The 72,089-nt window shown below is 40.0% G+C and overlaps 3 protein-coding genes across 3 annotated transcripts; all 3 read right to left on the bottom strand.

The window, feature by feature from the left end:
* Positions 1–23,643: 23,643 nt before the first annotated feature.
* On the bottom strand, positions 23,644–44,595 carry LOC310859852 (uncharacterized protein). The gene is made up of 8 exons (XM_083766619.1): positions 44,082–44,595; positions 36,527–36,824; positions 34,109–34,409; positions 32,522–32,701; positions 31,746–31,951; positions 30,933–31,179; positions 28,411–28,675; positions 23,644–25,867 (listed from the first exon to the last, which is right to left on the bottom strand). Exons 1-8 carry the CDS (start codon positions 44,455–44,457, stop codon positions 25,074–25,076), a joined length of 2,667 nt encoding a protein of 888 aa, XP_083622745.1. The 5' UTR covers positions 44,458–44,595; the 3' UTR covers positions 23,644–25,073.
* A 2,933-nt stretch (positions 44,596–47,528) lies between these two features.
* Positions 47,529–55,040, bottom strand: LOC310859771 (uncharacterized protein; the record flags this gene model as incomplete). The annotated part of the gene is made up of 5 exons (XM_083766496.1): positions 47,529–48,223; positions 50,449–50,718; positions 51,204–51,310; positions 52,334–53,020; positions 54,773–55,040. The coding sequence occupies 5 exons, from the start codon at positions 55,038–55,040 to the stop codon at positions 47,579–47,581; spliced, it is 1,977 nt and encodes a 658-aa protein (XP_083622622.1). The 3' UTR covers positions 47,529–47,578.
* A 1,649-nt stretch (positions 55,041–56,689) lies between these two features.
* Positions 56,690–64,205, bottom strand: LOC310867714 (uncharacterized protein). Its single transcript, XM_083777829.1, has 6 exons — positions 63,813–64,205; positions 61,763–62,230; positions 61,131–61,237; positions 60,068–60,337; positions 58,790–59,260; positions 56,690–57,485 (listed from the first exon to the last, which is right to left on the bottom strand). Exons 1-6 carry the CDS (start codon positions 64,078–64,080, stop codon positions 56,853–56,855), a joined length of 2,217 nt encoding a protein of 738 aa, XP_083633955.1. The 5' UTR covers positions 64,081–64,205; the 3' UTR covers positions 56,690–56,852.
* Between the last annotated feature and the right edge of the window lie 7,884 nt (positions 64,206–72,089).

Here is a 72,089-nt window from a genome sequence, read left to right as displayed (position 1 = left end):
ATTTTTGAGGATTTTAAAAAAAAATCAAAATTTCAAAAAACATGGGTTATAGCCCATCGTTTTTTTTTAATTTTGAAAAAAATGTAAACCTCGTTTTTCATCATTTTTAAACATGGGCTATAGCCCCTACCGTACGGCATACTATAACACGCCGTTTTTCATCATTTTTGAGGATTAAAAAAAAAAATCTAATTTTCAAAAACATGGGTTTATAGCCCATCGTTGTTTTTTTTTTTTTGAAATTTTGAATTAAAAAAAAAATGGGATAAAAAACGTCTAAAAATAGACGTCTAAAACACGTCTATTTTTAGATGTGTTTTAGACGTCTATTTTTAGACGTTTTTATCCCATTTTTAGACGCTCGTCTAATAGCCCATACTTTACGGCATACTATAGCACACGGTTTTTCATCATTTTTGAGGATTTAAAAAAAAATCAAAATTTCAAAAAACATGGGTTATAGCCCATCGTTTTTTGAATTTTTGGAAAAAATAAGTAACCTCGTTTTTCACCATTTTTAAACATGGGCTATAGCCCCTACCGTACGGCATACTATAACACGCCGTTTTTCATCATTTTTGAGGATTTGAAAAAAAATCAAATTTTCAAAAAACATGGGTTATAGCCCATCGTTTTTTTTTTTTATTTAAAAAAAATTTAACCTCGTTTTTCATCATTTTTAAACATGGGCTATAGCCCCTACCGTACGGCATACTATAACACGCCGTTTTTCATCATTTTTGAGGATTTTAAAAAAAATCAAAATTTCAAAAAACATGGGTTATAGCCCATCGTTTTTTGAATTTTTGGAAAAAATAAGTAACCTCGTTTTTCATCATTTTTAAACATGGGCTATAGCCCCTACCGTACGGCATACTATAACATGCCGTTTTTCATCATTTTTGAGGATTTAAAAAAAATTCAAATTTTCAAAAAACATGGGTTATAGCCCATCGTTGTTTTTTTTTTTTAATTTTGAAAAAAAAAAAAAAATGGGATAAAAAACGTCTAAAAATAGACGTCTAAAACACGTCTATTTTTAGACGTGTTTTAGACGTCTATTTTTAGACGTTTTTATCCCATTTTTAGACGCTCGTCTAATAGCCCATACTTTACGGCATACTATAGCACACGGTTTTTCATCATTTTTGAGGATTTGAAAAAAAAAAAAAAAAGAAAAACGATGGGTTATAGCCATCGTTTTTTGATTTTTTTTTTGATTTTTTCAAATCCTCAAAAATGATGGAAAACGGCGTGCTATAGTATGCCGTACAGTATGGGCTATATAGCCCATGGTCAAAAATGGGATAAAAAACGTCTAAAAATAGACGTCTAAAACACGTCTATTTTTAGACGTGTTTTTTTTTAAACCTCGTTTTTCATCATTTTTAAACATGGGCTATAGCCCCTACCGTACGGCATACTATAACATGCCGTTTTTCATCATTTTTGAGGATTTGAAAAAAATTCAAAATTTCAAAAAACATGGGTTATAGCCCATCGTTTTTGAAATTTTGAAAAAAATGTAAACCTCGTTTTTCATCATTTTTAAACATGGGCTATAGCCCCTACCGTACGGCATACTATAACACGCCGTTTCTCATCATTTTTGAGGATTTGAAAAAATTTCAAAATTTCAAAAAACATGGGTTATAGCCCATTGTTTTTTTTGAAATTTTGATTTTTTTTTAAACCTCGTTTTTCATAATTTTTAAACATGGGCTATAGCCCCTACCGTACGGCATACTATAACACGCCGTTTTTCATCATTTTTGAGGATTTAAAAAAAAAATCTAAATTAAAAAAAACATGGGTTATAGCCCATCGTTTTTTGAATTTTTGGAAAAAATAAGTAACCTCATTTTCATCATTTTTGAACATGGGCTATAGCCCCTACCGTACGGCATACTATAACACGCCGTTTTTCATCATTTTTGAGGATTTGAACAAAATTCAAAATTAAAAAAAACATGGGTTATAGCCCATCGTTTTTTGAATTTTTGGAAAAAATAAGTAACCTCATTTTCATCATTTTTGAACATGGGCTATAGCCCCTACCGTACGGCATACTATAACACGCCGTTTTTCATCATTTTTGAGGATTTAAAAAAAAATCAAATTTTCTAAAAACATGGGTTATAGCCCATCGTTTCTTTTTTATTTTGAAAAAAATGTAAACCTCGTTTTTCATCATTTTTAAACATGGGCTATAGCCCCTACCGTACGGCATACTATAACACGCCGTTTTTCATCATTTTTGAGGATTTTTAAAAAAATCTAATTTTCAAAAACATGGGTTTATAGCCCATCGTTGTTTTTTTTAGAAATTTTGAATTAAAAAAAAAAATGGGATAAAAAACGTGTAAAAATAGACGTCTAAAACACGTCTATTTTTAGACGTGTTTTAGACGTCTATTTTTAGACGTTTTTATCCCATTTTTAGACGCTCGTCTAATAGCCCATACTTTACGGCATACTATAGCACACGGTTTTTCATCATTTTTGAACATGGGCTATAGCCCCTACCGTACGGCATACTATAACACGCCGTTTTTCATCATTTTTGAGGATTTGAAAAAAATTCTAAATTTAAAAAAACATGGGTTATAGCCCATCGTTTTTTTTAATATATTTTTTTTTTTAAACCTCGTTTTTCATCATTTTTAAACATGGGCTATAGCCCCTACCGTACGGCATACTATAACACGCCGTTTTTCATCATTTTTGAGGATTTAAAAAAAAATCAAAATTTCAAAAAACATGGGTTATAGCCCATCGTTTTTTTTAAATTTTGAATTTTTTTTAAACCTCGTTTTTCATCATGTTTAAACATGGGCTATAGCCCCTACCGTACGGCATACTATAACACGCCGTTTTTCATCATTTTTGAGGATTTTTAAAAAAATTCTAAATTTCAAAAAACATGGGTTATAGCCCATCGTTTTTTGAATTTTTGGAAAAAATAAGTAACCTCATTTTCATCATTTTTGAACATGGGCTATAGCCCCTACCGTACGGCATACTATAACACGCCGTTTTTCATCATTTTTGAGGATTTGAACAAAATTCAAAATGTCAAAAAACATGGGTTATAGCCCATCGTTTTTTTGAAATTTTGAAAAAAAATTAAACCTCGTTTTTCATCATTTTTAAACATGGGCTATAGCCCCTACCGTACGGCATACTATAACACGCCGTTTTTCATCATTTTTGAGGATTTGAAAAAATTTCAAAATTTCAAAAAACATGGGTTATAGCCCATCGTTTTTTTGAAATTTTGAAAAAAAATTAAACCTTGTTTTTCATCATTTTTAAACATGGGCTATAGCCCCTACCGTACGGCATACTATAACACGCCGTTTTTCATCATTTTTGAGGATTTGAAAAAAAATCAAAATTTCAAAAAACATGGGTTATAGCCCATCGTTTTCTTTTAATTTTTTTAATTTTTTAAACCTCGTTTTTCATCATTTTTAAACATGGGCTATAGCCCCTACCGTACGGCATACTATAACACGCCGTTTCTCATCATTTTTGAGGATTTGAAAAAATTTCAAAATTTCAAAAAACATGGTTTATAGCCCATTGTTTTTTTGAAATTTTGATTTTTTTTTTAAACCTCGTTTTTCATCATTTTTAAACATGGGCTATAGCCCCTACCGTACGGCATACTATAACACGCCGTTTTTCATCATTTTTGAGGATTTAAAAAAAAATTCTAAATTAAAAAAAACATGGGTTATAGCCCATCGTTTTTTGAATTTTTGGAAAAAATAAGTAACCTCATTTTCATCATTTTTGAACATGGGCTATAGCCCCTACCGTACGGCATACTATAACACGCCGTTTTTCATCATTTTTGAGGATTTGAACAAAATTCAAAATGTCAAAAAACATGGGTTATAGCCCATCGTTTTTTTGAAATTTTGAAAAAAAATTAAACCTCGTTTTTCATCATTTTTAAACATGGGCTATAGCCCCTACCGTACGGCATACTATAACACGCCGTTTTTCATCATTTTTGAGGATTTGAAAAAAAATCAAAATTTCAAAAAACATGGGTTATAGCCCATCGTTTTCTTTTAATTTTTTTAATTTTTTAAACCTCGTTTTTCATCATTTTTAAACATGGGCTATAGCCCCTACCGTACGGCATACTATAACACGCCGTTTTTCATCATTTTTGAGGATTTGAACAAAATTAAAAATGTCAAAAAACATGGGTTATAGCCCATCGTTTTTTTTTAATTTTGAAAAAAATTTAAACCTCGTTTTTCATCATTTTTAAACATGGGCTAAAGCCCCTACCGTACGGCATACTATAACACGCCGTTTTTCATCATTTTTGAGGATTTGAAAAAAAATCAAAATTTAAAAAAAACATGGGTTATAGCCCATCGTTATTTAAAAAAAAATTTAAACCTCGTTTTTCATCATTTCTAAACATGGGCTATAGCCCCTACCGTACGACATACTATAACACGCCGTTTTTCATCATTTTTGAGGATTTAAAAAAAAAATCTAAATTAAAAAAAACATGGGTTATAGCCCATCGTTTTTTGAATTTTTGGAATAAATAAGTAACCTCATTTTCATCATTTTTTAACATGGGCTATAGCCCCTACCGTACGGCATACTATAACACGCCGTTTCTCATCATTTTTGAGAGGATTTGAAAAAAAATCAAAATTTCAAAAAACATGGGTTATAGCCCATTGTTTTTTTGAAATTTTGATTTTTTTTTAAACCTCGTTTTTCATCATTTTAAAACATGGGCTATAGCCCCTACCGTACGGCATACTATAACACGCCGTTTCTCATCATTTTTGAGGATTTGAAAAAATTTCAAAATTTCAAAAAACATGGGTTATAGCCCATTGTTTTTTTTAAATTTTGATTTTTTTTAAACCTCGTTTTTCATCATTTCTAAACATGGGCTATAGCCCCTACCGTTCGGCATACTATAACACGCCGTTTCTCATCATTTTTGAGAGGATTTGAAAAAAAATCAAAATTTCAAAAAACATGGGTTATAGCCCATTGTTTTTTTGAAATTTTGATTTTTTTTTAAACCTCGTTTTTCATCATTTTTAAACATGGGCTATAGCCCCTACCGTACGGCATACTATAACACGCCGTTTCTCATCATTTTTGAGGATTTGAAAAAATTTAAAAATTTCAAAAAACATGGGTTATAGCCCATTGTTTTTTTTTAATTTAGATTTTTTTTTAAACCTCGTTTTTCATCATTTTTAAACATGGGCTATAGCCCCTACCGTACGGCATACTATAACACGCCGTTTTTCATCATTTTTGAGGATTAAAAAAAAAAATCTAAATAAAAAAAAACATGGGTTATAGCCCATCGTTTTTTGAATTTTTGGAAAAAATAAGTAACCTCATTTTCATCATTTTTGAACATGGGCTATAGCCCCTACCGTACGGCATACTATAACACGCCGTTTTTCATCATTTTTGAGGATTTGAACAAAATGTCAAAAAACATGGGTTATAGCCCATCGTTTTTTTGAAATTTTGAAAAAAAATTAAACCTCGTTTTTCATCATTTTTAAACATGGGCTATAGCCCCTACCGTACGGCATACTATAACACGCCGTTTTTCATCATTTTTGAGGATTTGAACAAAATTCAAAATGTCAAAAAACATGGGTTATAGCCCATCGTTTTTTTGAAATTTTGAAAAAAAATTAAACCTCGTTTTTCATCATTTTTAAACATGGGCTATAGCCCCTACCGTACGGCATACTATAACACGCCGTTTTTCATCATTTTTGAGGATTTGAACAAAATTCAAAATGTCAAAAAACATGGGTTATAGCCCATCGTTTTTTTGAAATTTTGAAAAAAAATTAAACCTTGTTTTTCATCATTTTTAAACATGGGCTATAGCCCCTACCGTACGGCATACTATAACACGCCGTTTTTCATCATTTTTGAGGATTTGAAAAAAAATCAAAATTTCAAAAAACATGGGTTATAGCCCATCGTTTTCTTTTAATTTTTTTAATTTTTTAAACCTCGTTTTTCATCATTTTTAAACATGGGCTATAGCCCCTACCGTACGGCATACTATAACACGCCGTTTCTCATCATTTTTGAGGATTTGAAAAAAATTCAAAATTTAAAAAAACATGGGTTATAGCCCATTGTTTTTTTGAAATTTTGATTTTTTTTTAAACCTCCTTTTTCATCATTTTTAAACATGGGCTATAGCCCCTACCGTACGGCATACTATAACACGCCGTTTTTCATCATTTTTGAGGATTTTAAAAAGAAATTCTAAATTTAAAAAAACATGGGTTATAGCCCATCGTTTTTTTTGAATTTTTGGAAAAAATAAGTAACCTCATTTTCATCATTTTTGAACATGGGCTATAGCCCCTACCGTACGGCATACTATAACACGCCGTTTTTCATCATTTTTGAGGATTTGAACAAAATTAAAAATGTCAAAAAACATGGGTTATAGCCCATCGTTTTTTTGAAATTTTGAAAAAAATTTAAACCTCGTTTTTCATCATTTTTAAACATGGGCTATAGCCCCTACCGTACGGCATACTATAACACGCCGTTTTTCATCATTTTTGAGGATTTGAAAAAAAAATCAAAATTTAAAAAAACATGGGTTATAGCCCATCGTTTTTTTTTAATTTTAATTTTTTTTTAAACCTCGTTTTTCATCATTTTTAAACATGGGCTATAGCCCCTACCGTACGGCATACTATAACACGCCGTTTTTCATCATTTTTGAGGATTTAAAAAAAAATCTAAATTTCTAAAAACATGGGTTATAGCCCATCGTTTTTTGAATTTTTGGAAAAAATAAGTAACCTCGTTTTTCATCATTTTTAAACATGGGCTATAGCCCCTACCGTACGGCATACTATAACATGCCGTTTTTCATCATTTTTGAGGATTTAAAAAAAATTCAAATTTTCAAAAAACATGGGTTATAGCCCATCGTTTTTTTTAAATTTTGAAAAAAATGTAAACCTCGTTTTTCATCATTTTTAAACATGGGCTATAGCCCCTACCGTACGGCATACTATAACACGCCGTTTTTCATCATTTTTGAGGATTTTTAAAAAAATCTAATTTTCAAAAAACATGGGTTATAGCCCATCGTTGTTTTTTTTTTTGAAATTTTGAATAAAAAAAAAAAAATGGGATAAAAAACGTCTAAAAATAGACGTCTAAAACACGTCTATTTTTAGACGTGTTTTAGACGTCTATTTTTAGACGTTTTTATCCCATTTTTAGACGCTCGTCTAATAGCCCATACTTTACGGCATACTATAGCACACGGTTTTTCATCATTTTTGAGGATTTGAAAAAAAAAAAAAAAAGAAAAACGATGGGTTATAGCCATCGTTTTTAGATTTTTTTTTAGATTTTTTTCAAATCCTCAAAAATGATGGAAAACGGCGTGCTATAGTATGCCGTACAGTATGGGCTATATAGCCCATGGTCAAAAATGGGATAAAAAACGTCTAAAAATAGACGTCTAAAACACGTCTATTTTTAGACGTGTTTTTTTTTAAACCTCGTTTTTCATCATTTTTAAACATGGGCTATAGCCCCTACCGTACGGCATACTATAACATGCCGTTTTTCATCATTTTTGAGGATTTGAAAAAAATTCAAAATTTCAAAAAACATGGGTTATAACCCATCGTTTTTGAAATTTTTAAAAAAATGTAAACCTCGTTTTTCATCATTTTTAAACATGGGCTATAGCCCCTACCGTACGGCATACTATAACACGCCGTTTCTCATCATTTTTGAGGATTTGAAAAAATTTCAAAATTTCAAAAAACATGGGTTATAGCCCATTGTTTTTTTGAAATTTTGATTTTTTTTTAAACCTCGTTTTTCATAATTTTTAAACATGGGCTATAGCCCCTACCGTACGGCATACTATAACACGCCGTTTTTCATCATTTTTGAGGATTTGAAAAAAATTAAAAAATTAAAAAAACATGGGTTGTAGCCCATCGTTTTTTGAATTTTTGGAAAAAATAAGTAACCTCATTTTCATCATTTTTGAACATGGGCTATAGCCCCTACCGTACGGCATACTATAACACGCCGTTTTTCATCATTTTTGAGGATTTGAAAAAAATTAAAAAATTAAAAAAACATGGGTTGTAGCCCATCGTTTTTTGAATTTTTGGAAAAAATAAGTAACCTCATTTTCATCATTTTTGAACATGGGCTATAGCCCCTACCGTACGGCATACTATAACACGCCGTTTTTCATCATTTTTGAGGATTTGAACAAAATTCAAAATGTCAAAAAACATGGGTTATACCCCATCGTTTTTTTGAAATTTTGAAAAAAAAATTTACCTCGTTTTTCATCATTTTTAAACATGGGCTATAGCCCCTACCGTACGGCATACTATAACACGCCGTTTTTCATCATTTTTGAGGATTTAAAAAAAAATCTAAATTTCTAAAAACATGGGTTATAGCCCATCGTTTTTTGAATTTTTGGAAAAAATAAGTAACCTCGTTTTTCATCATTTTTAAACATGGGCTATAGCCCCTACCGTACGGCATACTATAACATGCCGTTTTTCATCATTTTTGAGGATTTAAAAAAAATTCAAATTTTCAAAAAACATGGGTTATAGCCCATCGTTTTTTTTAAATTTTGAAAAAAATGTAAACCTCGTTTTTCATCATTTTTAAACATGGGCTATAGCCCCTACCGTACGGCATACTATAACACGCCGTTTTTCATCATTTTTGAGGATTTTTAAAAAAATCTAATTTTCAAAAAACATGGGTTATAGCCCATCGTTGTTTTTTTTTTAGAAATTTTGAAAAAAAAAAAAAAATGGGATAAAAAACGTCTAAAAATAGACGTCTAAAACACGTCTATTTTTAGACGTGTTTTAGACGTCTATTTTTAGACGTTTTTATCCCATTTTTAGACGCTCGTCTAATAGCCCATACTTTACGGCATACTATAGCACACGGTTTTTCATCATTTTTGAGGATTTGAAAAAAAAAAAAAAAAGAAAAACGATGGGTTATAGCCATCGTTTTTAGATTTTTTTTTAGATTTTTTTCAAATCCTCAAAAATGATGGAAAACGGCGTGCTATAGTATGCCGTACAGTATGGGCTATATAGCCCATGGTCAAAAATGGGATAAAAAACGTCTAAAAATAGACGTCTAAAACACGTCTATTTTTAGACGTGTTTTTTTTTAAACCTCGTTTTTCATCATTTTTAAACATGGGCTATAGCCCCTACCGTACGGCATACTATAACATGCCGTTTTTCATCATTTTTGAGGATTTGAAAAAAATTCAAAATTTCAAAAAACATGGGTTATAACCCATCGTTTTTGAAATTTTAAAAAAAATGTAAACCTCGTTTTTCATCATTTTTAAACATGGGCTATAGCCCCTACCGTACGGCATACTATAACACGCCGTTTCTCATCATTTTTGAGGATTTGAAAAAATTTCAAAATTTCAAAAAACATGGGTTATAGCCCATTGTTTTTTTGAAATTTTGATTTTTTTTTAAACCTCGTTTTTCATAATTTTTAAACATGGGCTATAGCCCCTACCGTACGGCATACTATAACACGCCGTTTTTCATCATTTTTGAGGATTTGAAAAAAATTAAAAAATTAAAAAAACATGGGTTGTAGCCCATCGTTTTTTGAATTTTTGGAAAAAATAAGTAACCTCATTTTCATCATTTTTGAACATGGGCTATAGCCCCTACCGTACGGCATACTATAACACGCCGTTTTTCATCATTTTTGAGGATTTGAAAAAAATTAAAAAATTAAAAAAACATGGGTTGTAGCCCATCGTTTTTTGAATTTTTGGAAAAAATAAGTAACCTCATTTTCATCATTTTTGAACATGGGCTATAGCCCCTACCGTACGGCATACTATAACACGCCGTTTTTCATCATTTTTGAGGATTTGAACAAAATTCAAAATGTCAAAAAACATGGGTTATACCCCATCGTTTTTTTGAAATTTTGAAAAAAAAATTTACCTCGTTTTTCATCATTTTTAAACATGGGCTATAGCCCCTACCGTACGGCATACTATAACACGCCGTTTTTCATCATTTTTGAGGATTTGAAAATTTTTCAAAATTTCAAAAAACATGGGTTATAGCCCATCGTTTTTTTTAATTTTTTTTTTTTTTTTAAACCTCGTTTTTCATCATTTTTAAACATGGGCTATAGCCCCTACCGTACGGCATACTATAACACGCCGTTTTTCATCCTTTTTGAGGATTTAAAAAAAAATCAAAATTTCTAAAAACATGGGTTATAGCCCATCGTTTTTTGAATTTTTGGAAAAAATAAGTAACCTCGTTTTTCATCATTTTTAAACATGGGCTATAGCCCCTACCGTACGGCATACTATAACATGCCGTTTTTCATCATTTTTGAGGATTTAAAAAAAAATCAAATTTTCAAAAAACATGGGTTATAGCCCATCGTTTTTTTTTTTTTTTGAAAAAAATGTAAACCTCGTTTTTCATCATTTTTAAACATGGGCTATAGCCCCTACCGTACGGCATACTATAACACGCCGTTTTTCATCATTTTTGAGGATTTTTAAAAAAATCTAATTTTCAAAAACATGGGTTTATAGCCCACCGTTGTTTTTTTTTTTAGAAATTTTGAATTAAAAAAAAAAATGGGATAAAAAACGTGTAAAAATAGACGTCTAAAACACGTCTATTTTTAGACGTGTTTTAGACGTCTATTTTTAGACGTTTTTATCCCATTTTTAGACGCTCGTCTAATAGCCCATACTTTACGGCATACTATAGCACACGGTTTTTCATCATTTTTGAACATGGGCTATAGCCCCTACCGTACGGCATACTATAACACGCCGTTTTTCATCATTTTTGAGGATTTGAAAAAAATTCAAAATTTCAAAAAACATGGGTTATAGCCCATCGTTTTTTTTAATATTTTTTTTTTTTTAAACCTCGTTTTTCATCATTTTTAAACATGGGCTATAGCCCCTACCGTACGGCATACTATAACACGCCGTTTTTCATCATTTTTGAGGATTTAAAAAAAAATCAAAATTTCAAAAAACATGGGTTATAGCCCATCGTTTTTTTTTAATTTTAAATTTTTTTTAAACCTCGTTTTTCATCATTTTTAAACATGGGCTATAGCCCCTACCGTACGGCATACTATAACACACCGTTTTTCATCATTTTTGAGGATTTTTAAAAAAATTCTAAATTTCAAAAAACATGGGTTATAGCCCATCGTTTTTTGAATTTTTGGAAAAAATAAGTAACCTCATTTTCATCATTTTTGAACATGGGCTATAGCCCCTACCGTACGGCATACTATAACACGCCGTTTTTCATCATTTTTGAGGATTTGAACAAAATTCAAAATGTCAAAAAACATGGGTTATAGCCCATCGTTTTTTTGAAATTTTTGAAATTTTTTAAACCTCGTTTTTCATCATTTTTAAACATGGGCTATAGCCCCTACCGTACGGCATACTATAACACACCGTTTTTCATCATTTTTGAGGATTTGAAAAAAAATCAAAATTTCAAAAAACATGGGTTATAGCCCATCGTTTTTTAAAATTAAAAGAAAAAAAAAAAACTCGTTTTTCATCATTTTTAAACATGGGCTATAGCCCCTACCGTACGGCATACTATAACACGCCGTTTTTCATCATTTTTGAGGATTTTAAAAAAAAATCAAAATTTCAAAAAACATGGGTTATAGCCCATCGTTTTTTTTTAATTTTGAAAAAAATGTAAACCTCGTTTTTCATCATTTTTAAACATGGGCTATAGCCCCTACCGTACGGCATACTATAACACGCCGTTTTTCATCATTTTTGAGGATTAAAAAAAAAAAATCTAATTTTCAAAAACATGGGTTTATAGCCCATCGTTGTTTTTTTTTTTTTGAAATTTTGAATTAAAAAAAAAATGGGATAAAAAACGTCTAAAAATAGACGTCTAAAACACGTCTATTTTTAGATGTGTTTTAGACGTCTATTTTTAGACGTTTTTATCCCATTTTTAGACGCTCGTCTAATAGCCCATACTTTACGGCATACTATAGCACACGGTTTTTCATCATTTTTGAGGATTTAAAAAAAAATCAAAATTTCAAAAAACATGGGTTATAGCCCATCGTTTTTTGAATTTTTGGAAAAAATAAGTAACCTCGTTTTTCACCATTTTTAAACATGGGCTATAGCCCCTACCGTACGGCATACTATAACACGCCGTTTTTCATCATTTTTGAGGATTTGAAAAAAAATCAAAATTTCAAAAAACATGGGTTATAGCCCATCGTTTTTTTTAATATTTTTTTTTTTTTAAACCTCGTTTTTCATCATTTTTAAACATGGGCTATAGCCCCTACCGTACGGCATACTATAACACGCCGTTTTTCATCATTTTTGAGGATTTAAAAAAAAATCAAAATTTCAAAAAACATGGGTTATAGCCCATCGTTTTTTTTTAATTTTAAATTTTTTTTAAACCTCGTTTTTCATCATTTTTAAACATGGGCTATAGCCCCTACCGTACGGCATACTATAACACACCGTTTTTCATCATTTTTGAGGATTTTTAAAAAAATTCTAAATTTCAAAAAACATGGGTTATAGCCCATCGTTTTTTGAATTTTTGGAAAAAATAAGTAACCTCATTTTCATCATTTTTGAACATGGGCTATAGCCCCTACCGTACGGCATACTATAACACGCCGTTTTTCATCATTTTTGAGGATTTGAACAAAATTCAAAATGTCAAAAAACATGGGTTATAGCCCATCGTTTTTTTGAAATTTTTGAAATTTTTTAAACCTCGTTTTTCATCATTTTTAAACATGGGCTATAGCCCCTACCGTACGGCATACTATAACACACCGTTTTTCATCATTTTTGAGGATTTGAAAAAAAATCAAAATTTCAAAAAACATGGGTTATAGCCCATCGTTTTTTAAAATTAAAAGAAAAAAAAAAAACTCGTTTTTCATCATTTTTAAACATGGGCTATAGCCCCTACCGTACGGCATACTATAACACGCCGTTTTTCATCATTTTTGAGGATTTTAAAAAAAAATCAAAATTTCAAAAAACATGGGTTATAGCCCATCGTTTTTTTTTAATTTTGAAAAAAATGTAAACCTCGTTTTTCATCATTTTTAAACATGGGCTATAGCCCCTACCGTACGGCATACTATAACACGCCGTTTTTCATCATTTTTGAGGATTAAAAAAAAAAAATCTAATTTTCAAAAACATGGGTTTATAGCCCATCGTTGTTTTTTTTTTTTTGAAATTTTGAATTAAAAAAAAAATGGGATAAAAAACGTCTAAAAATAGACGTCTAAAACACGTCTATTTTTAGATGTGTTTTAGACGTCTATTTTTAGACGTTTTTATCCCATTTTTAGACGCTCGTCTAATAGCCCATACTTTACGGCATACTATAGCACACGGTTTTTCATCATTTTTGAGGATTTAAAAAAAAATCAAAATTTCAAAAAACATGGGTTATAGCCCATCGTTTTTTGAATTTTTGGAAAAAATAAGTAACCTCGTTTTTCACCATTTTTAAACATGGGCTATAGCCCCTACCGTACGGCATACTATAACACGCCGTTTTTCATCATTTTTGAGGATTTGAAAAAAAATCAAAATTTCAAAAAACATGGGTTATAGCCCATCGTTTTTTTTTTTTTTTTTTTTTAAATTAAACCTCGTTTTTCATCATTTTTAAACATGGGCTATAGCCCCTACCGTACGGCATACTATAACACGCCGTTTTTCATCATTTTTGAGGATTTAAAAAAAAATCAAAATTTCAAAAAACATGGGTTATAGCCCATCGTTTTTTGAATTTTTGGAAAAAATAAGTAACCTCGTTTTTCATCATTTTTAAACATGGGCTATAGCCCCTACCGTACGGCATACTATAACATGCCGTTTTTCATCATTTTTGAGGATTTAAAAAAAATTCAAATTTTCAAAAAACATGGGTTATAGCCCATCGTTGTTTTTTTTTTGAAATTTTGAAAAAAAAAAAAAAAATGGGATAAAAAACGTCTAAAAATAGACGTCTAAAACACGTCTATTTTTAGACGTGTTTTAGACGTCTATTTTTAGACGTTTTTATCCCATTTTTAGACGCTCGTCTAATAGCCCATACTTTACGGCATACTATAGCACACGGTTTTTCATCATTTTTGAGGATTTGAAAAAAAAAAAAAAAAGAAAAACGATGGGTTATAGCCATCGTTTTTTGATTTTTTTTTTGATTTTTTCAAATCCTCAAAAATGATGGAAAACGGCGTGCTATAGTATGCCGTACAGTATGGGCTATATAGCCCATGGTCAAAAATGGGATAAAAAACGTCTAAAAATAGACGTCTAAAACACGTCTATTTTTAGACGTGTTTTTTTTTAAACCTCGTTTTTCATCATTTTTAAACATGGGCTATAGCCCCTACCGTACGGCATACTATAACATGCCGTTTTTCATCATTTTTGAGGATTTGAAAAAAATTCAAAATTTCAAAAAACATGGGTTATAGCCCATCGTTTTTGAAATTTTGAAAAAAATGTAAACCTCGTTTTTCATCATTTTTAAACATGGGCTATAGCCCCTACCGTACGGCATACTATAACACGCCGTTTCTCATCATTTTTGAGGATTTGAAAAAAATTCAAAATTTCAAAAAACATGGGTTATAGCCCATTGTTTTTTTGAAATTTTGATTTTTTTTTAAACCTCGTTTTTCATAATTTTTAAACATGGGCTATAGCCCCTACCGTACGGCATACTATAACACGCCGTTTTTCATCATTTTTGAGGATTTAAAAAAAAAATCTAAATTAAAAAAAACATGGGTTATAGCCCATCGTTTTTTGAATTTTTGGAAAAAATAAGTAACCTCATTTTCATCATTTTTGAACATGGGCTATAGCCCCTACCGTACGGCATACTATAACACGCCGTTTTTCATCATTTTTGAGGATTTGAACAAAATTCAAAATTAAAAAAAACATGGGTTATAGCCCATCGTTTTTTGAATTTTTGGAAAAAATAAGTAACCTCATTTTCATCATTTTTGAACATGGGCTATAGCCCCTACCGTACGGCATACTATAACACGCCGTTTTTCATCATTTTTGAGGATTTGAAAAATTTTCAAAATTTCAAAAAACATGGGTTATAGCCCATCGTTTTTTTTAAATTTTAAAAAAATTTTAAACCTCGTTTTTCATCATTTTTAAACATGGGCTATAGCCCCTACCGTACGGCATACTATAACACGCCGTTTTTCATCCTTTTTGAGGATTTTAAAAAAAATCAAAATTTCTAAAAACATGGGTTATAGCCCATCGTTTTTTGAATTTTTGGAAAAAATAAGTAACCTCGTTTTTCATCATTTTTAAACATGGGCTATAGCCCCTACCGTACGGCATACTATAACATGCCGTTTTTCATCATTTTTGAGGATTTAAAAAAAAATCAAATTTTCAAAAAACATGGGTTATAGCCCATCGTTTTTTTTTTTTTTTGAAAAAAATGTAAACCTCGTTTTTCATCATTTTTAAACATGGGCTATAGCCCCTACCGTACGGCATACTATAACACGCCGTTTTTCATCATTTTTGAGGATTTTTAAAAAAATCTAATTTTCAAAAACATGGGTTTATAGCCCATCGTTGTTTTTTTTTTTAGAAATTTTGAATTAAAAACAAAAATGGGATAAAAAACGTGTAAAAATAGACGTCTAAAACACGTCTATTTTTAGACGTGTTTTAGACGTCTATTTTTAGACGTTTTTATCCCATTTTTAGACGCTCGTCTAATAGCCCATACTTTACGGCATACTATAGCACACGGTTTTTCATCATTTTTGAACATGGGCTATAGCCCCTACCGTACGGCATACTATAACACGCCGTTTTTCATCATTTTTGAGGATTTGAAAAAAATTCTAAATTTAAAAAAACATGGGTTATAGCCCATCGTTTTTTTTAATATTTTTTTTTTTTTAAACCTCGTTTTTCATCATTTTTAAACATGGGCTATAGCCCCTACCGTACGGCATACTATAACACGCCGTTTTTCATCATTTTTGAGGATTTAAAAAAAAATCAAAATTTCAAAAAACATGGGTTATAGCCCATCGTTTTTTTTAAATTTTGAATTTTTTTTAAACCTCGTTTTTCATCATTTTTAAACATGGGCTATAGCCCCTACCGTACGGCATACTATAACACGCCGTTTTTCATCATTTTTGAGGATTTTTAAAAAAATTCTAAATTTCAAAAAACATGGGTTATAGCCCATCGTTTTTTGAATTTTTGGAAAAAATAAGTAACCTCATTTTCATCATTTTTGAACATGGGCTATAGCCCCTACCGTACGGCATACTATAACACGCCGTTTTTCATCATTTTTGAGGATTTGAACAAAATTCAAAATGTCAAAAAACATGGGTTATAGCCCATCGTTTTTTTTAAATTTTTGAAATTTTTTAAACCTCGTTTTTCATCATTTTTAAACATGGGCTATAGCCCCTACCGTACGGCATACTATAACACACCGTTTTTCATCATTTTTGAGGATTTGAAAAAAAATCAAAATTTCAAAAAACATGGGTTATAGCCCATCGTTTTTTTAAATTAAAAAAAAAAATTAAACCTCGTTTTTCATCATTTTTAAACATGGGCTATAGCCCCTACCGTACGGCATACTATAACACGCCGTTTTTCATCATTTTTGAGGATTTAAAAAAAAATCAAAATTTCAAAAAACATGGGTTATAGCCCATCGTTTTTTGAATTTTTGGAAAAAATAAGTAACCTCGTTTTTCATCATTTTTAAACATGGGCTATAGCCCCTACCGTACGGCATACTATAACATGCCGTTTTTCATCATTTTTGAGGATTAAAAAAAAATTCAAATTTTCAAAAAACATGTGTTATAGCCCATCGTTTTTTTTTTTTTTTGAAAAAAATGTAAACCTCGTTTTTCATCATTTTTAAACATGGGCTATAGCCCCTACCGTACGGCATACTATAACACGCCGTTTTTCATCATTTTTGAGGATTTAAAAAAAAAATCTAATTTTCAAAAACATGGGTTTATAGCCCATCGTTGTTTTTTTTTTTTTAAATTTTGAATAAAAAAAAAAAATGGGATAAAAAACGTCTAAAAATAGACGTCTAAAACACGTCTATTTTTAGACGTGTTTTAGACGTCTATTTTTAGACGTTTTTATCCCATTTTTAGACGCTCGTCTAATAGCCCATACTTTACGGCATACTATAGCACACGGTTTTTCATAATTTTTGAGGATTTGAAAAAAAAAAAAAAAAGAAAAACGATTTTTTTAAACCTCGTTTTTCATCATTTTTAAACATGGGCTATAGCCCCTACCGTACGGCATACTATAACATGCCGTTTTTCATCATTTTTGAGGATTTGAAAAAAATTAAAAATTTCAAAAAACATGGTTTATAGCCCATCGTTTTTGAAATAAATTTAAACCTCGTTTTTCATCATTTTTAAACATGGGCTATAGCCCCTACCGTACGGCATACTATAACACGCCGTTTTTCATCATTTTTGAGGATAAAAAAAAAAATCAAATTTTCTAAAAACATGGGTTATAGCCCATCGTTTTTTTTTTATTTTGAAAAAAATGTAAACCTCGTTTTTCATCATTTTTAAACATGGGCTATAGCCCCTACCGTACGGCATACTATAACATGCCGTTTTTCATCATTTTTGAGGATTTGAAAAAAATTCAAAATTTCAAAAAACATGGGTTATAGCCCATCGTTGTTTTTTAGAAATTTTGAATTAAAAAAAGAAAATGGGATAAAAAACGACTAAAAATAGACGTCTAAAACACGTCTATTTTTAGACGTTTTTATCCCATTTTTAGACGCTCGTCTAATAGCCCATACTTTACGGCATACTATAGCACACGGTTTTTCATCATTTTTGAGGATTTGAAAAAAAAACGATGGGTTATAGCCCATCGTTTTTTGATTTTTTATTTTATTTTTTCAAATCCTCAAAAATGATGGAAAACGGCGTGCTATAGTATGCCGTACAGTATGGGCTATATAGCCCATGGTCAAAAATGGGATAAAAAACGTCTAAAAATAGACGTCTAAAACACGTCTATTTTTAGACGTGTTTTTTTTTAAACCTCGTTTTTCATCATTTTTAAACATGGGCTATAGCCCCTACCGTACGGCATACTATAACCACCGTTTTTCATCATTTTTGAGGATTTGAAAAAGAATTCAAAATTTCAAAAAACATGGGTTATAGCCCATCGTTTTTGAAATTTTGAAAAAAATGTAAACCTCGTTTTTCATCATTTATAAACATGGGCTATAGCCCCTACCGTACGGCATACTATAACACGCCGTTTTTCATCATTTTTGAGGATTTGAAAAAAATTCAAAATAAAAAAAAACATGTGTTATAGCCCATCGTTTTTTTTGAAAATTTGAATTTTTTTTAAACCTCGTTTTTCATCATTTTTAAACATGGGCTATAGCCCCTACCATACGGCATACTAAAACACGTCTATTTTTAGACGTGTTTTAGACGTCTACTTTTAGACGTTTTTTATCCCATTTTTCGACGCTCGTCTAATAGCCCATATCGTACGGCATACTATAGCACACCGTTTTTCATCATTTTTGAGGATTTGAAAAAAATGAAGAAAAAAAAAAACGATGGGTTATAGCCCATCGTTTTTTGAAAAAAAGAAAATCCTCGTTTTTCATCATTTTTGACCATGGGCTATAGCCCATACTGTACGGCATACTATAGCACGCCGTTTTTCATCATTTTTGAGGATTTGAAAAATAATAAAAAATAAAGACGATGGGTTATAGCCCATCGTTTTTTGATTTTTTTTTCAATCCTCGTTTTTCATCATTTTTGACCATCCCTCTGAGCAATAGCCGGCTATTAGACGTGCTTCTATAAATGGGATAAAAAAACGTCAAAAAATAGACGTCTAAAAAAACGTCTATTTTTAGACGTGTTTTAGACGTCTACTTTTAGACGTTTTTTATCCCATTTTTAGACGCTCGTCTAATAGCCCATATCGTACGGCATACTATAGCACGCCGTTTTTCATCATTTTTGAGGATTTGAAAAAAAAGAAGAAAAAAAAGATTGGTTATAGCCCATCATTTTTTGATTTTTTTTTATCCTCGTTTTTCATCATTTTTGACCATCCCTCTGAGCAATAGCCGGCTATTAGACGTCTTCTATAAATGGGATAAAAAACGTCTAAAAATAGACGTCTAAAACACGTCTATTTTTAGACGTGTTTTATCCCATTTTTAGATATTTTTTTTTTGATGATGATGAAAAACGAGGATTAAAAAAAAGACGAAAAAGACGAAAAAAAAGACGATGGGCTTTCGTCTTTTTTTCCAAGTCCTCAAAAATGATGAAAAACGGCATGCTATAGTATGCCGTACGATATGGGCTATAGCATTTTTTTTAATAACATGCCATTATTCATCATTCTGTCCCAGAATATATGTAATACCCTTTACATTAAAACATTAATTAACATTAAGATGATTGGTGTAAAACAAAAAGACACAGAGATGACAGTCATCAGTTTCCAGGCAGAATATGAATTTTACTCGTCATGGAAAAGTTCAGGCACACTGTAGAAATAATGCTAATAAACAACATTAGCACAAACATTATTATTATTATCATTATTATAGAGCCAGAGATACATTAAAACCAATGTTATGTTTTCATGATGTAATCAAGGCTTATTATGGTCGGTCAACCGTGAGGAAAAAAAAAAAAAAACGAAAAAAACTCAATCACTTCACACAGTGGACGGTGTTCAAAACATCTTTCTGAACCACAGCGCCCCACAGAAGAGAAGCCTTTCACCAGAACTGAACCAAGAATTATTTCATCAACTCGTGACATTTGTGTTTCCTCTGCCAGTGTTGGACGACATCTCCAAATATCCACAGGACGACCAGAAATTAGGTGTACAAAATGCAGAAGTGCTGCTAACTCGCCCGAACACACTTGAATCTATATTCATGAACGACATTTTTGCAGCACGGATCTTCAAAAATAGCCGATCTACAAGCTCTAAAAGCTCAAAAATGTTGAACTGTAATCCGGGAAAAGCAACAGTTTTGGACATTTGAGCAGCAACGATCGATGTGCTGAATTGTGGAGTGGAAATACGGTCATTAAACATTGCAGTGGATATTTTGGAGTTGCCGTCCAAGACTAAACAAAGATATATAATTATACACAAGTCAGAATCAAATCAATGTGTGTCAGTCTTAGTTCGAGGGCAGCAGAGCAGCTGTTTGGAGATCTGTTCTCCAAATTCTCTCTACATTAGTCAATCTACAAGTCCATCTCTGAGTAGTCCCTCTACTGCACAGGTCCTGGTTCGACACGCTCACATTGAAGAATAATCTGAACATTTAGAATGATTCACTAACTAAGACGTCTCTACTTGGATATATATATATATATATATGATATATGATTCTTAAAGGGGAATTTCACAAAAAAAAAGAAAAACACAGGGACTGTCCCTGCCCATCATTTTTACCGTTATAACAACCCAAAAGAAAACATATAGGAAGTGTGAGCCGTCCTGCACTGGGTTCATATGCAGGAAGGTTTTCAATGTCTGAGACAGACAAATAAATGAAAGATACCGTGACGTTACTATTATCGCTACTTTAGTTTCTATCTTGAATCTCACCTAATGAACAATCTCTATTTTTCATATAAATGCAGGTTAAATGTTAGGCTACATGACGGACAACACTACGTGACAAAAATAAAAATACATCTAACTAGTAAAATGCAGGGAGAATAAACAGTTCTGCATCAAGTCAACATCAGTCTGTATAGAATATATTGATCATTAATCACGTAAACCCAGCTTTGATTTATTTGACCCGGGAAAGAACAGTGAACCCAGAGAGTGAGGAGCTTTGTGCCGATTGGTCAGAGGCCATATCTCCCTCGAGCCGATACGGCGGCTGGCCAATCAACGCAAGCTAAAAAGTGCCGAGGCGTGTTGAACCTCCACAGAGAGCGAACTTTCTGCTTGGAACAAAAGAAAACATCGAAGACAGAACAATGTCAAGGACTCGTGTGCGGCTTCTAAGCTTGATTCTTCCATTTATTTGTTGCAATGGACACATGCGTGTTTGTTAATTGTTTGTATGTTTTTAATTTAATTTAGCCTTATATAAAAGTTGTTGCCTCTTATTTACACTGAGAAACGGGATTGTTTTGAACGAGTCTGATCCAGGAGCCCCTTTGACATTTTACGTTTTTGTTTAGTCTCCCGTGAGCACCTGGTTGCTTTATTCTCTCAAACTATACAGTTATGGACACTGTGGTTATGACATGCTGAGCAACAGCGACCTCAAGTGGCTGTGTGTTAGCATGACATAACCAGCAGTGCATGTTGCTTTTTGAAACAGACAATAGGCTCTATGTACAAATGGAGCCAAATGCTCCATTTGGTTCCATTTGTACACTCTCTGAGTTACACACCCGTACAGGGCCATTATTTGGAACCCACTCAAGGACACTTTGATTGTGTTTCTAGTGAGCCAACATGCACAATAACAGCAACCTGACTGTTTGACCAGAATGAAAGGGCTCAAACTGGGTGGAAACTATTCAGAAATGTCATTGGCATCACAGAACCAATGCAAAGACTTTACCGACATAATGTGCACACGGGGTCTTCTGCCACGATATTCAGGCAAAGGACCCCTTAGCCGAGAGACGGATGAAGCAGGGACCTCCACTACATAATTTATACAATTGTGTTGCAGAGTAAACCTTTTTTTCATACAGAATCATACTTTCTTTTAAAGCACTGTAGCACTTTTTCCTCCTGATTCGTATCTCTGAAAAAAGGCATTTCAGTGTCCGAATGATGGGGAAATTGTGCGGCTTGTGACGATTGTGACACATCTTTAGTCCAGTGACCATGGAGCTAAAGAATTATTTAGAATAGCCGTGTTCACGTTCCTCCAAACCAATTCCCGGGCTCCTCAAGAGGCAGCCACCAGTGTTGGAAAAAAGTACTACTTTTTTTACTTAAGTAAAAGTATCAATACTGCAATGTAGGAATACTTTAGTTTCAACTAAAAGTCCGGAATTCTAAATATACTTGAGTGAATGTACAAAAGTATTAGCATCAAAGCGTACTAGGAAGTACCAAAAGTAGAAAGTACAGAATATCTCATTTAAAGTTTTTCAAATGTTTAAAAAATATTGAGATGTAGTGGAGTAGAAGTAAAATAATTGGACAAAAGTACAAATACCTCAACATTTAGCACAGTTTACAGTATACTAAGTACATGTACTTAGTTACTTTCCACCACTGGCGGCTGGCCACCTACGTCACGCAGATACGAAGTGGTGAACCAGCACTACGGCCGCACTAGCCTGGAAACCAGACCAATCTCCCACAGGAAGAACATATTCCCTGGGGGGAGACTCCTCAGTTTGAATTACATTTCTCTCACCCCAACGTTGTGGGTGACCGTCACCAATCAGAGCACACTGTTCGTTTGTAACCGTGAGTTGGAAATAAACCTTCCACACCGAAGTTCCAGACTAATATACTGTACGCAGTGATATTAGTCTGGCCATGCCCTGTGACGACCCAGTAGGGGGCGCTGCCCACACTTTGAGAACCCCTTCTCTGTGTTCACGTGGTTTGAATTCCTCCTCCTAGCGATGTCATCATCACCCTAGTGATGTCATAATCAACCTAGTGATGTCATCAGGAGGCCATTCATGTATAGTGTTATATGTTATTAAATCAAGCTCAGTGAGTGACAGAACAAAGTGAGAATTTAGTACGGCTGTAGCATGGGCCTAATGGTGTGTTCGGATGAAACGATTTGGGGCAGCTCCACGCGTCATAGCTGCTTCGTAGCTTCCAGAGCCATAGAGTAAGACAGAGTTGCGACATTGAGGGGGCAGAAAAGGGGGCAGTTCATGCAGCCTGAACTGGGACAAGCTGGAGCTTGAAATACATCGTTTTCAACGAGGGCGGCGCAAATTAGAGCAATTTTAGTTTAGAGCATGTTTAATTTCGGCAGTTTTAAAGTATTGTACAGTAACAACTAAAGTCTCTGTAATGTTTATGTTGTACTATTACTAATAAAAAGCAATCTAAAACAGAGGGATTTAAGATCATTAAAGCTGGGCTGTTGCCCGAGTCCAATGCATTTCTGCCAACCTCCGGTCCAGGACTTGTCCCTATTCGCAATAGAAGTCTATGTAGAAGAGCCGCCATTGTTCTGGCCCCATGAAGTGAACGGAGTTGTCAGAACTCCGTCTTCCTCTATGGCTCTGGTAGCTTCACGTCGCTGGCTTCCATCGACAGTGAACGGTAGACTGCATCGTTTAAGCGATCATAGCGATCATAGCGCGCCACCGCTACGAGCTTGTAGGTCTGCTATTTTTTTTTAATCGAAGAACGACTGACATAGAAACATAGCTTTTTCAGAAAACTGTCAGGATGTAGAAGACATTTTTAGAATCTGATCTCAGGTCTTGCAGGGTTAATCTGCCCGTGTGAACGCAACATAAATAAAGCCTCGCCGAGGAGAAACACACGCATAGGGTTTACAGGAAGGACTAAACATCTCGACAACATACTGTATGGAATGAACACAGGCTGGGGTTAGTTACAGTTAACTGACAATTAACTGAGTTACTTATGGTTAGGTAACCCTAACTTACCCACTGGGTTTAGGGTTAAATTGCCCCGAAAATTGCCTTTCTCTATGAATCACTCAGCCTTGGATTCAAGGAGATGTTTTTAGTCATTTTCGGGGCGAACTACTCCTATAACTAACCCCAACTGTTGGCTCTTTTCGTCTATGAAGGGTTAATGCAGAACCTTCCAAGTTCCCACACCCTGATACTTCACAGCAGTGTTTTCCAAACTGTGGGCGGGGACCCTTTTTTTTTCATCCGCAATTTCAACAGGTCGCAAATACATCTACAGTACTTCTCTCTTTATTCTGATTTTCAGAAACAAAAGACAATACAATTTCAAAATCTAAATAATGTTTACTTTAACATTAGAACTATATATATATATATATATATATATATCTGACGAAGCCTACATTGCGAAACGCATCATGCGAATAAAGCCTGACATGAAGCATTTAGTCCTGTCCTCGAGCATCTTTTGGAGTGTGCGGTCCCTTCCTTTTCTAAGGTTAAGTTTTTGCTCTGGTTTTGCAGATCATATCTCGCCTACCGGGCAGCACAGTGAAAATAGCACATCTTACATTGTGACGTGATACGACAGACCGGCTATTTTCACTAGTTTTGGGAACCCAAACTAAATTTCTCTTTTGGGTCTCGAGCCAAACGGTTTGGGAAGCACTGCTTTACAGAACCTGAAGTGAAGTTCTCCGAGGCCTTTTTTCCGTTTAAATTATAACCACTACCAGTCATACAAAAAAAACAAAAAAACATGAATAATTAAAAAGAAAATGCTTAAAAAAACCCAGAAATATCAGATCCACAACTTCACAACGCTGTGCTGAGCTTGTAGATCTTCTGATTTCACTATATTTTAGAATTCGCGTAAGGGCTAGTATGATCTCCTGAGCAGGGCCCAAATGAGCTCTCAGACCTTCCGAGAGCCTTTATGTGAAACCCAAGTCGTAGCGTTATGGAAACACATCCAGAACCATGTTGAAACACATCCAGAACCATGTTGAAACACATCCAGAACCATGTCGAAACACATCCAGAACCATGTTGAAACACATCCAGAACCATGTTGAAACACGTTTCAGTGCACGGCGCGGTTCACTTTAGTCCCTAGTCAAAAAGAGCCTCAACAGACTGGGTTTAGGGTTAACTAGGGTTTTAATTAACTCCTCAAACGAGAGTTAATTAAGGTTAATGAACCCTCAACCAGGGTCATTTTAGGGTTTGTTAATAGTTTACAGCTGGATGAAGTCTCTGTGAAGCGCCAGGCCCTCGTGCCGCCTCATCAGGTCGGGCATGCCGAGCGGCCCGCCGTCGTGCCTCCTCAGGTCGGGCATGCCCGCCACCATGGGCGGCAGGCCGCCGTCCTTCCCCGGCTTGACGCCGCCCAGGTGCACCTTCATGTGGACGTCGCGCGAGCGCTTCTCCTGGTAGCTCTTGCCGCACACGCGGCAGCTGTAGGGCTTCTCGCCGCTGTGCGTCAGCAGGTGCTTCTTCAGGTCGTTCTTGGTGACGAAGGCCTTCCAGCACAGGTGGCAGCCGAACGGCTTGTCCTTCTTGTGGAAGCGCACGTGCGTCTCCAGGTAGCCCTTGGTGCTGAAGCTCTTGTTGCAGATGCCGCAGCTGAAGGGCTTCTCGCCCGTGTGCGTGAGCATGTGCGCGTTGAGTCCGCCCACCTGCCGGAAGGCCTTGCCGCACACGTGGCACTCGAAGGGCTTCTCGCCGGTGTGGATGCGCTTGTGCACCTCCAGCACGTGCGCCGACGCCAGGCTCTTGCCGCACACGTCGCAGGAGACGCGCGCGTTCAGCTTGTCGTCCGTGTGGCTCTTGAGGTGCGTGGAGAGGGCGCCGTTGTCTATGAAGGCCTTGCCGCAGAACTCGCAGATGTACGGCCTCTCGCCCGTGTGGAGCTTGCGGTGGCGGCGCAGCGCTCCCGGCCTTGGGAAGCTCTTGTTGCAGACGGGACAGGTGTACGGCTTGACCCCCGTGTGGATCCGCATGTGAGTGTCAATGTTCTGGTAGGTCTTACCTGGAGGGGGCAACCATTATTAAATATTAGTGGACAATTAATTGTCATACAAATTACAGGTTACCGATTTAGGTGTGGTAAGTGTGGTTTTTGTTAATTTTTGCATATACAAAGAACAACCCCAAAAGCAATTGTCCAATGCCAATCCAAATAGTTTAGCAACCGTTGCTAAACTAGCTGTCAATGTTATTTTGCATGGCTGTGTTGTTGAACACATACACAGCTTCCCACCCAGGTGATGGCAATAATACTAATCAAATCACCGTAGTCTTACTGTGAATTACATGAAAACTCCTAATTAAACATTCATTGGTAAATTGATTGAGTTGGATAGTGTTTCTCCCTCTAACGTTTCCTCGTATTTCTAATTGATTGAAATAATGTCATGCACATTTGTCCAGTGCATAGCCTACTGCAAGCCTGATTGACTAGATTTAGAAGACATGTGTCCAGTGCATAGCCTACTGCAGGCCTGGTTGACTACATTTAGAAGACATGTGTCCAGTGCATAGCCTACTGCAGGCCTGGTTGACTACATTTAGAAGACATGTGTCCAGTGCATAGCCTACTGCAGGCCTGGTTAACAACATTTAGAAGCTTTTGGTACTGAAATGATCGATTATTTATAATGGAGAAATCCCATCATTTAACATGAATCTCAATGGGTGCGATCGGAAGCTTGCCATCTCTCCTCTCTTAGGTTCAAGGTTCAAGGTTGTCTTTATTTGTCTCCCTTTGGAGAAATTTGTGTTGGAAATTTGTGTTGGAGACAGAGTCACAGCTCTATACAAATAACATACATGTTCACATAAGAAAAGGAAAAACACCATGAAACACCCAACATACAAAACAGAGATATTGCACACATTCCCTTGATAAAGTGCAACTAGTCAATAAAGTGCATTCGGCAATCTCTGAATCTCTGATTGAGACAATAAAGTGCATTTGGCAATCTCTGAATCTCTGATTGAGTTAATAATATATAAACTATACATATATACTATACTATGCTATAATATGCTATACATTATGTACTATGACGTGCTAATGCTATGACTACATACAATGCAATTATAGTACTGTCTACATAACATGCTACAGTATAAGTCTGTATCAAATGCTATCTAAGTCTACAGAAATGCTATCTAAGGGGGTGGGGTAAGTGCTATGGGCCATGATGGAGTCTGAACAGGTGGGTTTTCAGACTACGCCAGAAGATTGGGAGTGATGTTGCAGTTCTGACTGCAATGGGAAGTGCATTCCACAGTTTTGGAGCCAGAAGGGAGAAGAGTTTGGGGCGTGTGGAGCGTTGTCCCGGCGTTTTTAGTGAGGGTACTTCTAGCTTACCATTGCACATTGGAACTTGCACAGGGCAGATATGTCAAATAACATAACCCATTAAGACCTGAGGCCGATTCTACAAATGCCAAATGAAGTTTTCAAACTTCTTAATGCCAAGGACCCCCAAAATGATATGTATTTGGCCGCAGACACCCATCTGAAAATGTTTTGTGCCAGGGAGGGACCCACAGAAGAGAAGATGTGTGTTATTTCTATAACACACATGAAACTATACTATATGTATAGGTTCATTATATATATATTCCACTGTTACGTTATTAGCTTACGCATGTTTCATGCTTTTTATGTGATGTATTCCCATGCTTTTTGTTCTTGCTTAATGTAAGTCGCTCTGGATTAAGAGCGTCTGCCAAATGCCTAAATTGTAATTGTGAAAACTATATTACTACTCTATATTCTGATAGAGAGCTTGTTCGGCAACAGGCTAGGGTTAGGGATCTCCCCAGTCTCTCCAGCTCTTAACATTTTGGGGCGGGAACCCCTTTTGGTGTTTAAAACATTATGTTATAATTTAGCTATTGAAAAAGAGCTTGTGGGTCTGCTATTTTTGAAAAATCGTGAAAATGTAGTGCAAAGCTTTCAATATATTCTTTCAGAGCCAACGCTTTTAACTCAAATATTTGCTTCTTATCTGGGGGGGTCCCTGGAACAACATATTTTCCGATGGGGGTCGGTGGCCGAATACATTTTGCGGGTCCTTGACAGGAAACTGTTTGAGAACCACTGCTATAGAAACATGAGATTTTCAGAAAATTGTCATGATTTAGAAATAAAGACCTTTTTTTTATTTCGACGTCAGGCCTAAATGGGTTAACCCACGAAGACCTGAGGCCGATGACGAATGCCTTCTAAAATCAGGTTTAGTTTTCTGAAAAAATATAATTTAGCTATATAAATTATATTGCTAAAATCAAAAATGGTTTTAAAGCTCAGCTCAAGACCCACTTCTACAACATTGCTTTTAATTGATCTTTTATTTTATTTTTATTTTTTGTTATTCATGTCCTCACTGTATTGCATTACTGCTTGTTTTTTGACGTTGCCTTGCTTTTCTTTTATTCTCCATTGTTCTGTAAAGCACTTTGAGCTGCATTTCATGTCATGAAAGGTGCTATACAAATAAAGTTTTATTATTATTATTATTATTATTAAATGTCTGTGCACGCCACTGTCTTTCTTACCGCACACGTGACAGATCTTGCCGCCGGTCTCGATGTGCGAGCGCAGGTGCTCCGTCAGACTCTCGTGCGCCGGCACTCGCTCCCCGCAGACGCCGCAGCGGGACTCGGGGTCGTTGAAGTGCCTCTCGGCGTGCTTCCTCAGGTGACCTTTGCTCTGGAAGTTGTCGCCGCACACCATGCAGCGGTGCGGCGGACACAGCAGGTCCAGGTCGTCGGGGTCGGGAGCGCCGCCGCCGACCTTGTCCATCTCCGCTTGTTCCAGCATCTGTTTAAAAGATGGCGGGAAAGACAAAGAACTCAAATGTTTTACTCAAGGTTGAAAGTGTCAATACAATAAAATAAAAAAAACTCTATTTACAAGTACAAGTCCGGAATTAATAATGTACTTGTGTAAGTACAAAAGTATTAGCAAATAGCATCAACATGTGCTTAACAGATGGTGGGGAAGACAGAACTCAAATGTTTTACTCAAGGTTGAAAGTGTCAATACTGCAATGTAAAAAAATAAAACTCTATTTACAAGTACAAGTCCGGAATTAAAAATGTACTCGTGTAAAAGTACAAAAGTATTAGCAAATAGCATCAACATGTGCTTAAAGGTAGGGTACGTGATTTTCGTTGGTTAAAATAATCTGTTAGGCCTGAAAAATAAATCAAGTATTCTGAAAGAATATATATTCAAAGATTTGTGCCGCATTTTCACGATTAAAAAAATAAATAGCAGACCTACAGGCTCGTAGCGCGCCACGAGCTTGTAGATCTGCTATTTTTCAATAGCTAAAGTATAACATAATGCTTAGTTAAAACACCAAAAGGGGTTCCGTTCAGAATGGGTTAAAAAGCTCTATAGTACTCATTGCTATAGGAGTCTCCAGCTTTTTATTAAAACAAAACAAAATGCAATTTCAGTTCGGGATACCAATGTTATCCAATCAGGATAGAGAACTCAGTCAGGAATCGGGATACAGATTAACTCAGAAAGAACAGAACACCCTGTCCGCCTTCCACAAATTTTATTGGTCGTCAGGTTTACAAAACAATTCCCTATTGGCTGTGTGTTAAAACCCAGAACTATATTTGGCCATTTCCGTGGAAATTCTTCTTTGAACAGAGACATAAGGGCAGAAACTTTAGTTGCCCAAGCAGAAACAAAAAGAATCACACCTGTGTGAAGTGAGGGGTGCTCTTATCATCAGGGGTGCTCTTATCATGACGTAACATGTCAATTTGCTCAGACACATATGACATAAACAAATTATCCTTTCATTGTCAATGGCGTTTAATGTTTGTGTTAGCACAAAAAGCCGATTTGCTCAGACACGTATGACGTAAAATCTCCTTTCATTGTCAATGGCAAATGTGACACGAGTTAGGACAAAAAGCTGTATATAGGTGGGGCTAGCACCCCTCAATAATGGTCTGTCTCCTCTGTTGACCAGATTACATGGAGCAGCAGGGACAAGCTGCCATTTGCACATGTTTTACATCATTTGGAAGAATAGTGTGCTTATGGCTTGGGTTGTGTGAGAGAGCGTTGTGGGTTTAATGACAGACATAAACACAGGTTCTTCAATTCCCCTACCTGGCAAGTGGCCTAGGCATTTATTAAATCAAAACTGTTCAAAAACCCAACTAAAAGTCTCTGTCCCTCTCTGGGAAATAAACAAAGGCCTCTGTCTGTAGAGAGATCTACAGTCTCAGGTCTGAACCATAGACTGTAACAAATATGGACAAAGCATTCCCCGGGTCTAACATGGACGTAAAATTAAGCCTGTAATTTCTTGCACTGTAAGTCGCCATATTTCTAGATCCGTTTGGGCCCAGCTGGCCATTGGCTGGCTCCGTTTGGGCCCAGCTGGCCATTGGCTGGCCCAGACAACGAGGCGGGACTTCCCCCCTTACTCTCCGTTGGTTTTTATTTTGACTGAACGGGGGGTGGCTCCCGTTCATAGACTGTAAGGCCCCTCAGAACATACGCGACTTTATGGTAATTTCTTTAATAAATGGGACCATAATTTTCCAAAAAGAATATTATGACATGAGAAATTAGACTTTAAACTAGTGACTGGATGCAGAAAGTATTCATGACCATGTTAATTAAGGTAATACAGTCTAGGTGAAGTTGGGCCCAAATACATGGGCCTCTATGGAGCTATGGGGTTTTTTTGGGCCCAATGACAGCACCACAACAGGCCATTATATGAACTTTCAGGAAGTCCCGATTTCCTTAGTGGCTTCACAAAATATCTGTCTGACTGCCCCCCCCTGGTATCGATACACTTTTAGACCGACATGTTTGTGCCAGCGTGGTTTTATTCGATTTCTTTCTTGATCGCCTCTTGTCTTGATTGTTTAAACATGACGTCATGAGCTGCTATGCTCGACGATAACAGGCGTGATAAGCCCAAAGCTAATTGATAACGGGGACTCAATAAGCTTAATTCGGGTATCATGTTTTCGAGCTCCATCCCTATACTTATGACAACACACACATAAAATAACATAAAAATCACTTACTGTACCTTTAAGACAGAATCTCCTCCATCCCCATCCTTGTCCAAGTCACCGTCGTCACCTCCCCAGGACGGGTGACCCCCACCTCCTCCTCCTCCTCCTCCTCCTCCTCCCATGTGTGACTTCAGACCTCCGCCCTTCCCGTACGCCTTGGCCTGACTGGTGCTGGCGTGTGCCGCTCTCTCGGCCACGTGCGTCTTCTTGTGTCTCCGGAGCGCGCCCGGGCGAGGGAACCGCTTGTGGCAGATGGAACAGCTGTATAGGCCGAAGGAAGCGAGGGCAGGTTCCGGTTTACTTGTTCAGCACATTTCATTTAACACGACCATTCAACAAACGCATCAAACATCAAATATTAAAGATGGAGTGCCGTGATTTTTTTCCACCCTAAAACATGATCATCAGGCCTTATTGTGATATATAAGGAGGTATGATTTTTTTCGAAAAAAGTGTACAGTATTTACAGACACGCCCACCAGTTCATTAAGTATGCCTGGTTTGCCTGGTGGGTGGTGATCCACCTGAACTGAAGCCGCACCCACAGCTGTAGTTGTATGATAAAGGGGGAGGGGTTAGGGGAGGGGCTGATAATGTGATGTCACTATATTACTGTTTATTTCCATGGCCCGTTTGACTGTCAAGGGTTCAGCCTCCAGGAAGAAACCCTAAATACAAAGTTAATACACCATTGCACATAAAAACGACTCCAGGGTGTCTAATGAAGTACTGTCACCTCATAGACACATGAAAAACTGGAAAGATTGTGGCACTCCATCTTTAAGTGAAATATCCTCATAAAGAGGTGAGAGTTTTAGCTGTACTACCTGTAGGGTTTCTCTCCGGTGTGTCGTCTCATGTGCGTCTCCATGTTCTGGAAGACCTTTCCACAGATCTTGCAGGGCCCGCTGGGCTCTCTGTGCGAGCGCAGGTGAGTGGTCAGGCCCTCGCCAGACTCAAACCACTCGCCGCACACCCCGCACGCGCACTGCGCCTCCTTGCAGTGGCTCAGCGCGTGTTTCCTCAGGAAGCCCTGACAAAATGACCATTTAAGAATCACATTATGTACATTAACCCATTTAGACCCGAGGACGATTCAACAAATGCCTTCTAAATCCTGACAGTTTTCTGAAAAAACCAAATGTTTCTATGTCAAGTCGTTCTCAAACATTTTCATGTCAAGGACCCCCAATAATATATGTAATTGGCCTCCGACCCCCATCTGACAATATGTTGTTCCAGGGACCTCCCCCCCAGAAGCAAAGATTTGAGTTAAAAATGAAAAATAATATATATTCCAAATTTGAAACAAATTTTCAAGATGAAAAACATTTAGCAGACCTACAAGCTCGATGAGCTTGTAGATCTGCTATTTTTCAATAGCTAAAGCATAACATAATGCTTAGAACACAAAAAAACAAAACAAAAACTGCATGCATGTGTATACAATGAACTTAGCATGGTACTTTTTGAACTATATAGAAGACAAACCTGTGGGAATCACTGAATGTCAATGAATGTGCAGAACATTAGTAACATAATAATAATAATAATAATAATAATAGGGTAAATGCCTATTTTGAGGTATAATTGAGGTTCCTACCTTGCTGTAAAAGGTGTCTCCACACACTCGGCAGTAGTAGTTGCCGATGCCCGGCTCCCTCTCCTGGTCGGAGGTGGTCTCACCACCACCACCGCCCTCCTTCCAACCGCTCCCCTCCTCCTCTTCGTCATCATCATCCTCACAGTGATCCTCCCCTTTATGAGTGTCTTTTATGTGTGCCTGCACACGCACACACACACACACACACACACACACACACACACACACACACACACACACACACACACACACACACACACACACACACACACACACACACACACACACAGTGAGTCTTTTCTATGAGCCTCACAGAGGATCGACAGAAAATGTAACCATTCAATCATTACACAGCATAGCAATTTTTTATTCTCTCTCTGTCAAGTCCGTATGTATACATATATATATATATATATATATATATATATATATATACGTACCCCCCAGCTAGGGGACGTTATTTGCCATATACAGACCCCAACGTATACTCCGTGTATATAATGGTTTGAGCCCCACAGCAGCGTTTAACATTCATCCGGTTGCTATGCGACGCCTCCGTCACCACCAGCTATGGGTCGTAAAATCTGATGTGCGTTTACCTCGGCTACAATTACAATTCATGAATGGATTTCGTGACGTAGACGATACCACAAGACCAACAGCACGAGGGGGGACTATCATAGGAGCCAACCAATCCTCCGAACATCTCTCTAGAATCTAGAGAGATAGATCTAGAGCAGGGGTTGAACATCTCTCTAGAACCTAGATAGATATATCTAGAGCAGGGGTTGAACATCTCTCTAGAACCTAGAGAGATAGATCTAGGGGTTTAACATCTCTCAGAGAGATAGATCTAGAGCAGGGGTTTAACATCTCTCTAGAACCTAGAGAGATAGATCTAGAGCAGGGGTTTAACATCTCTCTAGAACCTAGAGAGATAGATCTAGAGCAGGGGTTGAACATCTCTCTAGAACCTAGAGAGATAGATCTAGAGCAGGGGTTGAACATCTCTCTAGAACCTAGAGAGACAGATCTAGAGCAGGGGTTGAACACAGGGCTTAAAGCCAAAAACAATCCCAAGACTGAAAATGTTTTTTTGCAAATCTGCACTGATCTCATTAAATGACCCCTTTGAGATCCTCAGGACTGAAATCAGTCCCCAGGACTGAGAACTTTAAGCCCTGTGGACATCTCTCTAGAACCTAGAGAGATATATCTAGAGCAGGGGTTGAACATCTCTCTAGAATCTGGAGAGATAGATCTAGAGCAGGGGTTGTGCTTCTGGCATCTGGCACCTGCCACTTGAATTAAATATACTTGATTAATTGATGGCCTGCAGCTCAAACCCACAAAGCAATACTTTAGTTATATACAATGTTTTCTAATATATAAGAAACGCTTCCAATTCCATTCCACCGGCTTCCTTTCCCATTCCAAGTGTTGTTTGTCTTATATGCAACGCCATCGCCGCTATTTTTGGAAATTCTTTCATGGGCCACAAGGGGGCGCTCTGTGGGCCGCAAATGGCCCGCGGGCCGCCTATTGGGGTACCCTGGTCTAGACGTATTATAACTCTATGAGCCTCACCTGTAGCTCCTCTTCTCCTCTGAACATCTCTCCGCACACGTAGCAGACGCGCGGGTCTCTGGCGTGGATCTTCTTGTGTCTCCGCAGCGCGCCGGGCCGCGGGAAGCGCTTGTAGCAGACGGGGCAGCTGTAGGGCTTGACGCCCGTGTGGCGCCGCATGTGGGTCTCCATGTTCTGGAAGCTCTTGCCGCAGATGGAGCACGTTCCGCCGGCGCCGCTGCTGTCCGACCGGTGGGACTCCATGTGCTCCGCCAGCGCATCCCTGCCGTCCGGTGTGTCTCCGCACACGCCGCACACACACCTGGGAGGAGAGATGGGTTGATTTGAGGACATAAAATGACTGTACATATGAAGAAACTGTACTGTACTGTACTGTACTGTACATAAGCCCTCTGGCCTGTGCCACACACATAGCTGTCTATACTAGGAGTGGTTGCACCACTCACAAAGAGTCAGAGAGCACTTTCCATCACAGAGGCTTTATTTATAGATTAACCATTTAGGCCCGACATCGAAATTAAAAGAAATGTTTTATAAATCATGATAGTTTTCTGAAATACCTATGTTTCTACCTATGTTTCCAAATTTGCGACACGATTTAAAAAAAAATAGCAGACCTACAAGCTCGTAGCGCGCCACTCTGTGGCGCGCTATGAGCTTGTAGATCTGCTATTTTTCAATAGCTAAATTATAACAATTATAACAATTAAAACACCAAAAGGGGTTCCCGCCTAAAATGGGTTTTAAAGATGGAGTGCCGTGATTTTTGCAATCACGGCACTCCATCTCGGGGTCTTCGTCTGAATGAAAACATTCTGAACAACAGTCTGTGTCGAAACATTAAAGGACCACTTCACCACTTTTCAACCTATCTTCATATACTAACTAGGTCCTCACTAATAATGATGATAAAATGGCACACATTTTTTCTGTCTGTGTCTCATAGGAGGGCTGTGGGCAGTTCAGAAACCCCGTCCACCAGTGACATCATCGACGGGGAATCCAAGCTAATAGAAGCTGCAGGCTTTCTAGTGCTGAAAAGTTGCAATGCGAAAATCATTCTCACAATAATACAAATATCTTTGTAAAAAGATATAAAATCTGCCTTACGATGATGTCACTAGTGGACGGGTTTCTGAACTGCCCACAGTCCTCCTATGAGACACAGTCTGAGTAGGAAAGAAATTGTGCCATTTTATCATGAAATGAGTGAAGTGGTCCTTTAATCTATAAATAAAGTTGACTGGGATCTTTGCAAAGTTACAGTGTGCAGATTTATATTTTTGACTTATCCACCGTTGGTCCTACACCTGCCGTCCAGCAGATGTGCCAGTTTGATTATTTTCTTAAATATCTCATGCTCGCCGCGAAGGTCTGACCGATCACAGTAGCCGACCTAATTCAGCTAGTCAACAACATCTTGCTGGAAACAGTAAAGCCGAAACAATACAATACGGTCAGATCGGGAGAGGTCTTTTGTGACTTTTGTCCATCAGTCTACTTTGAGGCTCAATCAGGATTGTGGCCAGGAGGACTAGACTGAGCTGTGGACATTGCTCTTGCCTTTGTGTATGTTGTATGTTCTTCTCTGTTTTGTGTTATGTCAAATGTGTGTATACGTGTTGCATACAAGGCTGCATAAAAGGGTTAAGATGCCTCTCGGGCGCCTCCCTAGGGAGGTCCTCGACGCACGGCCCACTGGGAGGAGACCCCGGGGCAGACCAAGGCGCAGTTGGAGGAAACACATCGACTCACTGGCCTTGGAACGTCTCGGAATCCCCCAGGAGGAAGTCACTAATGTTGCTCTGGAGAGGGAAGTCTGGAGCTCTCTGGTGGAGCTGTTGCCCCCCGCGACCCGACTACGGATAAGCGGTTGAAAATGCATGGATGGATGGATGGACAAGGCTGCTGGGTTGCAAGACAAATTTGAGTGCAGACTGACAATAAATTACTGCATCATAAACCGGTCTGAGACCATTATTTTGAAGGCACACCGGGACACGAGACGTGAACGAGATGTAAAAAAAAAAAAAAAACTAAACAAAAACACGCTGTGTGTCTGTAGTCTGTAGTCATTCTTTTCAACCGGAACATACATTTTGTAACCGCGATCATCGGTTCTGTAGTTATGGAACATTGAATAAAGCTTGTTTTGACCAAAAACACAATCTGGGAAAATAATCCGAGATAAATGCATTTTTCTAAATCTGATAACGTGGAGGCAGGACGGCAAGAGACATTTTCACTTCCTGTTAATTTCCGGTTGTATCCGTTGCTTAGCAACCTAGAACCATTCACACGTTGGCGAAGAGAACGCCATCTGTCATAAACCACTGAAAAGACCACATGACGGAGATGAAGCGTTGGATTAGACTGGACGTAGATCTCCGTCAACGGCAGGGAATGTGTTTTAATTACCCAGCATTGTCCATGTGCGTATCGGCTGCGTGTTTAACGAGGTTGGTTTTGTGTCGGAAAGCTTTCTTGCAGAGCAGGCAGCTGTGGTTGGGTCGCTGGCCGCGCCCCCTCGTCCTCTTATAGGTCCGTTTGGCCAGGGCTCCGCCCCCCTGGCCGTCAATGTCGTTGGATTGGCCGATGGAGCAGGACGACGACAGGGCGTCGCCTCCGGGTGGCACCGTCGCACCGTGGTTCTGGTGCAGCGGCAGAGACTGATTCTGATCACTGCCCCCGTATGGTGGGAGCTGGAACTGCAGATCTGGAGACAAAAGATACAAAAGGCATAATTATAAAACAAATAATAAATTCAAAATAACAGGCATATTTATCAAGAATAAAGATGTTTATGAATAATATATGAACATCATGAACTGAAGCTGTCCATCCTTTTAACAGATAAAAATGAATGAGAAATGATTTCCAGACTTTAACTGTCCAGACAGACAGACAGACAGACAGACAGACAATGAGGTAAGGTGCATGTCAAATCCTCAATGTTCATGTTTTGTATAAAGGGAACCAAATGAACCTGCAAGGGTGCATTTGGTTACCATTTGCAGACTCTTCTGAGGGGGGATGGGTGTGATGTGACTCGTTGTAGGGTGTGTGTTATGGGGGAAGGGTGGATCCTTATGGGTCCATTTGGTTCCATTTGCACTCTCTTCAGAAAATGCATTTTCAGGTGGGTCCCCAATTTCATCCAAATCAGGATGGACTTGAGAGTATCCATTTATCATCTTAAATGTCAGTGTTCCAGTTCTGAATTTGTCGGCTAATTGTTTCACTTCCAAATTCACTTGTTTAGCCTGTATCGCCTTGTAGCAGTCTACTATACAGACTGTAAGTCAAATGGACTCGAGATCAGTCGATTTGAAACTTAAGGTATCAAAATGTTGCTGAATGCCATGCTCTGAAGCGTTATTCATAGTCTGGAGTTTCGGTGGTGAGGTGACCACCGAACTACAACATGACGTCACTGAGCCGTGGTGAAGAGCAAACCACCGCCTATCTCTCTGTTTTTACTCACCACTGCTCTACGTTATTTCAGCTCAGGTTGGTCACCTCACCGAAAATCCAGACTATGAATGAGCCTTGAGTCAGACATTCAGGCAGACAGACACCGTATTGACAGTCGGCTACTACGGTTTGACGTTTGCTTTTCAACAACACACACATGAAGTTCACACGTGCATGTTAAAATCATTTGAGAAATCAAAGCAATAAAGCACAATAAAAAAGGAGGCTCACAGGACATAGGCACATGGTTATACTTAAGTTTAAACAGTGGTTAAACTTAAACTTTAACTAAAAAGTAATTAGACTATTTTTGATTATCGTATCGTTCTTCTCATTTAATGTTACATTGATAAACAAACTGCAAGCCTGCAGCCTTCGACAGCTGCGATACACACAGAGCCATAATTCCATTTTGTTTCAACTAATGATCAACAATGTGTTTATCAATATTATAGAATGATTAGCAAAATTTGCCACAGCGGCCTGTCGTTTCAGGTAGGCTACTCGCCACATTGTGCACTCCGCAAAAGTCATCCAACATTATCATGATTTTCAATTGATAACATAGTCATTCTATCCTGCATATCCATTATCCTATGATTTAGGTGGAGAATGAGCACGCATGCTTTTTCCATGGTGAAAACAAAACCGAAAAGCAGCCAAGCCAGCCATCATAGAATATCAGAAGTTTATTTTTAACAGACCTTTACATTATAAACGACTTTGGATAATAGCAGGCCAAAGTGCTTACAAAACTATAGCCTGTAACGCTCAGTGTTAATGTATATTTTGCTTTAACCCATTTTGGGCAGGATCCCCTTTTTGTGTTAGCATTATGTTGCTTTAGCTATTGAAAAATAGCAGATCTACAAGCTCTCGGTGGCGTGCTATGAGCTTGTAGATCTGCTATTTTTCAATAGCTAAAGCAACATAATGTCTGCTATTTATTTTTAATCTAAGAACGACTGACATAGAAACATAGCTTTTTCAGAAAACTGTCAGGATGTAGAAGACATTTTTAGAATCTGATCTCAGGTCAAAATGGGTTAAGAGAATAGCTGACACTACAGCTGATGAAAGTGTTCACGCAACATTCTTTCCACCTTCTGGCGTTTGAATGAAAGCCACACACACAAACGGGCACACACAGTCGCACACACTTCACTGTCTGCATTTTGAGCTGCAGACATACATACTAGCCTACCATACAGTCTGTACACAGAATAAAAACCAACATACGACAGAAGGAAATGTAGCCTACTGCTCCTTGCAAAGGCTAAACACTAAAACAGCAAACCAGAGAGATCTACCACCTCTTTCTGCCCCCTCAGCCCCACTCCGCTGCTATTGACAATTTGACGTCTGGGAACCAACTGAGCTAGCCGTGCACACACACACCTCACACACTATAACACAGAGATAACACACTATGGCCCTTATTTATCAACGCGGTGTACACCCAAAATTGGGTGTACACCGCGTTGATAAATAAGGGCCTATAAATCACTGAGCTGGCCGTGCACACACACTTGTTAATACAGACTCTTTCCAACACTTATATCAATGCCAGCGTTGGGCCAGTGTGTTCGAGCTTAACCCATTTTGGGCAGGAACCCCTTTTGGTGTTTTGACTAAGCATTATGTTATACTTTAGCTATTGAAAAATAGCAGATCTACCTACAAGTTCATAGTGGCACGCTATAAACTTGTAGGTCTGCTATTTTTGAACAATCGTAAAATAAATCTTTGAATATATATTCTTTCAGAGCAAACTTTTATTTTGTGTTAAATGTCACAGACATTATTTTATTTTTTTCTGTTTGGGGATTTTTCCCCTCCAGAATGTGTGCAAATGGAACCAAATGGACCCTAATGGAGCCAGGTACATTTGATCTAAAAGGATCAAAAAGCCATCTTGCATTTGGTCTCTAGACTTTAATGACGCAATTTTGTCCTAAGTGCAGGAAATGGCTTTAAATGGACTTCTGAAAGAAAAGAGAAAAAAAAACCACAATCACTGCAAAATCCTCCGTGTTGATTCAACTCAGATGAGTGTACAAATGGAACCAAATGGACCCGTAAAAGGGTCCAGCCCTCCCCATCACACCCATCCTTCAAAAAGAGTCAACATCACACCCATCCCTCACAAGAGTGTAGAAGAAAATGGAACCAAATGGACCCATAGGGGTCCATTTGGTTCCATTTCTACACTCTTGGGAGTTAAATTAACACTGAGGTTTTGCCGTGTGCACCCTCCCCCTTCCCAGTAAAACATCCTGAGGAATGCAATAAAAGAACACCTCTTAAAATCCATCTGGTTCTGCCCACACTGTAAAAATCCTCAGCGTTAATTAACCCATTTCTGACTCTCTCCGAGGCCCCTTTTCCACCGGAGTTGAACCAGTTATACAATTTGTCAATTTGTATTGCATTGTATATTAACCCATTTTAGACGTGAGGCTGATAAAAAAAAAAAAAAAGTCTTCTAAATCCTGACAGTTTTCTGAAAAACCTACGTTTCTACGGCATGTCAGTGGTGCTCAACCTTTTTCATGTCAAGGACGCCCAGAATTATCTGTATGTGGCCGCGGACCCCCATCTGAAAATAGGTTGTTCCAAGGACCCCCAGAAGCAAAGATTTGAGTTAAAAATGTTCGCTCTGAAAGAATATATATTCAAAGATTTGTGCCACCTTTTCACAATTTTGTAAAAGAAAAAGCAGATCTACAAGCTTGTAGCGCAGCACTCGGTGCCATGCTATGAGCTTGTAGATCTGCTATTTTTCAATAGCTAAACTTTAGCTATTGAAAAATAGCAGATCTAGAAGCTCATAGCGCTTTAGCTGTTAAGTATAACATGAACCTAAATGAAGCATTTAGGCCTGGCGTAACAAATGTATTTTTAAAATGTATTTTTTTCTGAAAAACCTCATGTTTCTATATCAGTGGTTCTCAATATTTCATGTCAAGGACGCCAAAAATTATATGTAATATGCCGCCGGCCCCCATCTGAAAATATGTTGTTCCAGGGACCCTCCAGAAACAAAGATTTTAGTTAAAACTGAAACTCTGAAATAATATATATTCAAAGATTTGAGGCACATTTTCACGATTTTTCAAGAATAGCAGAGTGCCACGCTATGAGCTTGTAGATCTTCTATTTTTCAATAGCTAAAGTATAACTTAATGCTTAAAAGTTAAACACCAAAAGGGGTTCCCGCCCAAAATGGGTTAAAAACCAAAAGGGGTTCCTGGCCTGAATGGGTGAATACAAATGAATATGTATTTGGCTGCGGACCCCCATCTGAAAACATGTCGTGCCAGGCAACCCCATAAGAGAAGATCTGTGATTCAACAAAAGTGACAAATCATTCCAAAGCATGTCTAAAAAATGTCTCCAAAATAGCCGGTCTACAAGCTTCATCTGCCGTGTTGTTGAACTTGCAAGCTTGTAGATTGTGCTTCTTGTTCAAGATTCAAGATTGAGGGCCGTATTTTCATCAGTGCTAAACACCTTACCTCTAAACTTCTTTGCCTTTTGTTACTATTTTGAAAAACATATTCAAATTGTTCAACTAGCCGATCTACATCAACACGTTGTGAGCATTCAACACGTACACGACACGTTAGCTCCGCCGAAAATAGGGCCCAAAGTGCCTAAAGTTCTAAACTACTGTATTCCTCATCTTGCTGGGCACCACCTGGAGGCTGGAACACCCTCAAGGACGAGTGTGAGACGCCGAGGAAGGCCTGCGTGCCGAAACGCGTCCGTTTCTCTAGGTGCACTGCTGCTGCATGTGTTTTCATGAAATTCTCATGAAAACTCAAACTTTATACAATAGAGTGCAGATATTCCCTTTTTCCATTACCCCCTCAATGACTGCCTGGGGGTCCCCAAGGCCCCCCTCAATGACTGCCTGGGGGTCCCCAAGGCCCCCCTCAATGACTGCATGGGGGTCCCCAAGGGGGGCCCCCAGGCACTTTGAGAAACACTGCTTTACTGAGCTTTGACGACAGCAACAACAACAAATTCATCTTCTCCTAAATAGGCGGCAGGCCTGTCAAAATTTGAATCATTACACAATCGTCGAATCACAATTATTTGAGATCATCTGTACAACCACGGTCTGATACTGTTGTACTGGGAGCTGACCAGTACAACCACAGTCTGATACTGTTGTACTGGGAGCTGACCAGTACAACCACAGTCTGATACTGTTGTACTGTTGGAGCTGACCAGTACAACCACAGTCTGATACTGTTGTACTGGGAGCTGACCAGTACAACCACAGGCTGATACTGTTGTACTGGGAGCTGACCAGTACAACCACAGTCTGATACTGTTGTACTGGGAGCGGACCAGTACAACCACAGTCTGATACTGTTGTACTGTTGGAGCTGACCAGTACAACCACAGTCTGATACTGTTGTACTGGGAGCTGACCAGTACAACCACAGTCTGATACTGCTGTACTGGGAGCTGACCTGTACCACCACAGTCTGATACTGTTGTACTAGGAGTTGACCAGTACAAAGACAGTCTGATACTGTTGTACTAGGAGCTGACCAGTACAACTACAACCACAGTCTGATTCTGTTGTACTAGGAGCTGACCTGTACCACCACAGTCTGATACTGTTGTACTAGGAGCTGACCTGTACCACCACAGTCTGATACTGTCTGATACTGTTGTACTAGGAGCTGACCAGTACAAAGACAGTCTGATACTGTTGTACTAGGAGTTGACCAGTACAAAGACAGTCTGATACTGTTGTACTAGGAGCTGACCAGTACAAAGACAGTCTGATACTGTTGTACTAGGAGCAGACCAGTACAACCACAGTCTGATACTGTTGTACTAGGAGCTGACCAGTACAGCCACGGTCTGATACTGTTGTACTAGGAGCTGACCTGTACCACCACAGTCTGATACTGTTGTACTAGGAGCTGACCTGTACCACCACAGTCTGATACTGTTGTACTAGGAGCTGACCTGTACCACCACAGTCTGATACTGTTGTACTAGGAGCTGACCAGTACAGCCACGGTCTGATACTGTTGTACTAGGAGCAGACCAGTACCACCACAGTCTGATACTGTTGTACTGGGAGCTGAGTCAGCTGACCACTACAAAAACAGTCTGATACCATTCATTGGCCAACCTTCACTGGAGCACTGTGCCTTGCTCAAAAGGCACTGTCTTCAACAGTGTTGAAGTGAGCTTAATGACCCTTAATCCCTTCACAGGTTTCCCTGCCGGTCCAGGGAATCAATCTTTCGTCCACAAGCACACTTTTCTAACCTTTAGGCCACCGCTGCCCCGCACCTCAGTCACAAATACAACAAATATAGTTGACTAAATAATAAGCCGCTTTCTTTCTCATCTGAAAGGGGGGAGTTTCCCCAGTTGGACGTAGCGTGTGGAATGAAGTGAACACGTTATTCCAACCAGTTCAGTTCCCCTCCAACAGGCTGACCAGGGGGAGGCAGTTTAGAGACCAGGATTACTGCATGTTTTTTGTGAGGGTACCTACCCTAGGGGACACGGGGAGAACATGCAAACTCCACACAGATTATCTGTGTGGAGTTTGCATGTTCTCCCCGGGGTTGACACTAGGGCCCATCTGTGACAGATAGGCCCTAGTGTCAACCCCACCTAGGGTATGGGGCCTGGGCACTGATGACGCGGAGAACACACCCCACAGTGCCCACAGCATCCCCAGCAGGAATCAAACCCAGGACCTTCTAGCTGTGAGGTGACAGCGCTACCGACTGCACCACCATAATCTTGTTCTTATGATGTTTACAAACACTCAGGTTCGATTCCCACGCCACTCTAGTTTCTGACTCTCTCTCTCTCTGTTTACACTGTGACTGTCAATAACAGGCAAGAAAGGAATCACTACAATGAGATGCCAAGTGGGCATTATACAATTACAAATGCATTATTGCAATATAAAAATAATAATGCACATTACAACATAGATACGTAGGCTATAATAAATGTATTGACTGGTGGTTGAATGGACACCTACTGCACAGTCCCAGGACAGTAGGCCTACTGATACAGTACAGTAGGCTATGTAAGTAATACGTAAATTAACTGGTTTTGAGTGCAGTATGTATACTGGTACCAGTACAGTATAATCAGTATAAAATGGCGTCTGGTCCTCCCAGTGGGTAATATATATAAATATATATAACTACATTACACTGCGTCGTACCACTGTGCAAGTGCACAAAAAGAGCAGATCTACAAGCTCCCAACGCGTCGGTTGCGAGGCATCGATAGCTTGTAGATCTGTGCTTTTTTTCCGCTCGAGATTGTAGTAGAGAGAAGGGGGAAAAAGAGGAAAAAATAAAAACTAGCGACACCTACCGCTATGCATTATGGGTCTATGTGCAAAAGAAAAAAGAAAAGCGATAAATCAACAAAGCGGCATTAAAAAAAATATACAATCATTATGAACACTAAAATAAAATAAAGCATTGTTAAAAACCTGGTCTGTGCATCTTGTTGTGCGGCTTGACCACGATGTCGAGCAGCTGCGCCTCGTACACGTCCATCTCGCGCTGCACCAGACCCACGATGATCTCCGCCGCGGCGGACAGCCGCTCCGACACGAACAGGCGCACGGACACCGTGGCCTCGGCGGCCCCGGACCCTTGCCCGAGGAGCCCGGCTCCGCCGCCGGGGCCCCCGCCGGGAGGCCCCTGTCCCCCGGCAGGACCGCCGAGCCTGCCGCCGCCGCCCCCGGGGTGGTGGTGCTGCTTCTCCATGACGGACCAGATCTCGTCTCCCACCAGGGTCAGCTGCTCGTTGACGGAGAGCCGCAGGCTCTGGATCTTACACATCTTTAGCCCTTCGATCGACATCTTGGTTTGTTGTTTTTATATTTCCTTTCTTGTTATTGTTTTTTTTGTTTGTTTTGTTCTCCTATAAATCCAACACTGCGGCGGCGACGAGAGGAGAGCCTTTGTTCCTCCTCCTCGCTCTCTCTCTCCTACTCCTGGGTCTGCCAGGGTCTCTCTCTCGTCTCGCGCTGCTCCTCCTCCTGAAGGAAAACAACCCAACCCACCAAACACTAATAGTTCCTTCCGGGATCGATAGTATACTGCACTGCGCATGCGCGGTACACCCCATCCATCCATCCATCCTTAGAGGAGGAACCACCAGAGCCGACTCTGGGAGGAACTGATGATGATGATGATGGGTTTATTTAATTTGTTCGTTTTCTGGTGGTCAGGTGGACCGTGGAACTTACTGCAGTGAAGGATTTCCCCCATGCATTCACCACCAGGCCGGCCACTGTCATACCATGTGCCCATTGAAGGGACCATAGGAAGCCCTGCTATGTTTCACCAGTTTCAATTGAAACAGGCCTCCACCCTCAGGGGGGCCTCCGTCTCCGAGCTACGACTAACCGCCAGACGTCATTCAACCCCCCACCACCCTTGGCCCTCTCTCTATCTCTCACACTCACTCGCTGACTTGCTCTCTCCCACAATGTTAAAGTTACACCTTATTACCTGTTAATAACCTGGGTAAAATGTGCAGCATTGGGAGGTAAATGGGAGACACTTTATTGTGAAGGGGCAACAGGATGAGAGGTGATGTTGCTGCGTAATTGTCGAGAGTAATGGCTGCGAGCGATATTGAACAGTCACAACTATGTGTCAATACGCCTGTATCAACATAATAAGTATGTCATAGGTATATATGGGGGCCTCATTTGGTCATGAAATGGGCGTCCAGATTCCTAAGGTCGCCCCTGGAGGGCACACCGGGACAGTGGCACACAGGGTATCATGTTTTCAAATAGAAGTATTTTTTGAGGGGCGCAAGCCCCTCTTATGTCCAGCTTTCCGTGTTTGTGAAACATTGAAGAGAAAAGTGAGGACAGAAAACTGAGAAAAGTGAAGACACAAATTGTGATTGGCCGGAATGAGTTGTGATGATTTGATTGGCTGAGCACGGAACGTGATGTACATGATGTATGATAATAAGAGCGCCCCTCACTTCACACGGGTGTGATTTTTTTAGTATGTAGTTACATATTTAAACACCCAAACCTAAATCCACAATGTAGTTAGATTATGCTACCTCACACTTTGCCACCATGGAGCTACATTTGGCAGCACTGACTGGATATATGAAATTATACACTTAATGGCCTTTTGAGTGGGCGTGGTTGAGTCTCCCCGTCCCTATAGTGGCAAGAGTGAACAGCTTCCACTCAGCTACCATCAGATCAAACAAGGCCTGATCAGTGATCACTGCAACACTTTACTTTAAAAGTGCAATCAAATATACACCCTATGAGGCCTTGAATTCAGAGATTTTGTTTGTCGCATTCCTACGGCAATAATTTGATGACTGGTAATAGTCATAGAGGTAGAAAACTACACCAGTCATTCATTAATATTGGCTCAGGACATGCGACATAAACAAAACAATCTCCATGAATTCAAGGCTTAACATAGATGGAGTGTTGAATTCAATTGAATGGAAAATAAGTATTTTTGGAGGGTGAACTTTAGGAAGTAGTTAGGAACAAAAAACAAAAAACTGTTACAATAATGGAGGCGCGCCATCTGTAGTGGACATGAGCCACTGGAAAACTATACTATCATATCAGTTTATCTTTAAGTCGTGGCAAACGGTGGCATGACACGGAACTATACATTTAATTAATTCTTTACCATCAACTGCTATTTCCCCTACCATAAGCCCTCAATGGGGATTGGGTGTTTATGCTAATTTGCTTATTTCCATCTAAATAAGTATTAAAGTGTGCCGCTTTGATGATTTTTTGAGCGATGGAAATAAGCAAATTAGCACAACACCCCATAGCCCATTCAATTTGAGGGATTCAATGCAATTCATTGAGGGCTTATGGTAGGGGAAATAGCCAATAATGCGCTTTTGCACAAAATAACACCTGGACCTCTCTGGTAGGAGACGTAACAACTACAAATAAAGGTAAGAAAGCCTTCTAGTATGGAATTCTCCTTAGAGGTTCTCAGGAGACAGACACCGTCATGTGAAAGTCGGTAAAAGCTAAATCAGAGTTCACAGAGCATACAAGGTCAACTCCAAGGATAGAAAATGTAATCAGATGAGCCTGGCTGATCCAGTGTTGTGGCTGAGCAGTTCGCCTTCCACTGCACTGTAAGCACCATGCAGGTGGCCTCTTATCGATGAGGACAGTGGTTCTCAAACGTTTTCATGTCCAGGACCCCAAATTAACAGATTCGGCACTGGACTGAAAGTATTTGGTGCCAGGGAGGGACCTAGCGCTGGCTCCAGGGAGGGACCTAGCGCTGGCTCCATAGAAGGCTATGCGACTCCCCATTCCCTGCCGCCGCATGACATGCAGCACAGCCTCTCGACTTCTGCTAAAATAAAAACAACGATTTCGCTACTCACTATATACAAAGATGGTTCTGTGATGAAGATAGCCAACTTTCCCTAGTGGACGGCTGGACGCATCCCCACCTCACGTATTTTGGCCAGAAAGATATATTGATTTGCTAAATATATTAAGACTCACCCAAATACTGGTTGCATTTCTGCTTGGTTTTATAATGTCAACACAACAGGCTCTGAACAGTAAACATTTACGACTTCTTTCTAGTGTGGAATATTAGCAATAAAGATGTTTAACCCTCGTAGTGGATATATAATCTAGAAGTCTATTCAGGTGATTTATAAAGACACAGACCATTAATAGTCTTACAACTCAACATTCACAACATACTGGATCATTAATCCACTGAGCAAACAACCTCCTCATCACCAAGGTTGCTGACGAGTGAAAACCTTGTTCGTGTCCAAAACAGTTCCTTTAACTATTATTTTGTCAAAATTGTTTAGCTGGGATTAACAAAGGTCTCCTTTTGTTTCTTTCTCTCGTGTTATTCCCCTCCTCTTTTCTTCTCTTTAGCACCGTCTGCAGTCTTCTCCTCGCTGTGATCTCCAGCATGAGTGTTCGTATCAATGTTCATACTTTCTTTTTCGTTTCACCGTCTTCTCCGTAGTGTCGTCTCCACTGTTCTCCACAACATTATCTCCGCTCTGTCGTTTCCTTCCCCTCCTCTTCTCCGTAGTGCCATTGCCGCTGTGAGTGCTGTTCATGTGAATGTTCAGGGACCTTTTGGCTTGGAAGCGGCTGCCGCAGACGGTGCATACGTAGGGTTTCTCCCCGGTGTGCGTCAACTCATGCCTCTGCAGGTCCACGGCCTGCATGAAGCCTTTACCGCAGCCGATTACCCGACACATGAAGGTCCTCTCTTTGTTGTGGAACTTCAGGTGTCTGTCCCGGACATGCTTCTGGAGGAAAGCCTTGCCACAGACGTCGCAGGCGAACTTCCGCTCGCCGGTGTGGATCCTCATGTGCATCTTCAGAGATGACTGGAGTGGAAAATCCTTGCCGCACTCTGCGCAGCTAAACGGTTTCTCACCGGTGTGGACTCTCATGTGCATGTCTAGAGCGGAGTTAGAGGGGCAGCCCTTCCCACACACGTGACACACGTGGCTCAGCTCTATATGGGACTGCAGGTGGACCGAGAGACTGTGCGTGTCCTCGGTTTGATGGCCGCACAGACCACAACACAACGATGATGACGATGGCGATGACTCCTTGACACAAAAAGGGGGGGAAAAACAACATTACACCGGAACACCTTATATTATGTCAACCTTATATTGCTATATACGTGGTTCTCGTTTAGTTTTTTCCTGTCAAGCACGCCCCAGAAGCAAAGATTTGTTAAAAGTTAAAAGTGATAACTTTAAAAAGATATGTCCAAAACTCAGCTGCCCGTCTGCTCACCAGTACACGCTCCAGAGACCACGTTACACATTCTGCTCACCACCTGCAAAGAATACAACAACCTGGCTCCCCCCTACCTCTCTGATCTTATGCCCCCCCCCCCCCGCCTCCTCGGCTCCAGTGAAGCCAACCTCCTGGAGGTAGAGTACCGCACCTTGTGTCACAACTTTTCTATTTTTTTAATAGCTAAAGTATGAAATAATAGTTAAAGTGATTAACATCTAAAATCTAAAATGACACACACAGATGCCTCCCTGGTTCTAATAGGTTAAAAACAACAGTAGTTGACTCAAGGTGCTTTCCATTCAAAATATCATCATAAACACCTCATAAAATACAACATAGTAAAATAAATATATACCTAAAAATCATAAAAATACAGCATAATTAAAATAACATAAAAATACAGCATAATTAAAATAACATAAAAAAGCAATACTATAAAAACTAGAGTTAAAATACATTCACTGATCAAAATAGACCATAAGTTAGTTGCCCACACACTAATCTCTCAAGAACAGATTCTGAGCTGAGGAAACAAACAGCACAGGGCACTGTTTTTCCTTTTTTTGCCAATGGGTTTCCATATTGTCCACAGACTGACTGTTATGTGACAATAAAGCTTGATTCCCATTCTTATGGGGTTGGCACGATCATAAAAGATATCGTTGTGCAAATAATTGTGATATAATGATTTCATTATGCCATTATATAGACAGAGTATACGTTGGGGTGCGTATATATATATACAGACCTGGGATATGACGCCACCTAGCGTCAGGGTCCGTATATATATACGTAAAAAAAGAGTCAAGTAAACAAATAAATTACTCAACACGGTCGTTAGGCCTAAAAAAAAAAAAATTGGTTTCCGATTGGCTGTCATTTTTGGGCTGAGTAGGTAGGGAATTTATTTTATTTTATTTTTTATTTTATTTTTTCGTGGGAAGGATGGGTAGCAAGGAATTTATTTTATTTTATTTTACTTATTTATTTTTTCGTGGGAAGGATGGGTAGCAAGGATTAAAAAAAAAAATCCTACGGCAATGATGGATAGGCTTCTACATATTTCATATTTTGGCTATGTGAAATAACTGTGGCAGTTTTAATGGTTAATACAACTTTACATTGTTTTCATTACACAGTGGCATATACCTGGAGTAGAGGCAGCAGGTTTAGAAAATAGGGTTGCTGATATTTTCTGCTGCCCTGCGGTTGGCTTTTGGCTTTTTTTTGGTGGCATTTTAATGTGCGGTGGCAGTGGCACCACAACACACACGCAACAGAAACACAACAATATCGGCGTGTGTTATTCAATGTGTGTTTGTGTTTCCCATTGAACCGGGTCTGCATGTCACGTTAAAACATGTTCCCCTGAATATTTCTGTCGGAGGCAGCGCGGTTTAGTTGAGAGAGTTGCGACATCTCCGTTCACTGCTTATTCGTGGGGCTGCATGCGTCATTGATCAGTCCATTGTCGTCACTCTCTGTCTTTAAACAGCTCTAGTCTAGAGGCTGCGCTCCGCTCCCCGGTCAGAGCTGAGCAACATGGCGGCGCACAGCGCGCTGTGTTGACAGTGTTGTTACAAACGATAGTGGTTCTACAACTATTCCTACTTGGATTACATTTTTTATAACGTAGGATGAGGTCGCGTGTCCTGATGGTCTCATCAAAGAGAATTTTAATGATCAAAGACCTTTTTGGTCTTGACTCGGTCGTATTCTGAGCTTTTTTTTTTTTTTTTTTCACCAAATGCCAATAAAATAATATGGGTCGCGCATATTTAATAGAGTCGGTCGGCAACCGGAAACCAAAGTTGTTGTTTTTTAGGCCTTACCAACATATAAAAATAAATAATGTACTGTGGCCGATATAGGGCTTATTTAGTAATAGCCAATCTACAAACTTGGAGCTTGTAGATCTGCTATTTCTGCCATTCCCATTTTTTTGTCATTGTGATAACCGCGATTATTTCAATAAAATTGTGAACGGGCGATTACGTAACAATGGTGACGGCAGGGGGGGTCTTACCTTCGCGTGCGTCCGGACGTGTTTCAGAATGTCTTTCTTCATGGAAAACTCTTCTCCGCAGGCTTTGCACTTATAAGCGGGGTGCTGTCTGGGGCGGCCCGCCTCCGGCTGCTCCTCGTTGTCGGGACGGTGTGTGGTCCTCTGGTGGCGCAGGAGCTCCCGCCTCGTGCGGAACTCTTCCCTGCAGACGGCGCAAACGTGCCGGTTCCTGTAGTGTTCGGCGGCGTGTCTATCCAGAGACTGCCAGTGGTAGTACTCCTTCTTGCACACCTTAGACAGACAGAGACATTTATTAAACCCAGGGCTGAACTCAATCACATGAGGGAGCACGGCAGTTTGAGTACAGACACGCTCTGCATCAGGCAGGATGACTGTATAGAGCAGGGGTAGGCAACCTGAGAGGGTGATCACTGGCACACTGGCATAAGTGTGAGAAAAACCATGGAGAGTTCTAGATTAGGAGATACGAGCCATTCCTTCTGAGTCGTAAACAAGGAAGTGAAAGGGCAATGCGCATGCGCGGAACAGCAAGGAGTACGGTGCAGATGGAGAGGCCACCCAAAAAACAAACAAATAAAAGCGACTTTTTTTTATATCAATAAAAAAGCCCTAGACGTGTCACGTGTATACACGTCCAAGGCCACCTACGGTTTGATTAGAAAGGACAATTGTGTTAATTGCAGTAAAACATCTGGGTGTGAATGTGACATTAGAGACCAGGCCCATTGGATCTGTAGGGTTTAAATGGAACCTACCTTACACTGGTGTGGTTTCTCCACCTGATGAACTGTCATGTGGCGTGTCAGGCATACCTTCATTCTGAATGTTCTGCCACACACCTCACAACTGAATGGTTTCCCTCCTGTGTGCAACAGTGACATTTTAGCTCGAAATTGGACCATATGAATACAATTGATATTTCACTTCTCCTTTTAGGCTTTGTAAAGCACTACTGTCTACTACCCCAAGCTCACACCTCCGGTCGAATCACCCAGAGGGTACTACCAAGCCACGCCCTGGAAACCCCCAAGTCGCACACCAAATGCCTTGATAGGAGCTTTCTCCACTCTGCTATAAGGACATGGAACAGCGTTCCCCCTGCGGTTGTTGGAGATATTACATCTAGCAGTGTTCACGCCTTCCAGAAGAGGTTGAACCTCCTCAGTATGTGACTGTAATCCCACAAAGCTCAAGGACTGTTATTCATCCAACATTCAGTTTAGACATACTGTACGCCTGACTGAGTAGCTGCAGATCATTGATAGGCTCTTTGAATGGGGTGCAGTCCTTAGTTTAGACAGTTTTTGGTTTAACTAGTCATTGGTTAGACCATTCATTAGTCCTATCTCAAACCCTCACCCTAAACCTAACCTCCCACAGGGCAGCCTAACCTTAACCCATGTCTAACCAATGACTAGTCTAAACTAAGTATGCACCCCCTTTGAATGTGTTTTTCTTATAGCCTGTATCTGCTTAAGCTTAATAAAATAAATTAGTGAAAGTTACTGGTACCGATGATGATCAAAGGAAATAATCTACCAAAACGCCAGGCCTCTTATTGCTTTCTAAGATAGCATGAATAAGCTCACATTGGGTCACATGCTGTGACCTTGTTGATCGTCTATTTCCTCTATTTTTGAGAATGTACCAGCCAACATTTTCCAACAAAAAACAAGGCTGATAATTGTGCAAAATAATTGCAATTAGCTCAAATAATTGCAATCAGGCGACTATGTAAAATTTGTGACAGGAAAATTACATCTTTATTTCTTTTTTGTTCTGGTCCGCAAACATTTTATGAACCGTCAGCCGCTCCGTGGTAATAGAAAGGTTGGGAACCACTGGTCTAAACAATACCATACAATATAGCACAGTATAGGCTTACCTGTGTGAACCTTTCTGTGTATCTTCAGACACTGAATACTACGGAACTTCATCCCACATGTGCTGCAGGTGTTACAGTGCTCTCTGTGAGTGTCAAGGTGACCTTTCAGGTCCCGGTTGGACGGGAACAGCTCCCCACAGAACCCACAGCGACACTGTGTCTCATCGCAGCACGACTTCATGACATGTCTGAGCAGAGCGTCCATTCTCTGGAAGGACTGGGAGCACACCAGACAGAACTGAAACGTATGTTCGTTTACCGTCTCCAGCAGACTCTGTCCTTCGACTGAATTTGACTCTAATGTTGAACTCTCTAATTCTGGACTCTTTAATGTTGAACTCTCCTCCTCGCTCTCTCTCGTATCATCCTCAACCCCAGGGTCATAATCTTTATCATCATGATCATCATGATCATCATCATCATCCTCAACCATACAGCTCTCTGGGGACAGCGCCTCATACTCATCACTGGCTGGTTCTGCACACGGTTGGCTGCCATTGGTTGATTCTGATGGAGGTTGGCCGGCATTGGTTGGTTCTGGACAAGGTTGGCTGACATTGGTTGGTTCCGAACTAGGTTGGCTGTCCTTGGCTGGTTTTGGACAAGGTTGGCTGTCATTGGTTGGCTCTGAACGAGGTTGGCTGTCATTGGTTGATTGTGAATGAGGTTGGTTGTCATTGGCTGGTTCTGGGAAAGATTGCCAGTCATTGGTTGACAGTGTGTTGCTTAGATAATGCTGTAAGTCTAGGGAGAGAGAGAGAGAGAGAGAGAGAGAGAGAGAGAGAGAGAGAGAGAGAGAGGGGGGGGGGGGTTAAATTTGCCTTTAGGTTCAATTCAATTGTTTTTATTTGGTGAGGGCAGGGAAGGCAGAGATACAAGCATATGGACAGCAGTTTTATAATAAACTGTATTTGTAAAAACACAAGCACATTACAATTCATTACATTATGAAATATGCAATTATGTGTTGAACATAGCACATTAGGCTAAATATATATATATATATATATACATACATAAATACATACATTACACACACACACACACACACACACACACACACACACACACACACACACACACACACACACACACACACACACACACACACACAATAAATTAATATTATATGTTCCAAACCATTTTAAGAAGTTTAAGTTATACATCTTACAATATAAAATATAAAGGAGTCTCTCGTACGTCTGTAATTAGTGATGGGAGATTCATCAGCAAACATCTGTATCTGCCGATATTGGCCTTAAACCAATTAATCTGTAATCATATATTATCGTAAAGATTTAGCAGATCATTAATTGTATTATAATTATGTTATGTAGGAGAAAAAATCCTGAAAAAGATGATGAAGGCTGCAAATTATATCAGTGTTGTGCTGGGAAGGCCTTTGAGTCAATAGTTGGAACATTAAAAAGAAAATACTAGCCTACACAAGCTGTTGGGATATGAGCCAACATTTCAATAATGGTGCACCCCAAGTTTTGGAATAAAGAAAGCGGCATTGCTTTTTTCAAATTCAGCTTTTTTTTCAGAAAATAATCATATATTTTATTCTTAATACAGAGATCATATCAACATCGGTTATATCGGTTAGTGGCCATAACAGCCATTATTTATATCGGAGATATCGATATTGGCCAAATTGTCTCATATGTACATCCCTATCTGGAATTGTTCTAAACCAATCAATTGCCATGGCAATCAGCCTTAGCTTTATCCTGCATGTATGCGGTCGGGCCAATCAGAGGCAGTAACTAGGACGTGCAGCTAGCCGGTGCGGGAGGCGGTACAATGGGAAGTCAACAAGGAAGTCAAAGAAGCGAGAGGAGAGAGAAGTTCAGCGAAGCAACATTTCAAAAACAGATTTAAAATACTTAACGGCAACTCCGATGTTGTAAGCCGTTGTATGCATCTTTGAAACATCTCACCAACACTCAAGCGACCGAGCATGTCTCCGTGAACAGAGAGTAGGTAAATCTGCATCCTATGGAGAGTGGAATATCAGATGAGGGACCCTAGGGTACCACCATCCAAAATTCTGAAAAGGTAACCGAAGGTCCCGAAAGGAGCTAAGAAATACTTGTGATTAACAATTTAATTGTGTTTCTTTGCATTGAACATTTGGAACACTACAATTGTAGTGTAGACCTCAGCCTGATTTATCTGTTTATTCAGATTCCATGTGACTTGATTGTGTTTAGACTCAAATTAATCGGATTCCAATCTGGATGTACGTGTTATAGATCTGATTCAGGCTGGATTTGGCTTCCAGTCTGAACCCACAGATCTGTGACAGATCCGATCCGGCGACTTGAAAAGATCAGATTTGAGAAAAAAATCTGATTTGACTGGATGTGACTGTCTAAATAGGGCGATCAAGTTAATTCCACCACAGTTCTGTCAGAAATAACAATTTGTACCAACCTGTATCTCTGTTCAGTGTGACGTGTGAGTTCAGCCGGGTGTCCAACAGCGCCCTCTGGCGTTCCAGAGCATCTTCAAAGTCGTGCACGGTGAGATGGAACAGTTCCAGGACGTCTTCAGCCGCTTCCATCAGAACCTTCAGCACCACACGATCCACTCTTTCTCCTCTTCCTCTCTTCTTCTTCATCACGACGTCAACATCTCGAGCGGCACGCTGCATCCTCTTCCTCACATCCACATCCACATGAAGCCAGATCTCACAAGACATTTTGTTTTACTATTTGTTAAATTCTCTCCTTTTTTACTGAATACAAATGTGTTTTTTATGATGCGTTGCCTCTGCTTAATGTTTTAAAATGTATAGCTAATTTAATTGCCATGTTGCTGAACTGTATTTTTTTTTAAATACACTTCTCCTCGCCACTGACTGCTTTCTTCTCCTCACCAGCGGCGCGAACGAAAACAAATACGTGAGCGACTTCATGCTCCGGGTCAACAACGCCTGGAATCCCTGGATTCCTGAATAAAATAAAGAGTAAAGACGAGTGAAGGAGAAGAAAATCACACCGCCCCCTGCTGGAGGGAAAGATAAACTCACTGGTCCACACTAAGTTCAAACTTAGCATGGAGCCTGACTTATGCATTTCATATTTTCATTGAAAGAGAGAGAGAATAAAAATAAATTTGCCTTTAGGTTTAACTTCATTGTTTCTATCCGGTGAAGGCTAGCCTCGGTCCCAGGCTTACTTATCTGCGGGGTGAAGTCAGGGAAGGCAGAGATACAAGTACAGCAGTTTTATAATAAACTCACTGGTCCTCACACTAAGTTCAAAGTTTCATTACTAAAAGTAAAATGTAAGCTGTTGCACCCGTAGTTATATATAAGCATTGCAATTTGCACACTAGTGGGGTAAGAGTAAAGAGTGAAGGAGAAGACAGTCACACCGCCCCCTGCTGGAGGGAAAGATAAACTCAAAGGTTTGAAATGACAAGGAACCAGGAGTAGCCCAAAGTTTGAACTGTAGACGGTAGATGTATGTATTTATCGATTCTGACATTTTCAATCTACGAGAGTTTAAAGACTTATAGCCTAGCGCTTGGGTGCGTCGAGCGAAACCACCTGCCTCAAAGTAACACTGAACATGTACAAATGCAAAATCTAAGGTTCTTTCCTGGTTGCCCCACCTGTCTGATTATTCTCCGGGTTCTGAAACCCGGAGTCCGTAGTTTTTGATTTAAAAAAAAAGGTGTTTTAATCCACTCAGTCTCGGAATCTGTCATATGAAAAATAAATGTTAAAACGTTTAAAAAAGAAAAAGAGCAATTACTAAAACGTTGTTATATGTAAAAACATATACAGGCTCAGATCCACACATGGTGTGCTGCCTTGTCGATCAGCTGTTTTGTATATATAAATAAAGATGTTTAACCCTTATAGTGGATATAGAAATCTAGCAGTCTATTCAGGTGATTTATAAAGACACAGAACATTAAAAGTCTTATAGCTCAACATTCACAATCACAACATACTGGATCATTAATCCACTGAGCAAACTACCTGCTCATCACCAAGGTTGCTGTCGGGTGGAAGCCTTGTTCGTGTCCAAAACCGTTCCTTTAACTATTACTTTGTAAAATTATTTAGAATTTGTATTGTGAAAACAGCTGATCTACAAGCTCACAACACGCAACACAGTCACACCTTGTGAGCTTCTAGATCTGCTATTCTCACTACCTTTGTGTGACACTTTTGTATGAATAATAATATGTATGATTAACAAAAAAGAAAAGACGTTTGGCATATTATGGAGATACAAGGTTTCTGCCCGACAGCAATGATACGTAAAGAGGAATAGGACAGATGTACTACGTCGCAGCATGCACCATAGCTGCACTGGGAGACAAACTGGAGCCAGAAGGTCAATGGAATGCATTGAATTCAATGAGAGCTGATTGGACCAGCTTTTAATGAACACGTCTTTTAATGATTGCCACCTTTGTCAGATAATTGATTCAGGAAAAAGAAAACATCTGATTTATCACCTTTCTGAATTCTGATGCTTGCACACACAGTATTAGTTCATACTTTCTTTCTTTTTCGTTTCATCTTCTTCTCCGTAGTGTCGTCTCCACTGTTCTCCACGGCATGATCTCCGCTCTGTCGTTTCCTTCCCCTCCTCTTCTCCGTAGCGCCGTTGCCGCTGTGAGTGTTGTTCATGTGAATGTTCAGGGACCTTCTGGCTTGGAAGCGTTCGCCGCAGACGGTGCACACATAGGGTTTCTCCCCAGTGTGCGTCAACTTGTGCCTCTTCAGGTCCACGGCCTGCATGAAGCCTTTACCGCAGCCGATCACCTGACACAGGAAGGTCCTCTCTTTGTTGTGGAACCTTAGGTGTGTGTCCCGGACTTGCTTCTGGGTGAAAGTCTTGCCGCAGACGTCGCAGGCGAACTTCCGCTCGCCGGTGTGGATCCTCATGTGCATCTTCAGAGATGACTGGAGTGGAAAATCCTTGCCGCACTCTGCGCAGCTGAACGGTTTCTCACCGGTGTGGACTCTCATGTGTATGTCTAGAGCGGAGTTGGAGGGGCAGCCCTTCCCACACACGTGACACAGCGCTCTGTGGGACTGCAGGTGGACAGAGAGACTGTGTTTGTCCTCGGTTTGATGGCCGCACAGACCACAACACAACGATGATGATGATGGCGATGACTCCTTGACACAAAGAGAAAAAAATAAAAACATTACACCTATTATTACTATGTTATGTCAAGTTAAGTCACCCATTTAGACCCAAGACCGATTCAAAAACGCCTTCTAAAACCTAACCTAGGGTTTTCCGAAAACCTTCAAATTGTTATTAAAAAATTACACCCGGGCCTGGGCCGTGGCTCAGCGGTCCAGGCACCTTGGCTGGTAATCCAGTCTGGCAGTGTGCCTCCTGTATGGCGTCACCACCAAGGTCCTCAAAAAACTACAATATGTTCAAAACTCCGCCGCCCGCCTACTCACCAGAACCAGATCCAGGGACCACATCACACCCATCCTCCGCGAACTCCACTGGCTCCCAGTCAAGTCCAGAATTGAATTCAAAATACTCACCATCACCTACAAAACCCTCAACAACCAGGCCCCCCTCTACCTCTCTGAACTCATCAACCGCCATGTCCCCTCCCGCTCCCTCAGGTCAAGCACTGCCAACCAACTGGAAACCCACAGATCCAACAAACGGACATGGGGAGACAGGGCCTTTGCAGTGGCTGCCCCTTCTCTTTGGAACTCACTCCCAACCCACATCAGAGCTGCCCCCACCTTCGAAATGTTCAAAAGCACACTCAAAACTCACCTTTTCAAACTGGCTTTCCCTACATAACCCCCCCCACACACACATACACACACACGCACACACACACACCCTTCTTGTTTGCCCCTCTTTTGATTTTTATTCCTAGTTTTTAACCTTTTAAACCTTTTAATTAGTTTTCTAATAAATATGTCTGTATTTCTTTCTGTAAAGCGACTTTGGGTACCTAGAAAAGCGCTATATAAATCGTATATATTATTATTATTATTATTAAACCCTCATAGGAGGGGCTAGTGGCGCTCAAAAAAAAAAAATTATGTTGCTATATGAGACACAGAGGTAGCTCCCGGCATGAAAGGTAAAACAACGTATACGTGTACGTTACACCAGGTCTAAATGGGTTAAAGACCCAATGCAAAGAATGTCAACCTTATGTTGCTAACATTAAATATTGAAATTGGAACGTGTAAAAAATACATTTCTGTTTGGCTTTAGGCTTTGTAAATTAAAATTGCAGAGGTCAGATTTGACAAATAACGTAAATATACAAAGCAATTACAAAACACGGTTATTACCAACATTAAAAAAAAAGTACCATGGCCGATATAGGGCATATTTAGTCCTTTCATACCTTAAATAGTGGAAATGGCCAATCTACAGACATAATGACATTAAGTGTGATTACGTAACAATGGTGTTGGCGGGCGGGCCTTACCTCCGCGTGCGTCTGGACGTGTTTCAGAATGTCTTTCTTCATGGCGAACTCTTCTCCGCAGGCTTTGCACTTGTGAGCGGGGAGCGGTCTCTGTCTGGGGCGGCGCGCCTTACGGTGTTTGATCCTGTGCGTCAACCCGTGCTTCTTCAGATCCCCGGACTGCATGAAGCCTTTACCGCAGCCGCTCACCTGACACATGAAGGTCCTCTCTTTGTTGTGGAACTTCATGTGCATCATCAGATTTCCCTTCTGAACAAAATCCTTGCCGCACTCTGCGCAGCTGAAAGGTTTCTCACCGGTATGGACTCTCATGTGCGTGACTAGAGCGCAGCGGGAGGGGCAGCCCTGCCCACACACGTGACACACGTGGGACTCTCTGTGGGACTGCAGGTGGGCCGAGAGACTGTGTGTGTCCTCGGTTTGATGGCCGCACAGACCACAACACAACGATGATGACGATGATGATGTCGCCTTGACACAAAATGGGCAAAAAAACTATAGGATTACACTACATCAAGTCAGGTCACCTTTATTTATATAGCACAGTTAACCCAATAATTTTTGTCACGCCCCAAAACTATGTACCGTATTTGGCCGTGAACATTGGAATTGGAACGTGTAAAATTTTAAATTCAGTTTGGCTTTTAGGCTTTGTAAATAGAAATTGGGGGCAGATATGACAAATAACTTATAACAAATAAGAAATTACTAAACAGAGTCGTTACCAACATATACAAATAATTAAATAAATAATGCACTATTGCCAAAATAGGGCATATTTAATAATTTCCTACTTTAAATATAGTAATAAAAAAGTCAGAAATACTATGAATATAGTAGAAATATTTTAAGTTAATAATATAAATAACATCAGATGGTACATTTCTCATGTGAAATTGCTGCAAAGCCCCCCAAAATGTCCCCCAAGGGCCCCCAAAATTCTGGCACGCGCTATGCGCGCGCGCAGTGTGGCCTGCCAAGGGCGTATAACTCCCGGCCTGATTTGGATTTCCACTCCGGGCCTGCACTCTGCACCCCATTATTGGTTGGGTGGAAGGCGATCTGATTTGTATAAGCTTGGCTTGACCATACTAAACGGGCATAGAGCCCCGCTCTCCGATTGACGCCGCGCATGGGACCGGACCTCGGTCTTATTCAAAAAAATATTTGTGGACCTTCATCATTTCTAGTTGAGGACCCCTGATGTAGATCAACTATTTCTGCCATTAGTTTATTGATTTTATTTACTTAACAATGTTGGCGGCTGGCGGGCCTCACCTTCGCATGCGTAAGGACGTGTTTCAGAATGTCTTTCTTCAAGGCGAACTCCTCTCCGCAGGCTTTGCACTTGTAAGCGGGGTGCGGTCTGGAGCGACGCGCCTCCGGCTGCTCCTCGTTGTCGGGGCGGTGCGTGGTCCTCTGGTGGCGCAGCAGCTCCCGCCTCGTGCGGAACTCTTCCCTGCAGACGGCGCAAACGTGCCGGTTCGTGTGGTGTTCGGCGACGTGTCTATCCAGAGAGTGGGAGTTGTAGTACAGCTTCTTGCACACCTTAGACAGACAGACATTTATTAAACCCAGTCACGCTCTGCATCAGGCAGGGGGATTGTATAGACTAGAGTATACAGAACCCATTTAGAACTGAGGCCGATTCTAAAAACGTCTTCTACATAGTATTCTAAAAAACTTCCAATATATATATGAAAAATACAAAAATTTTATGTTGCTTGCTATATACTAAACAACAACATAGCAACAAGTTAACATCAATCCCAAAAGGGGTTCCCAAATTGAAGAGTAAAAAACCCCAAAAGTGGCTCCGGTCCTGAATTGACGTCCTGACTTCACTCCCGCTACCCCTGGGGCACGGAAGTATGTTTCACTTTGGAGATAACATACGTTACATCTTAACATAGTGTCATAAAAGACATATAACAAATCATTACTATACCTAAAGACAAAAGCTTCAGTAGAACAAAAATAGCTAGTTAGCCTAGATAATGCAGAGCTAGTTTGTTTAATTTAAGTATTTATATTTAAACGAGATGAAGAAAGTCTCCACTCCCCAGCCCACACACAGTGACAGCACTCCATGTTTACACACAGACATCTGCCACATTGTTTGCTTAATTTCCTTGATTTTATGCGGATTGCATTCACACCTTCAGTGAAACGAAATCAGGTGCGTTTGGAAGCGAAACCCTTGTTTTTTGGGCAAACTAGAATGTGTTTGTTTAATCGGCACTACGCAGCAGCATTCATTTTAATTGCAGTAAAACATACTTGTGTGAATGAGACATTAGAGACCAGGTCCATTGGATCTGTAGGTTTAAATGGAACCTACCTTACACTGGTATGGTTTCTTCACCAGATGAACTGTCATGTGGCGCGTCAGGCCTGCCTTCATTCTGAATGTTCTGCCACACACCTCACAACTGAATGGTTTCCCTCCTGTGTGCAATAGTGACATTTTAGCTGAGATAATTGTTGTACAAATGATTTAATCGTGTTTTTTGGATAATTACAATTTCACTTTGCCTTTTAGGTTTTGTAAACACAAATTGCACAGGGCATATATGACAAATGACCTAACCATGAAAGAAGTTTTTGTGACAGGAAATTTACAATTTAGGCATGCTCATATCCCAGTTACCAGCACCTTACAATAAGCAAGGTCAATAGTCAGAATCACATACACAGAATGTAGATGGACAGTGAAGTACCTCAGGAAACTAGGGTCACCAAGAACATACCATCTGTTTTTATGGCAATTTGTATGATTCGCAAGTATTATTATTTTTGTATTATTTCAGAAGATTTACAAAAGTTAAAAAAAAAGGCTTTTTCAAAAACAATTCCAACATTTTACAAAAGTATTTCATAAAAAAAGATTAACTCGCAACGTGGCGTCTTGAGCTAAAACGTTTGGGAACCACGTGCTGCTCTAATCAATACAATATCGCACAGCAGGCTTACCTGTATGAACCCTTGACTTTAATGTTGAACTCTCTAATTCTGGACTCTTTAATGTTGAACTCTCCTCCTCGCTCTCTCTCATAGCATCCTCAACCCCAGGGTCATAATCTTTATCATCATCATCATCATCCTCGTCATCATCCTCATCCTCAACCATACTGCTGTACGGGGACAGCGCTTCATTCACATCGCTGGCTGGGTGTGGATACGGTTGGCTGTCATTGGTTGATTCTGATGGAGGTTGGCCGTCATTGGTTGGTTCTGGACAAGGTTGGCTGCCATCGGTTGGTTCTGGACAAGTTTGAATGTCATCGGTTGGTTCCGGATGAGGTTGGCCATCATTGGCTGGTTCTGGATGAAGTTGGCAGTCATAGGTTGGTTGTGATTGAGGTTGGCTGTCATTGGCTGGTTCTGGACAAAGTTTGCAGTCGTTGGCTGTTTTTGTGTGGCTGTGATGAGGCTGTAAGTCTAGAGAGAGAGAGAGAGAGAGAGAGAGAGAGAGAGAGAGAGAGAGCAAGAGGATTTGAATAAAATATATTTGTCTCTTACTCAAATGTTCAATGTGTAAACAAAATGAGGAAAATTACCGTTTAATGTGTTAATGTTTTTGTTTCTTTTCTTTTTTGAGGGGCGCTCCTTGACACAATGAATGAAGAATCACTCCTCACTTCACACAGGTGTGATTTTTATTTTAATACAAGTAGGAGGACTTGTAGAAAACAGCCCCACCACCAAAAATAGAAACAACTTGATGCAACTTGATGACAAGTAGGCCATGTATGGCCTACTTGTTGTTGCGCAAGCAGAGCTCACCACTGCTGGTACGACTGCTGGTCCGAAAAGCTCTGTGCTGGTTGTCTAGGTTTGAAATACAGCAGTGGTCAATGGATTCTCATTGGCTGGTGGAATGTACCGACATACATACCCAGCTGATCGCTGTTCTTGGTCCCTGATTGGCCGAGTGCCGCTTGGCCGATTACAGTACTTGCACGCTCTGCTTGTGCAAGTAAAAACAACCGACCAACTTCAAATTCAAAAGGTACTGAACCAATCGATTGCCATGGCATCAGCCTAAGCTTTATTTGGCTAATCGCCCACATGTACATGCATATAGCCTATGGTCATATATTATACTGTCTGGCAGACAGACAGATATCTATATGTATGGGCAGAAAGGGGACAACTAGTACAGTTAATATGGCTGTCACATTTACAAATTTAAGTTGATGATTATTGTCACACAAATAATTGTGATTAACAATTTCATTGTTTCTTTGCATTGAACAACATTGGATTAGATAGTTAGTGACTTCCACCACAGTTCTCTCAGTCAAAAATAACAACACATCAGGACAGTGATGCAGGCCTGTATCCTGCTAGACCTAGAATGTGATCATTTAATTATACTTCGTAAATTTTCATGTATCTCAGGCATAGATCCCTTCTGGTAATCCTGGTAGAATTGGGAAACGTGTATTTAGTCAATTATCTCCATTTTTTCAAGAGATGCACACGGACATCTTTCTCTCCGGGCGAGGGGGACCGGAATAATCGATGAACTGATTTGACAAATACGTCCCGTTTACAAATACGTCCCCTCGCCCGGAGAGAAAGATGTCCGTGTGCATCTCTTGAAAAAGTGGAGATAATTGAACTTTCACATGGATATAAAACTATAGGACCATTTTTCTCTCCACGTCTTTGGAATTATTTAATGGGTGAGTACAGACGGAGCATTTATCACATTTATGCCGCGCATATTCCAATTCTACCAGGATTACCAGAAGGGATCTATGCCTGAGATACATGAAAATTTACGAAGTATAATTAAATGATCACAGGCATTCTAGGTCTAGTATCCTGCATCCTTTCTGACTCACTAAATTGAGCAAGGACGCAATCGTGTCACCATACTGGGGTCCCAGCTGGGATGCAATACTATACTGTACTCAGTACTGTACTCTAACGTCGTTGAAGTAGGACTCATAAAATGGGACCAATCTAAAAGACAATCCCTAGCTGGGAACCATTACATTGAAAACGTATTTACCTGTATCTCTGTTCAGTTTGACGTGTGGGTTCAGCAGGGTGTCCAACAGCGCCCTCTGGTGGTCCAGAGTATCTTCCAAGTCGTGCACGGTGAGATGGAACAGTTCCAGGACGTCTTCAGCCGCTTCCATCAGAACCTTCAGCACCACACGATCCACTCTTTCTCCTCTTCCTCTCTTCTTCTTCATCACGACGTCAACATCTCGAGCGGCACGCTGCATCCTCTTCCTCACATCCACATCCACATGAAGCCAGATCTCACAAGACATTTTTACTATTTGTAAAATTCTCTGGCTGAATACAAATAAATGTATGTTTTTATGATGCGTTGCCTCTGGTTAATGTCTTACAATGTAAGCTAATTTAATTGCCATGTTGCTGAACTGTATTTTACAAATACTTCTCCTCGTCACTGACTGCTTTCTTCTCTGCAGCGCGAACGAAAACAAAAACAACGTGAGCGTCGCGACTTCATGTTCCGCGTCAACAACGCCTGGATTCCAGAATAAAGAGTAAAGACGCGTGAAGGAGAAGACACTCACACCGCCCCCTGCTGGAGGGAAAGATAAATTCACTGGTCCACACCATAGACTGTGGTTTGATTGATTGATTGAAATCTTTATTAACAGTTTGTAGAATTTACAGTACATTTTAAGCACAAACTCAATACAAAGACTGTCAACTGTGAGTGGACGACCCAATTAAGCATTACACTTGTTTACAACAGGGTCCACATTGTTCAATTCATCAAAACATTTAAAGACATACAAACATTTAGAGACATACAAATAGACATTTCTCTGTAGGTAAAGAACAGAACAGGAATTCATCATACTATGTTCAAACTTAGCCTGGCCGCAATGAGAGCATAAGAGCGCCCCTCGGGCCAGCCCAGTTAGGGCCCAGGTAGAGTTCGAACGGACAGGTATCAGTTATAAGGGAGACATCGAAGAGGGGAAGGATTAACATATGGAATGTCAGAATATCTCCATATATGGAAATCTAAGGGTTTGAGGTTTGAGGTCCAACACGAGGTCAGATGTAGAGTTGCTTTCTGGCTCCATACTGTATAATGCAGATAGGTGATGATCCAGTCTTCTCCATGAGAAGCCAGGCATGACAGACTGACAGCCATATATGGAGCATGTCACAAGGTGTGACGGACAGACGGACGGACTGACTGAAGGGTTTTGCAGGTTTTCATAGTTCTGTCCAGAACTTCAACTGAGGGGGCAGAATTTGCAACTGAGGGTGTCAGGCCTCTGTCAGGCCCATGGAACCGGGCCTGACTTCAAAGGCGATTTAAAGCCAGTGTAACTATTCGATAGCATGAAAACAGGACTGGCCTCTTAACTTCCATACACTGTCTAGGGAATGGAAGGTTAAATCAATTCAAGCGTGAACTTCCTCTCCTGATTTGTGTAAGCTATTATAGTTAGCTCATATGTGTTAAGTTAGCCAACCACCTGAAAAGCAAATAGCTAAATCAATATAGTTATATTGACTATATTATATTCAATATAACGTGAAGTGTTGTAGAAATACAGACAGGAAAGAAGGGGGTGGGGGGGTGTAAGGACATCAAGGCAGGAAAGAAGATCGTTTGAACGCTTTTACCACATAAAGTACAAGTAATTCATTTATAAAGCTTGTTTCTCTTTGCTTATTTACAGGCTGTACAACCAAGGGATATGTTTTTCCACAAAATATGTTTACACACATTACCTGAGATTAGATAGATACAATACATTTTATTATATTATTCTGGTTTTTATATTTATTATAAACTTTGGCTATTTGAAAATGAAGTCAAATATCATCATTAACAAGGTAATTATATTATATAATCAAACAGGAAAAAAAAGGAAAACAAACGTTAAAACATGTTTTAAACAGAAAAAGAGAGCAATTATTAAAATATATACAGGCTCATCATGTTGCCTGACATGCTGTGTGCTGCCTTGTCGATCAGCTGTTTTGTACATTTTGAGTTAAGCATATCATGTGTTTGGGAATTTTGTCAGCGGACGGACACCCAAATTAAAGAAACCATACAGCGTGTATTTATTTATTGGATATCCGACAGTCAGCGCACGGCGAGGCTACAATGGAGCATCAAGTTAGTAAAGAGTTAGTATAAAAACGGACCAGGCAGACCCATTACTGTTGTCGGTCAAGGTTATGTTATTTTGTCATCGGACACCCAAACCATACAGTGACAAACTGGAGCCAGAAGGTCAATGGAATGCATTGAATTGAATGAGAGCCGAGTGGACCAGCTTTTAATGAACACATGTTTTAATGATTGCCACCTTTGTCAGAAAATTGGTTCAGGATAAAGAAAACATCACATTTCACACCTTTCTGATGATTGTGCACACAGTATTAGTTCATACTTTCTTTCTTTTTCGTTTCACCGTCTTCTCCGTAGTGTCGTCTCCACTGTTCTCCACGGCATGATCTCCAGTCTGACGTTTCCTTCCGCTCCTCTTCTCTGTAGTGGCGTTGCCGCTGTGAGTGCTGTTCATGTGAATGTTCAGGGACCTTCTGGCTTGGAAGCGTTCGCCGCAGACGGTGCACACATAGGGTTTCTCCCCAGTGTGCGTCAACTTGTGCCTCTTCAGGTCCACGGCCTGCATGAAGCCTTTACCACAGCTGCTCACCCGACACATGAAGGTCCTCTCTTTGTTGTGGAACTTCAGGTGTCTGTCCAGCATCATCTTCTGCTGGAAAGTCTTGCTGCAGATGTCGCAGACGAACTTCCGCTCGCCGGTGTGGATCTTCATGTGCGTCACCAGACTTCCCTGTAGTTTAAAATCCTTGCCGCACTCGGCGCAGCGGAAAGGTTTCTCATCCGTGTGAACTCCCATGTGCATGTCTAGACCCGCGGCGTGAGGGAAGGCCTTCCCACACACGTGACACATGTAGTTCAGGCTCAGCTCTCTGTGGGACCGCAGGTGGACCGAGAGACTGTGTGTGTCCTCGGTTTGATGGCCGCACAGACCACAACACAACGATGATGATGGCGATGACTCCTTGACACAATGAGAAAAAAAGAAAAACATTACACCTATTATTACTATGTTATGTCAAGTCAAGTCACCCATTTAGACCTAATGCCGATTCAAAAACACCTTCTAAAACCTAACCTAGGGTTTTCTGAAAACCTTCAAATTGTTATTACAAAAATTACACCCGGGCCTGGGCCGTGGCTCAGCGGTCCAGGCACCTTGGCTGGTAATCCAGTCTGGCAGTGTGCCGCGGGTTCGACTCCCGTTCCCGACGGCCTTTACTGCATGTCACTCCCCCATCTCTCTCCCCATTTCCTCCATAAAAAAAATAAAAAAAAGGCGAAAGCCAAAAAAAAAGAAAAGAATTCCACCTGTGTGAAGTGAGGGGCGCTGTTATTATCATACATCACCTCAATCCGGCCAATCACAATTTGCGTCCTCACCATCGTCTTCAATGTTTGTGTTTGCACAAACACTCAAAACTGGCCATGCATTGTCGATGGCATTCAATGTTTGCGTTAGGACAATGTTTGTGTTTACACAAACCCTCAAAGTTGGACATAGGAGGGGCTTACATTCTTTTTTTAATAAATGATGTTGCTATATGAGACACAGAGGTAGCTCCCGGCATGAAAGGTAAAACAACGTATACGTGTACGTTACACCAGGTCTAAATGGGTTAAGGACCCAATGCAAAGAATGTCAACCTTATGTTGCTAACATTAAATATTGAAATTAGAACGTGTAAAAAATACATTTCTGTTTGGCTTTAGGCTTTGTAAATTAAAATTGCAGAGGTCAGATTAGACAAACGTAAATATACAAAGCAATTACAAAACACGGTTGTTACCAACATTTAAAAAAAAGTACTATGGCCGATATAGGGCATATTTAGTCCTTTCATACCTTAAATAGTGGAAATGGCCAATCTACAGACATAATGACATTAAGTGTGATTACGTAACAATGGTGTTGGCGGGCGGGCCTTACCTCCGCGTGCGTCTGGACGTGTTTCAGAATGTCTTTCTTCATGGCGAACTCTTCTCCGCAGGCTTTGCACTTGTGAGCGGGGAGCGGTCTCTGTCTGGGGCGGCGCGCCTTACGGTGTTTGATCCTGTGCGTCAACCCGTGCTTCTTCAGATCCCCGGACTGCATGAAGCCTTTACCGCAGCCGCTCACCTGACACATGAAGGTCCTCTCTTTGTTGTGGAACTTCATGTGCGTCATCAGATTTCCCTTCTGAGCAAAAGTCTTGCCGCACTCTGCGCAGCTGAAAGGTTTCTCACCGGTATGGACTCTCATGTGCATGTCTAGAGTGCTGGCGGAGGTGTAAGCGTAACCCTTCCCACACACGTGACACACGTGGTACAGCTCTCTGTGGGACTGCAGGTGTACCGAGAGACTGTGTGTGTCCTCGGTTTGATGGCCGCACAGACCACAACACAACGATGATGATGACGATGATGTCTCCTTGACGCAAAATGGGGAAAAAATGATAAGATTACACCTATAATTACTATAATGTCACATCAAGTCAGGTCAACTTTATTTATATAGCACATTTAACCCAATAATACCCGATTTCTTTCACGCCCAAAACTATGTATTTGGCCGTGGAATCTTACATAATTAGTTCCAGGGACCCCTAGAAGCAAAGATGAGTACAAAATGATAGCTTTAAAAAATATATGTATATATGTAATCAAAGATTTGTCACAACTCAAATAAAAGTATAACATAATAGTAAAAGTGGTTAAAATCTAAAATCTAAAATGACACACACAGATGCTTTCCTGGTTCTAATAGGTTAAAAATAACAGTAGTTGACCCAAAGTGCTTTCCATTCAAAATAACATCATAAAGACATCGTAAAATACAACATAGTAAAATAAACATAAAAGGAAATAACCAGTGCTGCCATGTCTCACCCTTTGAGTGTGACAGTCACGCAATTTAACCCTTTACCACGCACCACGCCACACATGCCATTTCACACGCATTATAATGATAAACAATTTTCTCTGCGGCTCCGCCGCGTAATAACGCACGCTCCTGTGTGCGTCCGCTCAAATGGTAAAATAGCCGATCTGCATGCAGCGCTGATATATGCAGGAGGGTAAACAGTGGACCAAATCGTCATAGGGTCCCTGACTGTGTGACGCATGGAAATGAGCCATGCAGAGTTTAACATCGCTTCGAAATATTTTTCATGGAAGACAATATAGCCCCCACAAGTTACAACAAGTGAGTAAGTGACCTGTGACTATCTCTCTTCTATACTGGTCTGTGGCGTCTCTTGCGTGATATGAGGAAGTGGAACGGTGCCATAGCCCATGCACATTATAGGGACAAAGTTGTGTGTGTGTGTGTGTGTGTGTGTGTGTGTGTGTGTGTGTGTGTGTGTGTGTGTGTGTGTGTGTGTGTGTGTGTGTGTGTGTGTGTGTGTGAAGTGAAGTGAAGTGAAGGGGGAGGGGCCGCATCACGACTTGTTTCTGTTCATAGAGAGAGAGAGCCCACAGATGTGTTTGAACTAAGAAAATGTAAAAATAAGGAATTTTCCCACATTCCAGTTTTCTGACATATTCCCCAATTTCCACTGAGATTATGGGGTGAATGAATGTGGCCAGACCCATCTTCTCTTTCTGTCATAGTGACATTGTCCTGCATCAGATCATGTCCAAATCAGGTTCTCCAATCTCCAGTAGCCTCTTCAGTTTTTTTAAGATTTTTTGAGTGGTGCAACCACTCCCTTACGGAGCTATGTGTGTGGCTGGCTGGGTCTGAGCACTATGTGTGTGTGGCTGGCTGGGTCTGAGCACTATGTGTGTGGCTGGCTGGCTGGCTGGGTCTGAGCACTATGTGTGTGGCTTGCTGGCTGGCTGGGTCTGAGCACTATGTGTGTGGCGTGCTGGCTGGCTGGGTCTGAGCAGAGCACTATGTGTGTGGCTGGCTGGCTGGGTCTGAGTACTATGTGTGTGGCTTGCTGGCTGGCTGGCTGGGTCTGAGGAGCATAGATAGATAGATATCTTTTTCATTTCTACTTTAAGCATGAGGAGGCTGTCAGTGCAGGGAGAGCAGCTGGCATGGAGGTGAATACATCAGTGTTAAGATTAAATATCAACGTTAAAACGGGCCAAATCGACATTTAAAAAAGCCTTTTTAAGACACTAGAGTCTCACTCTTGACATTTTCTGAAATATGGCAGCCCTGAAATAACTATGAAGTCTATGATATAATGATTTAATTTGGCTTTAAACATTGGAGTTTGGAGTTATTTCTGTTTAGCTTTTAGGCTTTGTAAATAAAAATTGCACATGGCAGATATGACAAATAACTTCAATAAACAAAGAACTTACTAAACACGGTCGTTACAAACATATAACAATAATGTACTATGGCCGAAATAGGGCATATTTAACAATTTATTTAAATATAGTAAGTAAGTAAGTAAGTATATCAGAAATACTATAAATAGTAGAAATAGTCAATCTTCAAACTTGAGCTTGTAGATCAACTATTTCTGCCATTATTATTATTATTATTTTCTTTTTAATGACAGGTTGCGATAACCTCAATTATCTCAAAACAATTGCGAATTATGTAACAATGGTGACGGCGGTGGGCCTTACCTTCGCGTGCATCCGGACATGTTTCAGAATGTGTTTCTTCAAGGCGAACTCCTCTCCGCAGGCTTTGCACTTGTAAGCGGGGTGCGGTCTGGAGCGGCGCGCCTCCGGCTGCTCCTCGTTGTCGGGGCGGTGCGTGGTCCTCTGGTGGCGCAGCATGACATCCTCAACCCCAGGGTCATAATCTTCATCATCATCTTCCTCATACTCCTTATCCTCAACCATACTGCTGTCTGGGGACAGCGCTTCATACTTACTGGCTGGTTCTGGACACGGTTGGCCGTCATTCATTGGTTCCAGATGAGGTTGGCCGTCATTGGCCGATTCTGGAAAAGGTTGGCTGTCATTGGTTGGTTCTGAACTAGGTTGGCTGTCATTGACTGGTTCTGGACAAGCTTGGCTGTCATTGGTTGGTTCTGAACGAGGTTGGCCGTCATTGGTTGGTTGTGAATGAGGCTGGCAGTCATTGGCTGGTTCTGGACCAGACTGGCTGTCATTGGTTGGTTCTGAACGAGGTTGGCTGTCATTGCTAGGTTGTGAATGATGTTGGCCGTCATTGGCTGGTTCTGGATGAAGTTGGCAGTCAGTGGGTGGTTCTAGAACAGATTGCCAGTCATTGTTTGCTCGTGTGTGGCTGTGATAAGGCTGTAAGTCTAGAGAGAGAGGGGGGGGGGGGGGGGGGGGGGGTAAGTGACTGAATATGTATTTAGTTATTTTTTTAACAATATTTTCCAGAGATTATTACTATTTAATATATTCCTACTAGCCCCCAGGAAATTACATCTGGCCACAAAAGATCAAGGGATCTACTGAATGTTTAGTGTGAGGTGGCAAACTGAGCCTACGACACACAGTATGGCTGCTAGCTTTTCGTCTGACAGACAGTTTAGTAAATTTAGTGCACACTCCGTAAGAGTGGATTACTAAGGAATAAAACCAAGGGCACCTACCGCTACCGTGTTTAATTAACCCTAGTCTACATTACACTACGACTACGTAGAATCAGAAATGTGAAATACAAAAGTCAGTGCTTCAAAATAGCTACATTACTTGAGGAAATGTAGTTACTTCCAAGTCAACACAGTTATCTCAGTCAGAAATGTAACACATGTACCTGCACAGCTGCACTCCTGCAGTGATGCAAATAACCTGCATACTTGGGATGCAGGCTCCAGTGAGAAAATACTCATGTCACCCTCCACCCAGGGGCCCTGCCTGGGATAAGTGTACTCAGTAGTAGTCAGTACTATGCAGTAACGTCGAAGTAAGACTCCTTAGATGGTGTCTTTTAGAAGACCACTCCTGGGACTCATCTAAAAGACCACCACCCCTGGTACGGTGGTACCCATACATTGAAAACCTATTTAGATCACTGTTACCTGCATCTCTGTTCAGTTTGACGTGTGGGTTCAGCAGTCTGTCTAATAGCGCCCTCTGGTGGTCCAGAGTATCCTCCAAGTCGTGCACGGTGAGATGGAACAGTTCCAGGACGTCTTCAGCCGCTTCCATCAGAACCTTCAGCACCACACGATCCACTCTTTCTCCTCTTCCTCTCTTCTTCTTCATCACGACGTCAACATCTCGAGCGGCACGCTGCATCCTCTTCCTCACATCCACATCCACATGAAGCCAGATCTCACA

This window comes from Protomyctophum parallelum (assembly GCF_964188405.1).
Source record: "Protomyctophum parallelum genome assembly, chromosome: 1".
Classification (NCBI taxonomy): Eukaryota; Metazoa; Chordata; class Actinopteri; order Myctophiformes; family Myctophidae; genus Protomyctophum; species Protomyctophum parallelum.
The sequence above is the reverse complement of the archived record's forward strand: the minus strand, read 5'-3'. Positions and strand labels throughout refer to the sequence as shown.

Coding starts and splice junctions, on each gene's coding strand:
- LOC310859852 (XM_083766619.1), bottom strand. CDS start 44,457: ATGTCGATCGAAGGGCTAAAGATGTGTAAGATCCAGAGCCTGCGGCTC. Junction 32,702..34,108: donor GAGGAGAAGAGGAGCTACAG/GTGAGGCTCATA, acceptor GTGCGTGTGCAG/GCACACATAAAAGACACTCA. Junction 31,952..32,521: donor GAGACACCTTTTACAGCAAG/GTAGGAACCTCA, acceptor TCATTTTGTCAG/GGCTTCCTGAGGAAACACGC.
- LOC310867714 (XM_083777829.1), bottom strand. CDS start 64,080: ATGTCTTGTGAGATCTGGCTTCATGTGGATGTGGATGTGAGGAAGAGG. Junction 62,231..63,812: donor CAAACTGAACAGAGATACAG/GTAAATACGTTT, acceptor CTCTCTCTCTAG/ACTTACAGCCTCATCACAGC. Junction 57,486..58,789: donor ACGTCCAGACGCACGCGGAG/GTAAGGCCCGCC, acceptor CTTTGTGTCAAG/GAGTCATCGCCATCATCATC.